This window comes from Sminthopsis crassicaudata, chromosome 6 (assembly GCF_048593235.1).
Source record: "Sminthopsis crassicaudata isolate SCR6 chromosome 6, ASM4859323v1, whole genome shotgun sequence".
NCBI lineage: Eukaryota > Metazoa > Chordata > Mammalia > Dasyuromorphia > Dasyuridae > Sminthopsis > Sminthopsis crassicaudata.
Window position 1 is genome coordinate 237,989,257 of NC_133622.1, and position 52,489 is coordinate 238,041,745.

General features: G+C 33.6%; 4 protein-coding genes and 1 pseudogene across 5 annotated transcripts; 4 read left to right on the top strand and 1 right to left on the bottom strand.

The window, feature by feature from the left end:
- Window positions 1-4,723: 4,723 nt before the first annotated feature.
- Window positions 4,724-5,653, top strand: LOC141547395 (olfactory receptor 4S2-like). The gene has a single exon (XM_074275837.1). The coding sequence runs from the start codon at window positions 4,724-4,726 to the stop codon at window positions 5,651-5,653; it is 930 nt and encodes a 309-aa protein (XP_074131938.1).
- A 7,391-nt stretch (window positions 5,654-13,044) lies between these two features.
- On the bottom strand, window positions 13,045-15,393 carry LOC141546029 (olfactory receptor 4C5-like). 2 transcript variants are annotated; one of them, XM_074273511.1, is made up of 2 exons: window positions 15,378-15,393; window positions 13,045-13,967 (listed from the first exon to the last, which is right to left on the bottom strand). In XM_074273511.1, exons 1-2 carry the CDS (start codon window positions 15,391-15,393, stop codon window positions 13,045-13,047), a joined length of 939 nt encoding a protein of 312 aa, XP_074129612.1. The 2 variants fall into 2 exon arrangements, with proteins under 2 accessions (XP_074129612.1, XP_074129613.1); XM_074273512.1 differs by lacking the exon at window positions 15,378-15,393 and having other exon boundaries at window positions 13,045-13,974.
- A 7,013-nt stretch (window positions 15,394-22,406) lies between these two features.
- On the top strand, window positions 22,407-23,285 carry LOC141546150 (vomeronasal type-1 receptor 1-like; annotated as a pseudogene).
- Window positions 23,286-32,742: 9,457 nt separating this feature from the next.
- LOC141546264 (vomeronasal type-1 receptor 4-like) lies at window positions 32,743-33,696 on the top strand. Its single transcript, XM_074273945.1, has one exon. It carries the CDS (start codon window positions 32,743-32,745, stop codon window positions 33,694-33,696), a length of 954 nt encoding a protein of 317 aa, XP_074130046.1.
- A 17,372-nt stretch (window positions 33,697-51,068) lies between these two features.
- On the top strand, window positions 51,069-52,081 carry LOC141547396 (vomeronasal type-1 receptor 4-like). The gene is given in 2 exon segments (XM_074275838.1): window positions 51,069-51,960; window positions 51,963-52,081. Coding segments are annotated over 2 exon segments (1,011 nt in total).
- Window positions 52,082-52,489: the final 408 nt, after the last annotated feature.

The following is a 52,489-nucleotide window of genomic DNA, read 5'->3' on the forward strand; positions in this document are numbered from 1 at the left end:
TCAAAATGCTTATTCACTTTCTTATTGTGATGGGTATGCAATTATATGGGTATGCAAATACTCCATTAGATATCAATAAACAATACAAGAAAATCAATCAGAAGAATGAAAATATAGAAGAAAATATAAAATATTTCATTTGAAAAATAGCTAATCCACAAAATAGATTTAACAGAGTTTGTTTTGGAATTTTGGATTACTTAAAAGCCATGATTAAAAAAATAAAAAAAAATTAAAAATTAAAAAAATTAAAAAACAAAACAAAACAAAACAAAATTTAGCCATCTTTCAAGGAAAATTGGAGGAGCATAATCATCTGATTTATTATTATAGGAATCATAAGATCTTTCCATCTGATTTTCAGTTAAAAGTTTCCATATGCCTTATCTCTCCCTTAATAATGTGAGGTTCTTTAGATCAGACTACCTGCTTTTATATTTTCATCCCTGTCATAGGCAGTACTTTGTATAAAATTAATGATTAATAAATGTTTTTATTTACTGAATTATGAAGTATATAGAAAAGTATATAGAAGGAGGATTGACACATAGAATGGAAAGTCAAACTCCATTTATTTCATAATGTTAATTGGGACTAGTCTCATTAACTTTGACCTTAACAGGATCATAGGGTTTATAATGGGAATGGTGGCATTGTAAATAGAATGTAAAGCCTAAAGTCAGGAAAACTGAGTTCAAATATAACCTCAAACATGTATTATATATTATATAATATTATGTTACATAGTATTATAGTATAATACACACACACACACACACACACACACACATATCTATCGGCTAAGGGAGGGGATGGGAGAAGGGTGGGAGAAAAATTGGAACCCAAGATTTTGCATGTATGAATATTGAGAACTACACAGATATTTTGAAAATAAAAAGCTAAAAAATAATAATTCATCTAGCTCTACTCAGTAAACTCAGTATAAAAAAATGTATGGTATATACACACACACATATATGATATATACTTAGAGATATATAAATATAATCAATCTAAAAATTAATATGTAGTTATAAAATTAAGAATGTTATACAATTTTTATAGCAGAGATATTTATTGTTTAATATATTTTAAGAAATATAAAAATACATTACTATTGATATTTAATATATTACTAAATCATAAAATAATTGTTATATTTATATAATATACTCTCTGTCTTTCTATACATATACCTATATGTATACCTATATGTGTGTATATATATATATATATATATATATATATATATATATATATATATATATATATATATATATACATATATAGCTATATATTCAATAAAAACAATATATCAGTCTGTTTCTATGTCATTGGGTAATAGTAGGGATTTTTTGGTGTGTACATATTATTATTATTATTATTAAACTAATAATATTTTATAATTTACATCATATGTATTCAAGACACCCAAATATAAAAATATCCTAGATATTATTTGCTATGTTACATTATTAAATACATATTTGATATACATATGCATAGTCACTTCAAAGAAATCATATCTCATTTTGAACATTGAATCAATCAACAATTTTAAATTAACAGCCTATCATTTGCAAGAAAGAGATATTTATATAAGAACCATTTATTTAATTTACAAAGTATCATTTATTAAATCTGGGTTCAGGCCACAGTCAGTTAACTATTATTTTTACTTAATACTCCCAAATGAGGAAAATTTCTCTCCAGAGACTTAAACTACAATGTCCAAACATTTGGGGAAGTCACTTTATATTAAAGAACTATTTTTTTTTTTTGAGATAAGAAAAACAGTGTTTTTCAAAGATTTAATTGATTGATATACTTAGAAACTCATGATGAGAAAGTTCTCAATATAGAGGCTCTCTTCACTTGGAGACCTTGCTTTTTTCTTCTTCTTTCCTTTTTTCCTAATTCACTGAATCTAAAGGTTGGTTTATAATCAAAGAAATCCCAGTGTAGATACTGGTAATGCTGAAGCATTTGTCTGAAATGACTATTAATGTTATTATTTTGTTTCCTACACATGTAGCTGAAAAGAGATTTTTCATCCATTTAATGGATATGGGGGAAACGAGGCTGTGGCTATCGACTTTGTGGAGTAGAATGGATAATGAATTTTTAAGTTTGATCAAGAAGATCATTGAAGAATTGTAAAAGTCACATTTTTTGAAATGTGTTTGGTGGTCGTGATGGAGCAATGATTACAAGAATGTGTTTTTAAAAGTGAAATTCAGGATATTTATAAATGTACTTATAAAATTATTTTTATATTTATAAAACTTATCTCCTAATGTCTTTCATGGTGGCTCTGGGTGTGTCTGGAAATTAACACAAAACACAATATATATTTATTTTTCCAGATTTCAAGACTTTCTTATAAAAGAAACTCTCAAAGGAACAAGTGACCCATTTTATGAGATCTAATGCAGAAAAAGTAAGTTTTTCTTTGTGGTTGATCACTCCCCCTTTTCCACAACCAAATGGATTTATTTTGTATATTATTTTACTTTTATATAAAATTTATAATAAATATCAATTTGTCCTCTCTAATATCTCTAAAATTATTGATATTATATATTTATATTATATTTGTTAAATGGGGTAGTATTAGTAGCAGCAGCAGCAGCAGTAGAAGCAACAGCAGCAAATGTTCTCTAAGCAGGAGAGTCTTAAAATAATAAGCAAAATTTATTATATACTATAGACAGCAAGACAATTTTAAATAGCTCCTTTACATCATCATCATCATCATCATCATCATCAGTTATTGTTAATTATTATCATTATTTCTTTTCACTGATTTAAGATGTTTAACTCTTCATGACCTCATTTTGGACTTTTTTAACAAAGATACTATAGTGGTTTCCTATTTCTATGTCTAACTTGATTTACAGATTAGTAAAAATGAGGCAAACAAAATTAAATAACATTCCTAGGGTCATAAATTAGTAATTGTCTGAGGTTAGATTTGAATTGAAATTTCCCTGATTCCAGGCACAGAATTCTATGATGATGATTATGATTATAATACTTTAAGATCTACAAAGCATCTTACATATATAATGCATTTTAATCCCCATAATATTCTTGGGAGGGAATTACATATGGGGAATCTAAGATAGACAGAGATAAGAGACTTTCCCAGGATGAAAGAACTAGTAAGTGAATGGAACAGGATTTAAACTCAGGGACAGCACTCTATTCTCTCTTCTACTTCACATCATTTCCTCAGTCATTTGTCTTTTGTAAATGTCTGTTACTCCTCCACTATTGGGGATATAACATTGAAACAAATAATATATTTGAAGAATTATAAAACTGTAACAGGTTGAAGAAACCTTGAAATTCTTCCTGCATGCATTGGTTTATGAGTTGACCCTTGAAGACACTTAAGAATTTGACAAATTGGAGATGGAGGTATTCCAAGCACAGAAAATCCCTTTCATAAACCCATAAAGATGAGAAATAGAAGACTAAGTTCTATGAAAAAGTAGCATGTTTTTGTTAGAATTAGGTCACAAAGATGACATCATACAAATGGAGTCAAAGCACCTGTCATTTATACTTCTTTTGTGACCTTGAAAAACCTCATAAGTCTGAGTTTCCTCTCCAGGAAAAAAAAAAGAGAGCAGACAAGATTACCTTTGAGATCTTTCTCCCTTTCAAATTTAATTATATCATTAATGTGAAATGTTTGCTATTTTTTACTTAATCGACATACTTTGTTTTGTTACACATTTGTAAAAACTATAAAACTTGAGATACAACTTTAGAGTTTTTATTCTACAACTCCTTTTTATATATTTGGAACTGAAGGCCCATGAGATTAAATCATTTATCCAGAATTATTGAGTAAATAATTTAATGAATTGACCAGAGAATGATAATAAACTTTATTGTATGGAATATCTGGCAGAAGAATAGGCTAAATTGTTCTTGACTTCCAAAAAGGGGTTCTCAAGAATAGTTCATATTTCCTAACACAGTGATGAAGCTGCCAAATGCTGTTTTCCTTTCATTAGTTCTACATATAATGTAGCATGATTACTAGATTCACTAAGAATATTTTACATGCAGATAATTTATTAGAAATAGAATATAATTCTTATAGGACATTTCACCTTTCTCCAAAATCTTATTTAGCTTATGGCAAAACATTTTACTGGGCCCATCAAGACTTCTATTGATCTAGAAAGGTTCATTGTACTCATGAATTTATCCAGGGCCTTGTCCTTATAATGTAATAGAGATAACATAATTAAAGTCAAGTATTCTGCCCACTACATCTCCAATGAAATTAAAATGTGTTCAATAGGACTATGGAATTTTGAATAATTGTTATATATTATTGTTTAAATTCCTAGCATCTCTTCCTCCCAAGAATATGGGACAATAGATTAGATTTAGAGTTTGAAGGGAATATAAACTGATTTAATTCAAATCCCTGAATTATTTGTGGAGAAATTGAGGTGAAGAGAGTTCAAAATGACATTCCAGAAAGTAAACTCTTTGGGAGCAGATTTATTTTTCATCTTCTATTTCCCTAACTCATAAAGCATATTTTGCAGATAGTGAACCCTTAATAAATGCTTATCAGATTACGTTTCATGCTAGTTACTCTTCACTCTCCACAGTAAAGTTTTGCTTCTTCATTTTAAATTTTTCTTGCAGGTATAGGTTTGCTTGGATCAATAATTAGTCGCAAAGCAGCTTATGTATGGAAGATCCAAGCAATGTGACAGAATTTATTTTCTTGGGAATCCTGCAAGGCTGGAAAATGCAGCGGATGGCCTTTCCTTTCTTCTTAATGATTTACATCCTAACTGTAGTGGGAAACTTACTCATTGTAGTCACTGTCAATTTCAGTGGCTACCTGACCTCTCCTATGTACTACTTCCTCAGCTATCTGTCTTTTGTAGACGTCTGTTACTCCTCCACCACCACCCCAAAGATGATGACTGACTTGTTCACACAGAGGAAAACCATCTCCTTCCATGGCTGCATGATTCAGCTCTTTGCTGTGCATTTCTTTGGATGTAGTGAGGTCTTCCTGCTCACTGTCATGGCCTACGACCGTTATGTGGCCATCTGTCGCCCCTTGCACTATACAGTCATCATGAGCCGCAGCAAGTGCCGGACCTTGGTGTTGATTCTCTGGATTGGAGCATTTCTTCATTCCATCATTCAGTATCTCCTCACTATCCAGTTGCCCTTCTGTGGCCCCAATGTGATTGACCATTATTTCTGTGATGTCCACCCACTGCTGAAACTTGCCTGCTCTGACACCTATGGTGTAGGACTCATGGTGGTAGCCAACAGTGGTATGATCTCACTGATTGCCTTCTTTTGCCTGGTTGTCTCCTACTCTGTCATCTTGTTCACTCTGAGAACTCAGTCAGCCGAGGGTAGACGCAAGGCGCTCTCAACTTGTGGCTCTCATGTTGTTGCTGTATTGCTGTTCTTTGTTCCCTGTATCTATATATACATTCGTCCAAACACCACCCGTAAAGCAGATAAACTGGTTACTTTGTTTAATACAGTCATGCCCCCAATGCTAAACCCCCTCATATATACCCTTAGGAATGCTGAAGTAAAAAAAGCTGTAAAAAAGCTTTGGAGTCACAAAGTCACTTTAAAAGAAACATGATCAAAATATTTGCCATAGAGTTAATAGTTACCTACCTTTATTAAGTCTGCATTGTATCCAAGGACTCTAACATTAAAAGTATCTTAAAACTACATGATATCTTCCCTGACTTCAAATAACTTAAAGTGTCTTAAAACTGATATTTGATAACATCCATAACAACAAAGACTAATCAGTAGAGAAGAATACTTAGTAAAACAATGAATGGAAATTATTTTTTCAGTTCATACAGTTTTCTTAACATAGGCATTAAAAATAAACAAAGAAAATGAAGTATTCTCTGGAGATAATCATCATTTCTGAAATTTAAATGTTCTTTGGTAAAAGAAATATATTCAGGGGGCAACTAGGGGGCGCAGTGGATAGAGCACCAGCCCTGAATTCAGGAGGACCTGAGGTCAAATCTGGTCTCAGACACTTAACACTTCCTAGCTGTGTGATCCTGGGCAAGTCACTTAAGCCCAGCCTTAGGGAAAAAAAAAAAAAAAAAAAGAAATATATTCTGTTATGATTCACATCTTTGCCTGTAAGCAAAGCATTTTTAGTTTAAATTGGAGAGGGGGTCATATTTTTGTTATAGTCATTGAAATTGGTGGGAGAATTTTTCTCATTGATAGTTTTATGAATACACTCCTTATTTTACTATCGGTTTTATGGATGCTGTGCAACATTTTAAAAACAATTAATTATTAGATATAATTTAATTTACATTACGTTCACATCAAAGCAAATTAAGGATATAATTATATATAATTGCATAATATTCAAATATGATAATAATTTAACATATTATATGCTTAATTTTTGACATTATTACTGATTAATAACATCACTTACTCCATTTTTATTTATCAACAAATATTATTTTCAATACAGGCATCTAAATGGTGTAGGAGATAAAGTGTCAGGTATGAAATCAGGAAGATTCCTCTTCCTAATCTGGTTTCTGATACTAACTGTGTAACACTGGGCAAGTTACTTAATTCTCTAAAATGATCTCAAGAATCTGAAGAAAAATGGCAAGCTACTTCAGTATTCTTCAATAACAAACAAAGTAAAAAGAAACAGAGTCATGAAGACTCAGAATTGACTGAAAATGCTTTAAAAACATTATTTTATATAATTAAAGTTCACATGGATGTAAAACAAGATGCATTGTAAAGTATTTTCCTCACTATCAGTTAATGAAGTAGTAAAATATTCATATTCCTATGGTATGGATGAAGAATCAGGGGCGGGGAAGGCGGGGAAAAAAAATAACTACTTTCTCTCAGGGTTCAACTTCTCCCCCAGCACCCAAATATTGATAAGATTAGATTTTCCCTTAAAGGGTGCAACAATGGGACTTGAGTGAAAAAGGAACAGAAAAGATCAAATTGTTCTACTTCTTTGAGGCAGTTTCCAAAACAAAACAAAACAAAAAACCTTGGAGGTATCCATGCCCTTCTATTGAAAATCTCATTCCACACATCTTGATTTGTCCAGATGTGTTTCCAGAAGGAGAATTCAGATGGTGGTGTGCATCTACCAATAGCTATCCTATTGTGTTCTTGTTAAATATCCTCCTTATATTTGAGACAAGTAAACTTCCTTTTGTTAATTGCTCAATGATTATAAATTTTCTCAATATCAAACCTAAAATCATATATGCTGACATCAGGTTTGTCCTTAATGCACCCATATTCTAGGATCTGAAATCCTGCTTCTCCTACTCTCCCCCCTCCCACCATCTTGATCAGATGGTATTTAAATATGTATTTAAACCATTAACACTGTGTGAATGAGTATAATAGCTGTTTGTGTCTAAGAAGGCCACCTGACCTTCATAGGATCCTTGGGATTGTGCAGAGGTGGGGATGAAGGATGGAGAGGCTGTCTGAAAGCAGAGAAAAAGCACTGAAAATGAACTGGAGACTTTCTTCACCATTTTACTGAGGATTGGTTTTCACTGTATTCCTTCTTTGGAACTCTGCCATTAAAGTATGAGAGAAATAATTTCCTAGACAAAATTAAAGGTTATACCTATATCTATCGGTATACCTATAGCTTTATCTATCTCTATATATCTACATATCTAGGCATATATCTATTCATGTTATGTCATATTCATAGAAATGAATTAGAATTCTAAAGTAGGCAATCAAAATGAAGCAGGGGGAAAAAAAAGAAAAAGAAAACAAAAACAAAAACAAAAAAAAGCCTAGTAGAATTATGCCCAAACAACTCACTGGTGATAGTATTTTTTTTTTCTTTTCTGAGAAATCCAAAAAATGGCTCTAAACATGAACATTATCATATGGTCAATAACGAAATCAGATTGACTACAATTTGCAGCCAAAGATGAAAAAGGTCTATATAGTCAGCTAAAACTAGACCTTGTGCTGACTGTGGCTCAGAACAAGAGCTTCTCCTTAGTCTTACATTTAAGAAAAGATGGAAAATCATCAGACTGAATAGGTATGAGTGAGCTATATAATACCCCTTGTAGATATGAAAAGGGGATGATGTTTAAGGTCTTCATAGAATTAAATAACTTTGGCTCCATTGACATTAGTGGTTAGAATGTAATCATATTATTGTGCTATTGAATGTTTTGTCTTGAATTCAAACAGATATCCATTTTGAGATTGTTACTTAATAACTGTTTTCCCCATCCTTTTACTTATCTTGAGGTCTAGTCTATTTCTTTCAAGGAACCCTTGCCCAGATTAGCATATGCAAAGATCTTCTGAATTACTTTCACCTGTGTTATCAAGTTAAGTTCACTGACACCCAAGATGCTAATGTTCAATTTTTTCCTGTTTGACCACTTTTTTTATTTCAGACTGATTTTTATTTTATTTTATTTTATTTTTTTATTCATTTTTCCAAATTATCCCCTCCCTCCCTCCATTCCCTCCCCCCGATGGCAGGTAATCCCATACATTTTACATGTGTTACAATATAACCTAGATACAATATATGTGTGTAAATACCATTTTCTTGTTGCACATTAATTATTAGCTTCCGAAGGTATAAGTAACCTGGGTAGATAGACAGTAGTGCTAACAATTTACATTCACTTCCCAGTGTTCCTTCTCTGGGTGTAGTTATTTCTGTCCATCATTGATCAACTGGAAGTGAGTTGGCTCTTCTTTATGTTGAAGATTTCCACTTCCATCAGAATACATCCTCATACAGTTTTGTTGTTGAAGTGTATAGTGATCTTCTGGTTCTGCTCATTTCACTCAGCAACAGTTGATTTAAGTCAGACTGATTTTTTAAAATGTTTTTGAACTAACTATTTGTAAGTAAATAAAAAAAAAATTAAAATCCATACCCTTTCTTTGTGTGTATTAAAATATATTTCCATATGTGCCTATATGTTTATATAGGCTGAAAATCCTGAAATTATGCTTTATTACTTTTACATGTGTCTTGAGCAACCATTACAAATAGAAAATAAGGGCACAGACATCAGTATTAGGAATAAATTGTATTATATTTGAGAAAATGTGTATATATTTCAAGATTTTTACACTCCTTCTATTAAGAGAACATCACTTTAATAAAGCCTGGGTGATACTAGAGGACAAGATTCATAGGAAATCACTAATTTGGTAAAATCATAAGTGGAGGCAATCTAAATGGCAAAGGGAATTGTGAATATACTATAGATTATTAGCATTTGGGTCTTGCATATGATAAACACAGTGAAAGGTATTAATCAGAACCTGGACTATTAGAAAAGTGGTGGAAAGTACTAGATAAGAGCTACTTCAATATTGAATTAGAAATGCTAGCTTTGGCAATAAGAGTTGACAAAGAAATTAAAGGAATTAGAATAGGTAATAAGGAAACCAAACTATCACTCCTGGCTGATGATATGATGGTATACCCCAGAGATTCTACTAAAAAGCTATTAGAAATAACCCATACCTTTAGCAAAGTTTCAGGATACAAAATAAACCCACAGAAGTCATCAGCATTCTTATATATCACTAACAAAATCCAACAGGTAGAGTTACGAAGAGAAATTCCATTTAAAGTAACTACATAGTATAAAATACTTAGGAATCTATCTGCCAGGAGAAAATCAGAAATTATATGAGCAAAACTACAAAACACTTTCCATACAAATTAAAGCTGATCTAACCAACTGGAAAAATACTAATGCTCTTGGATTGGGCAAGCAAATATAATAAAGATGACAATACTATCAAACTAATCTATTTATTTAGTGCTATACGAATCAGATTCCCAAAAAATATTGTAATGACCTAGAAAAATAACAACAAAGTTCATATGGAAAAACAAAAGATCAAGAATTTCAAGGGAATTAATGAAAAAAAAATCAAATGAAAGTGGCCTAAATGTACCAGATCTAAAATTATATTATAAAGTAGCAGTTTGGTATTGGCTAAGAAATAGACTAGTTGATCAGGGGAATAGATTAGGTTCAAAGAAAGAGGTTTGTATTATGTGTGATCAGTTTTCAAAATACTTAAGGATGGATATTTTTAATAAGATAGGCATGAAGCTGTGGTTAGAACCAGAAATTTCTGAGCATGGACTGTAGTACATTCCAGGGCGGGTGGAGGTTAGGGTGGCTAACAACCAATAATTTTAATAATCTAGTGTTTGATAAATCCAAAGACCCCAGATTTTGGGATAAGAACTCACTGTTTGACAAAAATTGCTGGGAAAATTGGAAACTCATATGGCAGAAACTAGGCATTGACACATAACACCATACACCAAGATGAGGTCAAAATGGGTTCATGACCTAGGCATAAAGAATGAGGGTATAAATAAATTAGAAGAACATACTATAGTTTACCTCTCAGACCTGTGGAAGAGGAAGGAATTTATGATCAAAGAAGAACTAGAGGCCATTATTGATCACAAAATAGAAAAATTTGATTATATCAAATTGAAAAGTTTTTGTATAAACAAAACTAATACAAACATGATTAGAAGGGAAGCAATAAACTGAGAAAACATTTTTACAGTCAAAAGTTCTGATAAAGGCATCAGTTCCAAAATATATAGAGAATTGACTAATTCATAAAAAATCAAACCATTCTCCAATTGATAAATAGTCAAAGGATATGAAAAGACAATTTTCAGATGATGAAACTGAAATTATTTCCACTCATATGTGTGTTCCAAATCACTACTGATCAGAGAAATGCAAATTAAGACAACTCTGAGATACCACTACACACCTGTCAGATTGGCTAGAATGAAAGGGAAAGAGAATGCAGAATGTTGGAGGGGATGTGGGAAAACTGGGACACTGATACATTGTTGGTGGAATTGTGAATATATCCAGCCATTCTGGAGAGGAATTTGGAACTATGCTCAAAGATTTATCAAATTGTGCATCCCCTTTGATCCAGCAGTGCAATTACTGGGCTTATATCCCAAAGAGACTTTAAAGAAGGGAAAGAGACCTGTATGTGCAAGAATGTTTGTGGCAGCCCTCTTTGTAGTGGCCAAAAACTGGAAACTGAGTGGATACCCATCAATTGGAGAATGGCTGAATAAATTAAGGTATATGAATATTATGGAATATTATCTAGGCTGGATATCTAAATGTGCCACTTAAGAGAGATGAAAAGTTCTTGAAAGCTGATATAATTTTAAAAGAGTATAGAAAAAGAAGAGAATACAGAGGACAAATCATAGGGAAACATCCAAAAGTAATTGGCACAGTATGGATTATGATGTATCTAAGAAGACTGAGATGGAAAAACAAAAGAGACAGTGAATCATAGGAGAGAAAACATGAAAATTGAAAAGTGAAAACCTATCAAAGAGGATTGGATTGCTGAGAGACAAAAAGAGAAACAGAGAGACAGAAAGACAGAAAGATAGAGAGACACAGAAATATACACACAAAGAAATAGTGAGAGATATACACAGAAAAAGAAACACACAAACAGAGAAAGAGATACACACACACACACACACAGAGACACAGAAAGAGAGAGACAGAGAGAACAGAGTGTAGTACTTACTATTTATTAAGTAGTGCCCTAAATTCTGGGCACACAAATACAAGGTAAATGATAATCTTTGCTCTGAAAGAAATTATATTGTAATGGAGATAACAAAAGATAAAGGGAATGGGACAGAAAGGAACACTAAGTTCTGCAAAGTAACAGAGATGTTTGGATGGCAAATGGAATTCTAAGAAAAATATGATTCATGTAATCAAGGCCAGTGTTAGAATTTATTGGTCATGGTTTCAGATTTGGAGAATAGCAGAAAGAGGGGTTGGTGGGAGTAATAGCAGAATGAGAGGGGTGATATGATGCAATCAACATATTAGATTCATATATACAGTTACATTTTATGTTGGGAGCTGAAATCTCTCAGCTGATTGGCAAAGCTCAGCACTGAGATCAAATGTGCACAGCACTCATGCAGGAACATCATTTCCTTCTATGATTCTCATTAGTGGACTATTATTTCCTATATTATGTAGAATTGGCTTGATAAGCACTAAACATTATCTAAAAAAATCCGGTGACAAGGGGAATTTGGGCAAGTTAACTAGAAATGATTCCACATGCATATTCTGTCCTAATAAAACTAATCTCTCACTGAGATAAATGATAAAGGAGAGAACAACATGGAAAGCATAGTCACTATTGGAGAGAATCCAAAGGTCCAGGAAATAATGGTGTTTACCAACTTAGACTCAGAAAAGATCAATATATCTAGGAACAAATAGATGGTTAAAGTATAACTAGGAATTGCCTTAAATGTCTATGTACATGGTTCCAAGTCAGGGAAATAGAGGAATCCAACAATCCATAGAATTGACAAAGACATAAGTAAATTAACAAAATTCACTGACAACATTTACCTTTCATTATTGGCTTTGCATAATGTAATCAATAATTAACACTTAACCATGAAAAAACTTACTGAAATATTAATGTCGAATGTAGGAGTATATAAAGGTTAATAAGTCAGACACATGTATGAAGACTATGTTGACCTAAAGAAAAGTATATGATAATGATATTGTATAAAAATAAAGCCTGAAGGAACCTGAGAAAGGTGGGAGCATCACTTCCATCAATTCCTCAGTCAAACTACCCCATGACTCCTGTCTTCATCTGATGCCGACCCTATTCCTCCTGCTCAGACCCCTGGACCCCCTGCAGAAGCTGGACCCCCCTGCAATTTTACAAAATACCTGAAGCAACTGAGCACTCAGTGAGGGCTATATAAATAATCATTAAATAAATAATTATAATTCTCTCTTTCTCTCTCTCTCTCTATATATATATATAAATATGATCTCCTTCATATAGTATTTACACGAGGAATAAATTTCATTTTGACGAAAAATGTTGACAGAGATCCTGATTTTTATATTGTCTCTTCCCAGTATATTATTTGAGACTCCAGGTGAATCTTTGTGTCCATAACTTCCTCATGGCACTTTTTACCTCTGCATTTCTCAGAGTATAGATCAATGGGTTTAACATTGGCGTCACTATAGTATAAAATACAGCCATGCTTTTATCAATGGGAAAGGTGGCCATAGGCCGAAAGTAGATAAATATACAGGGCACAAAGAATAAGATGATTACAGTGATATGGGAAACACAAGTAGAGAGGGCCTTTTGCCTTCCTTCTGGACCATGTATTTTCAGGGAGTGAAAGATGATAATATAGGAAGTAAGTAGCATGATGAATATTAGCACACACATCACTCCACTGTTGGCAGCAATAAAGAGAGCAAAGGGGTAAGGATCAATACAGGCAAGTTTCAGCAAAGGAAAGAAATCACAAATAAAATGGTCTATGACATTGGGACCACAGAAAGGCAACCAGAATATGGACACAATCTGAATTGTAGAATGAAGAAGGCCCCCTAGCCAAGCAAGCCCCACCAACATGCCACACAAACGCTGGTTCATGATGGTCATATAGTGTAGAGGTTTACAGATGGCCACATAGCGGTCATAGGCCATGACTGTGAGCAGGATCATCTCAGCGCCACCAAAGAAATGTTCTGCAAAGATCTGGGTCACACAGCCATTGAAGGAGATGGATTTTCTTTCAGAGAGTGAGTCAACTATCATTTTGGGGGCCATGGAAGATGAACAGCAGCCATCTATGAAGGACAAATGGGACAGAAAGTAGTACATGGGGGAGCCCAGAACCTGGCTGTAGGTGACAGTGATGACAATGAGCAAATTGCCCACCAGTGTTGCCAAGTAGATAAGTAAAAACATCAGAAATAGGATTCTCTGCATCTCTGGATTCTGTGTGAGGCCCAGGAGAATGAATTCAGTCACATTATTAATACCTTCCATCTATACACGGGGATGAAAAACACATATGTTCATATTGATTTAAGTGAAATGCAAATAGTGATGATGATTGGATATTTTAAATTTAATAAACCATGTTTTTTCATATCTTCTCAGGTGAACAACATTTTAAATATTGGTGGGAAAGGCATTAAGTAACTTAAGTAAAAGAATAATCCCTATTGTTTTAATTGGTAGATTTCTGAAGTGAGGTGGAACCAAAGCTAATTCTTATTCCTGCCTCCATAATCCTTCTCTTCAGCCTTTTCTCCTATTAATCTGTAAATTCATTTTCTCTTGAGTACTGGGAAGAATATTTCAGTAAACAATGTTTAGTAATAACCAGCAGAAATGTCTAGAAGGAAAAAGAGTATGAAAAATATATTTTTCTCTTCTTGTTAATCCCAACCATATATTAAAATTTCAGGACATATATCCTGACACCTACACAATATATTTATGCTATAACATACATACACACACATACACAACCCTCTAGAAATAAAGTTAATCCCCCCACAATCACAATGATTAGTTCTTATAATAAGAGAGTTTGAAATATGCAAAAGAAATCCAGGGTCTATCTACTGTCTAAAATTTCTAATGAGTCAACTATTTCTCAAGGAAAACAATTTGATATTGGGATAAAAACATTTTTATAACATCAAATCCCAGTTTAATGGCAAGTTTGATACCTTCTGATTCTAGGTGATTTATTTCTCTTAATTCAGGCGAATATTCCTTTCAATTTCTTTGCTGTCATGCCATGAAGACAAGACATATCAAACTGAGAAGTTTTTCATATTATCTAGCTACCTGTTACCCCCATTTTGTATTTGTGCTGCTTACTGTTTAACCTGAGTCCAGTTTTATCAGAATCATTTGATTTTTATTTCTCTGGTTGCAGATGTCCATTGATGAGAGACTTATTAACTTTCAAATAGCTTTAACTATTAGATCATTTTTCTAACTTTGTGTCAATCATCACATCATTTTAACCATCACTCACTGGTTTCAATTGTGCCTTCAATGGCCAAGCAGAGAAAGTATACGTAGGTACCTCAGTAAATCACAAAAATCAATTGCTTTGGCAGGGAACATAACTTCCAGTTCTAAACCTCTTGTTTATTATTCATATGACCTCAAGAAACATTTATCCATTTGTTTTAATGTCCTCCTCTTTGAGTAAAAGAGTTAAACTAAAGAAGCTCTAAGCTCTTTTGTAGCTTACAATTTAAAAGGTATCTGTTCCTCATATCTGTGGCTGTGAGTAAAAGGAGGTGGTGGTCTGTCTTTAATACATGTTATTTCTGGGTTGTGTCTATTATATAACCAACATCTTCACTCATTTCAATTCTTTTGATTCTAAGAGGATACAATTTGTGAATTGATATGACCAATTGAACTGTTGTTCGGTTCCATAAAAATTCAGTTCATTGCCCGGGAAATTGATGGAATCAGTGCAAGACAAGAAAATTTCTGTTCCTGGAAAATGAGAGGAACTAGGAGAGTTAGGGTGGCAATGAGCCAAAAAAAAAAAAAAGATAAAATATAAATACAATTGGTCAATACAACAATTTATAAGAGAAATATCTAATAGTTTTAGTTTATTGCAAGCTCAACATATATTTTGACATATGTGACTTTTTAGGGATCACTATTGTACATGTACTTCTGGATCCCTCCAACTTCTAGTTTTTCTACCGTAATCTCCCCCCTCCCCCAATTCTTTAAATTGCTTAATTCCTTTACAATAATTTACATAAGATAAATGTGATTTGGATTCTGGACTTGGGGTCAGTTAAGATGAATTCAAATTCTGGAAAAGATACATACTGGTTTGTTATCTCAGGCAAATCATGTCATTTCTTCCATCCTCAATTTCTGATTCAGTAAATTTGGGATAATGATAGCAATAACCTCATAACATATTGTGAATATCACATAATATACATGAAAAACTTTACAAGCCTTAATGCACTATATAAAAATATACATTTATGTATTGTAGCTATGCTTAATATATGTGCATGCATATACATATAAACATACCTATACATATGCATTAACACATATAGATACATATATTCAGTTGTTAATGTATATATTTCAATATATTTCCATATATATAATGTACATTTTATAATGTATAATGGTTGTATGTATATGTGTGTGTGTGTGTGTATATATATATGCTTTTATAAATGTAGATGTATCTATGTGTCCTATATGTGTAAGTATACATACACACACATATATATGAGTATATAGTATAAACTGTATATGTATTCACACACACATATATATCTACACACATATATGAGTACATTTGAATGTGTTGTATGTTGTGTGTATGTGTGTGTAGTAAATCACTTATCCAATAACTTAATGATTTCCCACAAATAGTAAGCATCAGACATGATACTCAAAACCTGGTCTATCAACTCCAAATATAACAATAATATGCCTACCATGTCAGAGTCTATCATTATTTTATAGCTTAAGAAAGAAGTTGTGTTATTTTAAGTGACTCCTCTACTGTTGACACACTGTAAGGTATGTTTAGCTTAATTCAAGTCTACTCACCATCAAGAGCAGTAACCATAATTTCTTACATTAGAAAGTGATTTTCTATTCTTCTTAATGGAATCGAAATGCAGGAGATTAGTGCTGAGTTTTTTCTAAGCATCTTCTGGTTGTTACATTTTCTAATGGCATGAATATTTTTCTTTTTTCCTTCCTTCCTTCCTTCTTTCCTTCCTTCCTTCCTTCCTTCCTTCCTTCCTTCCTTCCTTCCTTCCTTCCTTCCTTCCTTCCTTCCTTCCTTCTTTCTTTCTTTCCTTTGCAGCTTACTTTCCTCCTTCCTTCCCCCTTCCTCCCTCTTTTCCTTGCCTCCTTCTTTCCTTCCTTCTCTCTTTCTTTTCTTTTATTTCCTTCTTTCTTTTCTATCTTTTCCTTTGTTCCTTCTTTCCATTCCTTACTTTTTCTTTTTTTCTTCCTTTCTTTTCTTGGAGGCATTCATTGTTAACTGATTTAACCAGTGTCTGAAGCTGGATTTGGACTCAGATTATCCTGTTACATTTTCCACTTTTCTCACTACAAAATATTTTCATTATTCAATAAGAATTAGAGAAGATTGAGTGCTAAACTTCAAATCAGGACACAGAGGTTTAAATTTAGTGGAGATGATGATATTCACTCTATTGATTCCTCAGTATTATTATGGCAAATGTGCTTTATAAATCTTTAGAAAATAAAACATTTATTTTACTATTATAAACACCAAAGTAGTTAGACAACTGGTCATGGGATATATACTTGCAGATTAAAAGTGCTCCCATCTTCATGCAATCTCATTGAATACAATAAATCATAGCTGACTAGCTTGTTCAAATTGTATGTCTTTAATGTTGGAATAGTCTTTGCTTTTTCAAAGGAAGATTTATGTAACTATTGCCACAGATGCTGTCACATTACCTTAATGCAATAAACAGATTGATAGGTAAAGAAGTAAAAAAATTAATTTCTTTTTAAAATTTAATTTTGCAAAGACAACTAGAATTGCAAAGGTTAGATCTTGTTTCCAGGCCAATATAAAAGATTTAGAAGTACATATAGAAATGAAAATGATGAAATGGAAATGATTTTATAGATCAGGAAACAAGACTGGACCAAAACAAATCTGGTCAGGATTATATTGCTAGTTAATAGATTTGAAGTGACATCTTTAAGATTCACTTCCTTTTTCCTCTAATCAATACTGAATTATACCACAATTCACCATTTCTCTGTGGACTTAGTGAAAAACAAACAAAAAAAAAATCACTGACAATATCTATTTTTTTTTGAAAGCACAAATCAGTGATCCAACATAGTATAAATCCTGAGGGAAAATATCATGATTTTAATAAAAGAGTATTTTTAAAATGGATATGAAAAAAAAAAAAAAAAAAAAAAAAGCATAGCTAATGGTATCATGAAAAATTACCTGGATCAGAAAGTTCCACCTGAGGCAAATTCCTTTCCAAAGCCAATTTCTCAGAATTCCAGTGTCCAGACTTAAGATGATTCTTTAGTCCCAAGAACACAGTCTCTTTCCGTTTTCCATTGGCCTATAATTAGAAACAGAACTGAATAAGTGAGAGATGCTGTCATACATGTAGACCCTTCCCTCTGAGATAAGCTCCTAAAATATATTCCTGAAACCTCTCAGACTTTTCTTCTGCCTCTGAATGCAAAGGAAGCCTTATTGTTGACTTTATTCAGAGTTGGAATGATATACTGACCCCTTAGCTCCTCTAAGGATTTGTAATTGTTTCTGGCAGGTGGAGCTGCAGCAGTAATAGCAAAATGGATTTAATCCTTATCAAGTTTTTTGAAAAGAGGTTGAATGGATTAACAGATTTGGCATCAGCTGGAGGACTGGTAATTGGTCTATAGAGTAAATTGTGAGCCATTCTGATCAGTGTTGCAGAATCTGTCTATGAAGAGTAGGCAGAATACAGAATTAATGTATGAGGAATTTTTCAAAAATGAGAAATATTGCCTAAGATTATGCAAAGTAAAGTAAATAGAAGCAAGAGAACAATTTCCAAAGTATCTATTAAAGTGTAACAAATATTACTTAATTTCAACTTAGTTAAAATTAATTTCAATGACCATTTTGACTTCCCCCAAATGATAAAACTTTTCATCACATATGTGTGGAAATAATTCCACTGTAAAAATACCTTAATAAAATTTCTATAGCAGGATCTTGGGTTACTTTTTCAAGGTTAATATGAAGTATAGAAGCAAAATTAGGTAAAAGAAGGATATGAATGTGTGGACATTATGTTGTGGGACAATTCTCTTTTAATGTACTAACCTAATTTCCCTAATTGTCCTATTCAGTTACTCTGCCTCAGGTTATTCCCTTTTAATATTTGATAGGATAAAGGTCTTATATTTTAGACCTTAGGCTATACTTATTCCCTCTTAATGTTTAATGGGATAAAGATCTTTATCCATTTTAGATATCATTAAGATATCAGGAGCCTCTCTAGTACCTCCCACCATTATGTTATCATAGGTGCCTCCCCCCATTAGGTGATCCCCATCCCCCATTAAGTTATTGTTCTTGTTAACCTATAAAAAATCCTGTATCAAATATTCAGTGCTGGATTCTTTAAGACAATAATCTCTTTCATCCCTGGGACCAATCATGAATCCATTGGTCCCAGTAAATCCATTTAATAAATTCTGTATTGAATACTCTCTAATCTCTGTCTTGCTAAGTTTCTCCTGCATTACAATTATAAGAATAGTACTAGGAGTATAAAAGTATAATATAAACTAAGATTAATATTACATATTCAAAGCTAAGGACAAAGGAAAAATTTTTTATCTGTTTTAGTTATATTGGAAAGTAGTCCAAATCAAGCAATAAAACAACAACCATTTATTAATCATGTGTGAATGACAGGCAGTTGCTAGATACTTGTGATTTAAGGGCAAAAATAAACCACAATTCAACTTATAGAAGTTTCTAGATGGGGGGGGGATACCATTTATGCAAATTTGCAGTTATTGAGTCAATCACATTGTTGTAGAATCAATATGAGCACTGTTCTTTTTCTCTATTAAATTTAGGTTGACTTGATTTCCAAAAGATAAAACAAAGCACTGAAAACTTGTTGGAGATAGTGATTTTTTGTTGTTGTTTTGTTTTGTGGTTAAGATAGATCTGCTATTGTTGTTCTCTTATGTCTGACTCTTTGTGATGTCATTTGGGGTTTTCTTGGCAAAGATAGCACAATACAATAGTCTACATCCCATTTCACAGATGATAAAACTGAGGCAAGCATGGTTGTGACTTACCCAGCGAGTAAATATCTGAGGCTGGATTTGTACTCAAGAAGAAGAATCTTTCTAAATCCAGGCCTAGCATTGTATCCACTGTCCCACCTAGCTGCCCCTCATAATTTAACCACTCCAGTATCTTTGTGAAGAAAACTCCAAAAAGTGTCACAAAAACTCAGACATGACTGAATAGCAATACCAAATCAATTTGAGCCAGAAAAAATATAGGCTATCTCAATAATATTTTCAAGGACTTGTTTTCCCTTTTGCAGATCAGGGTCATCCTAAATTTTAATAAAGAGAGCAAGAAGAGTGCTCAAATTCCCTGGAGGTGTATCCTTTTAATAAAGTAATAAAAACCAGGATCCCATATGTGGGGTCCATCCCCAACTAGTTGAGCAGATACCTTGGAGACCAGAAGTGACCTCAACCTATTACTCTACTGGGATCATGCTCTTCATAGACATCTTGGCTTTTTCAGGAGTGAGGTCTTGTCAAAATAGGAAAGATCACAAATCTAATCACAAATTAGTAAACACAAATAATTTGGATCACAAATTAGTAAACTGGTTATCGATATGAGCATAATATCAATTTCCCTCAGAGTAGTGTAAAATAACATTGGGATGTTAGGTTGAGGGTCAGATTGCAAAGAACCCTAAACATTAAACAGGGGAACTTATAATTGACTTTAGAGACAAATAGGAACATTTGGAGGTTACAGAGTGATAAAAAGATGATCACAACTGCATTTTAAGGAAAAGCAATTGTTGCCCAAGCTTATTTTCTGGATTGGCCCAAAGCTGCCTATATAGTCAGTAAAGAGTATATACAAATGATGGATGAGATGGATAATGTTGCCTTTGAGAAAGCTTTTTTTCTAACATTTTTTGTTGGATGCATATTTATTTTTCCCTGACTTGGAAAAGACTCTTCACTTTTTAGAATCTGCCTTAAGCACTGTATGCCTTTTGGAATATTTAAAGCATGTAGTGGGAAAATTCCTAGTGACAGTTTTACATTAGTTACAATTGAATGTAACTCTGTGGTCATAGATGTGCCCATATACAAGGTAATAGGATAATAGAAGTGAAAGAATTTATGAGTCTTACAATTACAGAAAACTATTACTGAAAGTATTTGTATTTACTTTGCAATCACAAGTGGCCCAAGATGGTTCATAAATATTTGGTTTAAAAACTATAGAAAATACCAAAAACACTGTTCCTTAATGATATATAACCCAAATAAGCATAGGTGTATCACTGACCCTGTCCAAATAGTGTTGATTTTGCCTGACAAATCTATCCTAGCTTCATACAAAATTAAAGATGGTGTTGTAGGGAAAAGGAAAAAAGTAGGTTTACATTTAGAAAACTGTGGAAATACTTGGATTTGTGAAGGATGATGTTATTCACCTTCAGAGATACAGAGGCATAAACAAGCATTGTAGTCTTATATAGCTTCATCCATTCATCCATCCATCTATCTATCTATTTATCTATCTATCTATCTATCTATCTATCTATCTATCTATCTGTATATGGTTAGAGATACCTATGTATATGCATATCTATGTATATTTATATATGTATATACGTATGTGTTTGCATATATATTCATATGCTTGCATATGCATTTTACAAACTATATATATATATATATATATATATATATATATATATATATATATATATATATATGTAATTGTAGTTTGTAGTTTTCTTTGGAGGGAGAAGGAGGAAGGGGAAGAAATGGGGAAAAATAAAGTAAAACACTACACTACATAGTGGAAAAAACCTAGATGCTACTGATGAGGGATTGTCGCCATAGTAATCTGGCTCAGTACAAGAGGAACTGCAGGTTCAGACATTTGGTGTATGTGCTTGGTTGAGGAGCCAATGGGGGTAAGCTACCATCTGTGGGATTATGACTGAACGCCTCTAAATCTGAATCCCCCCTAAGTGTGACAATACCGCAGCACCGAGGAGCCTCGGTGGGCTCTGAACACAATGTGTAGTATATATTATAAAGGCTTTCAACATAAGGAAATTTATTGCTTTATAATTTGAATCTTTTCTTATGTTTTGTTGTGCACATGGCAAGGTTTGTTTCCTTTTTCTATTTTGCATTTAAATTGTAAATAATAAATATAAAATTATATGGATTTATTAACTTTTTCTGTAAGAACAGATCTGATCCTCTCAGTCTTCAGTTTTTAGCTGATCTATAAAATATCAATGCCATTCGAAAATAAGGCTTATATATTTATATAAGCAAACAATCAAATATATAAACAAATACACACATTAGATACAAAACAGAATTAAAATCCCTATCATAAATAAAATCATTTTAATGTCCCAAAATAAGAATACTTGCATCAAGAAAGTTAAAAAAAAAAAAAAAACTGGTGAGAGTAAAATATTTTATAAAACTGTAATTCTGTACTAACTTAGAAATACCTCAGCTCATGTCATTGAAAAGATATGTACAGACTCAGTTTTTGAATTTCTGGATTTATAACAAATACTCTCTCTTCCTTCCCAGATCATTTTGCAATTAAATATAGATTCTGTCAAAGAGAATAAAGAATGCAATCTAACAATGACATCCTCTTCATTTTACCTATGCTTCAGATTATAATTGGAGTCTGGGAATGGTTTGCACTTTACTGGTCACAGGATAAAAACCCATTGATGTGATTATTGTTAATTTATTCCTTTCTCATATTGTAATAATTCTTTTTAGAGGAGTTCCAATTGCAATCCAAGTTTGTATCTACAAAATTGTCCTGAGTGACACTGAATGCAAAATCATGGTTTATCTGCAGAGTGTCCTGAGGAATTCACTTTGCAACATCTGCCTCCTAGTGTATTCCAGGCCATCACCATCCTTTCCAACATCTCCAAATAGGCAGTGCTGAAACCCAAAGCACCAGAGTACATTGTTCCATCCTATGAATTCATGTGCGTACTCAATTTGTTGGTAGATGTGTTTGTGTATCTACATGTGACTGGTATTAGGAATAACACAATCAATAATGTTAAGAACACCCTAGGATATTGTTCTATAGAGTGGTGTGCTGTTTATACCTCAAAAGCACTTATCTAGAAGACACTTTATGATGCTATATGGTGTTTGTTTTATTCAGACACAAATGGCAAGTCCAACTCCTTCATAGCACTTCATGACTAGCAATAGTCAACCCTATTGCCATCCCCAAAATCAGAGCCACTAAAGTAATCTTGTTGCTCATGATTACCTTTGTATGCTTTTATTCAATTAGTTCCATCTTTGTGATTGTAATGGAAAAATCTAAAGATGAAAAGCAGTGGATAATACCTATGTCTGTATTTTTTACTTTATTTTATTCATCAATAAGTCCTTTTGTTTTAATCAGCAGTGATTCACAGATCCTCAGTTGTTGTAATATTTCAAAAGGATAAAAAATTCTCATCCTCATTAATTAAAATCTCAGAACAAATACATGTAAACTATGAAATTTCAAAGAAGAAAATAAATTCTAAAGTTTCAGTTTAAAACTTTTATTTGGGAAAGAGGACACTAGAGTAAAAGTGAAATTTCTCATCAGAATATGAGTATTTTGCTTTTTCAGATGTATGGTTCTGTCCACCAAACCAATAATTTTTTTTTCCAAAGCAAACAGAGCAAGGATAAATGATGGTTGGTACAAATTCCAAATTGTATTTCCATCTTTTATGGAAGACACCTTGAAATATCACCAAGTTCAATACACAGAAATGTCAAGAACCAATGACAAAAGAGGTTAAGGTTTTGCACAGGTTTAACTAGATATGTGATAAAAAAAAATAAATAAATAAATGTTATTTTTCATTATTAGAAAATCACAGACCCAAGCACTGTCTCTGTTCAAAACTTCATTTTCCTAATTCTTTTTTTCTCTTACATAAAATGAGATTTTTAATAAGCCTTTCCTTCTTCCTCAAATATATCTCAATTCTTCAAACATTTTTAAAGAGAGATATGAGAAATGGGGTTTGTAAGTACACACAGAGAGAGGGAGACAGAGAAACGGAGAGACAGACACAGAGAAAGGAAAGAGTAAGACAGAGATACACACACACGGAAACAGCAAGAGTGAGAGAGAGAGGGAGAGAGAGAGAGAAATACAGAGAGATAGGGAAAGACAGAGAGAGACTGTGAGAGAGAGCAGAGAGACACAGAGAAAAACAGATAGAAAGAGACAGAGAAAAAGAAATAATACTTTGAAAAGCATTGATAGAAGGAACAGTGTGGCTGTTCATTTGCTTTGAGAATAAATGAGAATAAATAATAAATAAATAAAATGAGAATAGTTCATTTTGATTCTGGGATCCAATTTTTGGTCACACTACTTAGATTTTGGTGTGTGTGTCCACTGAGCAAGTCCTTTGTATTCTGTTTATTTTTAATTTTTCTCTGAAAAAAATATATATAAAATAGGAACAATCAAAATCTGAGGTTCAAGCCAAGTCTAAGTAGTTCTCTTTATGCACCCAATGTTCCCGATCTTGAAGGTAAGAACAGTTTTCTTAAATAGAGTTGATTTCACTCTCTGAACATCCATTTTTCTAAGAGTGTATCAGCCATAACCCTTCCACCATTAGTGTCTTTGGCTTTTGAGAATGCCATTGAACTCTCCTATATATGACAAAGAGATCATAGAATAATTGTTTAGGTATAAAATACTTATTCAGGTTTGAGCAACTTCAATAATTTATTTGGCTTAATTTTACTTATTTATTGCAATAAATCCAACTGTAGCATAGAGGAAGAGTCCATGGGAGAAAGGAAACAAATCTTGTTTGAAGAAGACAAATGGGATTAAATCCTTTCTTCCCCAGGAATACTTTTGTACAGGAACACTGCCAGGTTCCCATTTGATCCTCACTACACAATCTATAAAGAACATGAGGATATCCTCCTTCAAAGAACTATGTCAAATAAAAAGTCTTTGCCATAGCAGTGGAGGAAAATAGGAGGCAGCAATTAAATTAACCAGAGAAGGAACAATAATATTGAAAAAGAAATATTTGACATAAAATTTGTGAGACAAATCAGAGCAGATAGAAAAATCATAAAATTAGAAAAAGGAAATTAGCAAAAAGGTATAAAAGAACAAAAATAATTCATACCAAAATTTTTAACAGAAAAAGTCAAGCAATAACAATAAAAATGGATTTTTGATATTTCATGAAGTGATGCATAATTCCTAGAAAGTTACAGATAGTATCAATGAGAAACTCATCTAGTAAAAGAAGAGTATATGCGAATGATTTCAGAAATCAGCTTTCAAGGAAATAATGACTGAGGTAGATAAGAATTGAGCATACCATAATGGATTTCCAAAGAAATAAAGGATCAGAAAAAAAATGGAATGAAAAATTAAATATTCATAAAATGCATCACCAGAAAAATTTTGGTGGAACAATATTTTTTTTTAATTAAAAAGGATGGCAGATCCAAGATTTCACAGTAGAAACTTCATTTGAACTGACACTTCTCAGCATTCCCTCAGAAATAACTTTAAAATAATGCATCAAATGTTCTTCTGGTGCCAACAAGTGTTTAGTAGAGACATTTTTCCAGCAAACAATAACTTCAGTCAGAAGCAGAAATAGGTTTTACTCATTCTTTTGCCCAATGGCCAATTCAGAGTTCTACTTTTTGGGTGGAGAAGCAATTAGGATCATAAAGAACCAAGGGCTCTGGTTTAAGTTTGGAGTAAAGAGGAAGTAGAGTTCCTAGTTCTTGGTGAACAGTTTCAAGGCAAGAGAGAAGCACAATTGCCTGCATTCCTTAGGGAGGAGAGAGTCTCTTCCAAAATAAGAAGTAGAACTCACATAAAGAGAACAGGGAACATGCCTTTCTCTACATCATACAATCTTAAAATCACAGAAAACTTACAAACTGCAAGAGCTAGCTATGAAAAGCACAGGGAAACAAAGAAATAATAATAATTTTCACAATAAAGCCTAAAACTTAAACAGCAATACCCCTCCACCACATCCTCCAAAAGGTGAAGTAAGTTAGATTTTTAAATGAAACTCAGGGCTATATAAGTAAGGAAAATTAGCAAAACATCATAATATAATCTCAACAAAAATGTGTTATGTTGAAAAGGAAGCTCAATACATAAACTCAGAAGAATTCAATAACTTGAAAATATTTGCAAGAATAACTTTCAATGAAAATCACAGAATTCAGATTAATGCAAGAATCATTCCTTAAAAACCTCAATAGAAAGACAAACAAGAGCAAACTATTAATTCAGTCTTTTATTATCTCTAAATCCTAGATAAAGGCATTAAACTTCTCTTGTTTACCCTTTCTCTCTATCATTGAATACAGAGATTTGTATAGAGTATAGGATAAAAATAGTGAATAGCCTATTTCAACTTAAGCCCCAATCTATCTTCATTCATTTATTACATACTATTGCAATGTTTCTAAATTTTAAAAACAGAATAAAGAATAAAAAAACATACATTCAGAAAAACATGTAATATGTATGTGTATGTGTGTGTGTGTGTATATATACACACACACACACACACATATATATATATATATTCTGTAAATGTGTCATCCTGTTTTTTTTAACCAAATGCCTGAAAAATATTATGACCATCATTTTTTTTTTTTATCTATAGATAACAGAAGCTTTAATTTCAAAAGATGGCATCACAAAAGTCACTTTCTAGATATTATTAACAATAGGTAAAGTGTTCTTTGTGGTTTTTTACTTTGTTTTAGAATGTTCACATGCATCTCTTAATATGTCTGCTTTTCTTGATCATTACTCAATGTTATGTTAATGAAATCTTAGCTCCTCCAAGGGAGGTTAATACTAATAAAGCTAATTAAGCATGTGCCATAACAGAACCATGAGACCAAATAATGAATCTTACTGTGTAGGAATGTCTATCATGTCTTGTAGTCTTTGAATTACTTGTGGACAAGATAGTATAGACCACTGATTTGACTGCACCTCATCCCTTATCTTTGTGGCCTAGTTATATTATCCTGGAAACAGAACCTTTTCTTAACACCATCTTTGACATATATTCTACTATATCTGAAGCTGAGTGGCCTAGTGCTAGTCCAATGAAAGTGTCCATTTCAATCAAGCAGGGCCTGCTCTGTTAATACTAGAGACTTTTTTCCCATCTTGCTGTCACCATGAACCATTGGATAGTATTCCTTCATTGTAAGGGTCAGGGGAAGAGTCAGGTACCTGGCAATCAGGAAGTAAATAGAGTCATCTAGCCTGAGATCCCTGCATGTGATTTGTTGTGAGTAAACAGGGACGCCTTCATGGGCAGAAACTCTAGTCACATAGAGATTGCACCATTCGCAGGAGGTGTCTCCTTCTCTGATTGGCTCTGTGTATGATTTCATAGAAATTCACACGTCATGAGCCCTCTTTCTCAGAATTAAACTTAAACTTTATTTCAACTTTCTCTTATTAAATAAGCATTATGCTAGAGCCTTGAAGCTTGTAGTTTTTTATATGGGAAATAAATTCCGAAAGAGTTTTATTATCAAGCCAGGCTTCTGGATCAATCAAATTCAGGCAAAGCAAAGATTAGAGGAATTCACAAGAGAATTGGGAAAATTTTATTCAGTGATCAGACAACCAGGTGATAGAGGGGACAGAGGTCTTTATTTAATTAAAGAAACCCGACTTCAAATAGAAAGTATCATTCATTTTCTCCTCCAAATCCTGGGTCATGTCATGCAAGCTCTTTCAGTCATGTTTTTCTAACTACAGTATAAGTAGACTAATAAAAAGTATGGGTTAGGTAGACTAATTCTCCTAAAATAGTTTAATCTTTGATTTATTCTTATACTTCTACTACAAACTCATGTCTATAAACATGTTATCCAATATTAAAAACACAGTAAACCAAAAAATACACAGGAATACATACAATTTAAATGACTCTACTTTTCAAAGTGTTGCTCCTTTAGAGATACTAATTAGTCACTTTTAATAATTGTTGGGGATTTTTAATTGAGATGAAGGGATGTCATTACATGGCAGATACATTCTGCCAACTTTTGTTTATGAGGTATCAGGGTAATTGCAGTTCTTGGGGGAGATGAGCTCAGAAAAGGCTGCGCTTATAACTGACCATCCCCACAGAGCACACACATGCACATTTGCACAAGCACACAGACTCAAACACACACAGAAACACACACACACACTCACAAACACTCACAACTGTAGTCACTTCTTTGGCAACACAGAGAAGACTGGTGAGTAACTTTACAATTTTGTCACAGAGATCAGAATCCTAGAAATCTCACGTAGGGGGAAAAGAGTTATTTTTTCAGTGTTTGGGATGCCAAAGAGACCTTGCAGATGCAGCCTCAGTGGGATTATTCTGTTTGTAGATTACAGCAGGGACATATCAGCTTTTCTTCAGCACTTGTTGGTACCTCTGTTTTATCTCCCTCTTTAAGTGTTTCCGACCTGACTAAAGGGAGTGGATGGAGATGCAGTGCTCAGCTGCTTATGATTCAGACACTGGCAGATTCTGCACTGAAACAATGAAATCCTGATTGTTGCCTTTTTCATTTTAACAGGAAAGGAGTTAAAACTTCTGAGTCTGAGCTCAACCCAGGAGAAGGAGAAGCTCTGAGCTCTGATTCAGGCTGAATGTGTGAGAAAAGTCAGTGAGCTGTGCAAGGTCAGAGTCCATCTGAAGGTGCTTTGGCAGAGCATTCTGGGCTTAGACCCCTGGCTCCTGCACACAGGGGCTTCAGGCCCTTCTCCTGTGACCTCCATCCTTTCTTCCCTCACACTGGTGGCAGGACTGGAAAGAATGTGGATTCCAGGCTGGGTTATCCTGTGGGAACTGTTCAAGAAAAGCTCAATAGTCTGATCTCTTTCTCTGTGACAGAGCATTATAGAGCAAAAAGGACGTCAGAGAAGTTAACCAAAAACACCCCTTTTACAGGTGACGTAACAAAGCCTAGGGAACTGTGTGATTTTTTTTCACAGTCAAAGCAAGTTCTTGAGGCTGCATTTCAGTGCCTTGGCTCTCTGCCTGCTTTTTAGCTCCTTCTGCTGCCATCTTCTGCTCCCTGGTTGTCCTTTGTGCCTATTTGATTTCAATGTAGCTTTCACTGATTGATTAACTGGAAGGTACTCTCAATGTGGTTTTTCTTCCTTTCTTCCTGTCTTTCCTTTTTCTTTATACTTTTACAAGAATCTAACTTCTGTAACTCTACTAATCATGGTTAATTTAGGTTCAATGACTTCCTATATTTTATTTTTTCCTGAGGCAAGTGGGGTTAAATGACTTGGCCAGAGTCACAAAGCTAGTAACTATTAAATGACTGAGGCTGGATTTGAACTCAGATCCTCCAGGCTTAAGGGGCAGTTCTCTATTCACTGAACCATCAAAGTGCCCTGACTTTATACAATTTATAATTTATTCTTTACTATCTGGAAAAAGTAATTAGTTCTCTGCCTAAATGCCTCAGGTGCCCTGGATGCCCATGAATCATGGAAAACTGGCAAGGAAATTCAAATTAGAAGCAATGGACTTTGGGGCACAGAAATTTATCTGACAGAAACAGGGAATGTATCCTGAAATTCAAAGAAATCCAATATAGTTTTACATTTTCTCATTCATACTATTGTGACAACAATTTTGAAATTAATTTTTGGTCATGAGCTCATATTTAATAGAACCAATCATATTCAATAATTATTAATTATTTGACATAATGTTGTGATTATGAAAATATTATTAAAATTCAATAGTAATATCAAAATTAATCTATAAACTGTATTAACCTTACTTTTGCCCAAGGTTTGATCTAGATATATTTAATTTTTTGCCATGTTACCTAAATGCAAGCAGTGTTTTGCCTAAGATCCATGTGCATGAGATTATCTCTTTATATTTCTTCCTTTTGTCACAAATTTTTTTTTGTTATGCCTTTAGGGAAATCATTGCTTTAGCTTATATTATAACAAAAAAAATGTTACATTGAAAAGCAATAGATATTTAATAATCTCTGAAGTTACTATTACCATTTGTTTAATTCAGAAATACATTGTATTGATATGAGTATTTATCAGGCAAAAACCTAGTCTCTATATTTAAGGACAGAGAATGGGCCCTTCAAATAATCATATTAGGCAATGTTTGGCAAGGCAACAGTTTATGACAGAAAGTATCTTCATTTATATTATTATGGTCTAATTATCCACCTGGAAGAGGCATGTAATGAAGTAGGAAAATAACTCAGAAAGATTTATTGGTTAAGATGAGGAGGCCCATGAGAGATACAGAATAAACGATAGAAGCTCACTTGTCAATAGCAGAAATGTATTAAAGTCAAGAAGAAAGCAATGTATGCTACCAAGGATTGTTGTCAGCAAGCCGTAATCAAAGAATAAATATTTGCTGAAAGTCAGGAAGAACCAGAGAATCATCATTGTATTGTGTCTGAATAGAAAGTTGTAAATGCTTGCAAAAAAATTATTGAGCTTTCATTCATTTGGTATATATATATTTTTAGGATTCTGCATGGATCCTTACAGAAATAAATGAAAATATATCAGTACAACAAGGATTTTCAAGTCATTTTTAAACATGTCATATTATCCTAACAGAAACCAAAAACTAACAGTATGATGCTCATGTTACTGATGTAGGATTGAAACCTATAGAAATTAAGTGATATTCTGGTCCTCATGCAATTATGGGAGAGCAAAGAGGGTTGCATCTATTTATCTCTTCTCTTCCAATCCAAATCTCTCTGATCCACATCTTATCAGCATATAAACTATGTATGAAACTTTATAGAAACAAACATTTTTAAACAGATATAGATCAATGTATTTTAAAAAGTTATGTGTTTGTATGTCTCTCTGTGTGAATATAAAAGACAATATAAAAGTCCTTCCCAATTAGATTTCGTCTAAAGCTTATTTTATACTTCCTTCACTCTTCTATTAACACTGATTTTCAAAAGAGACCTCTTTTCTTTAACATTGTTATATATAATTTTATATATAATAATATAATAAGTTGATATATAATTGCATGCATTTCTCATCATAACCAGAAAGGAGGCAATTGATTCACTGTCCAGTATGTATTCATAAGAACCGTAGAACTGTGGAGGTATCAGGATCCTTCACTCTTTGAAACTGTTTTGAGCTAAAGTCTAAAAGTAATTATTGTTTTTATTACTATGTTATATGTATAATATATATATATATTATATAATTATATATATGTGACTATATAATATATTATAATATTAAAATATTATATATTTTCTGGATTGGCCCAAAGTGCCTTTGTTGTCAATAAAGAATACATAAGAACAATCAATGAGGAGGATAATATTGTCCTTGAGAAAAGTGTTTCTCCAGCACTTCCCTCTGAGTGCATGTTGATATTTCCCTGATTTTGAAATCTCTTCACTTCTTAGCCTCTGCCTTAAGAACTGCATCCCTTTTGCCATACTCAAAGCATGTCCTGAGAAAATTCTAATTTTCTCATCAGTGACTGCTGCATTCGTTTCTCTGTGGTCATAAATGTGTCCATATTAAGGACAACAGGATTACGGAAATGAAAGAATTTATGTGCTTTACAATTACAGTAACTTATTGCTAAAAAGAGTTGTGTTTTCTCTATGATAAAAGAGGCCTAGAAGAGCATCACCATTATTTCATTAGTAACTAATAGAAAAAACAAAAAAAGGACTGTTCTTCAATGATATCAGACTATAACAAATGCTGGTGCATCAGCACTCCTGGCCACAGTGGTATTGATGTTGTCTGACAAATGCATCTTAGCATCTTCAAAATTGCAAAGATTGTCATAGAGAAGTGACTATAGCAGTAAATGATAAATAGGTGGATTTAGACAATTATAGAGCAAATTCAACTTATAAAGGAAGATGCTATTCACCTCCAGAGGTACAGAGATACACACAAGCAATGTATAGTCTTGCATCGATGCATATACATATACATGTATATGTAAGTATGGTAAGAGATATTTATATATATGCATAAATGCATTTATATTAATATATAAGTTCATTTGTATAGGACTTTCTGCTTATATATATATATGTGTGTGTGTATACATATATATACATATATATATATATATATACTAATAATATGTCTTTATAAATATATATTTAAAATTGTACTTTTCATCAGGGATTAAAAGAAGAAAAGAAAAAAAGGAAGAAAAATAAAATTAAAAAGTACACAGCAGAACACAAATGAAAAAACACAAGAGGTAAAGAAAAGATGGTCATTTCTGAACAAGTGTGATACATATTATATAGGGTTTCTTGATAAGAAACTTTATTGCTTTATGTTATAAATCCTTTCTTATATTCTTATGTTATATTCATGGCTAGGTGTTCTTTTCCTATTTTGCATTCTATTTTTAAATAATAAAGAAACATGTATTTACTAACTTTTTCTGAAAAAAAGGATCTGATCCTATAAGTCCAGTTTTTATGTGATCTATGAAATATCAATGCCATTCTAAACAAAAGGATATATATTCACATAAGTATACAATCAAACAAATACATAAAGACATGAGATATTAAATATAATTTAAAATCCTTATTTAGAAAAAAACAAAAAAGCAAAAAAAACTTTACAATACTTCCAAATAAGAATACTTGGATCAAGAAAGTAAAAGAAAAAATAGAAAACTAGCATGAGTAAAAAAATTTCTAAAACTTTGTATTTCTGTAACAACTAAGGATTAATGAAGATTACTTCATTGGTAATAAATGTACAATATCTGATATTGAATTCCCGGTTTTATAACAGATACTTCTCTCTTCATTCCCAGGTCACTTTGGATCTGAATATCATTGTGTCCTAGAGGGTAAAGAATGCAGTCTAACAATGATACCCTCTGCATTTTATATATGCTTCAGATTATCATTGGAGTCTTTGGGAATGGTTTAATCCTTTACTTGTATGGATTTAATTTAGTCAGTGGTAAAAGGATAAGACCAATTGATACGATTTTTGTTAATTTGTTCCTTTCCCATATTATATTGATTCTTTTCAGGGGAGTTCCCATTTCAATCCACTTTTGTTTCCAGAAAATTTTCCTGAGTGACACTGAATGCAAAATCATTGTTTATGTGCAGAGAGTGTCCCGGGGACTTTCACTTTGCAATTCCTGCCTCCTGAGTGTCTTCCAGGCCATCACCATCAGTTCCAACAGCCCCAAATGGGCAGTGCTGAAAGCCAAAGCACCAAAGTACATTGTTCCATCCTGTCTCTCTATATGGGTATGCAATTTGTTGGTAGATACTTTTGTGCCTCTAAATGTGACTGGTGTTAGGAACAACACAGTCAATAACGTTAAGAACAACCTACAATATTGTTCTATAGACTGGCATGCTGTTTCTACCTCAAAAGCACTTATCTGGAAGACACTTTATGATGTGGTATTTCTGGGATTCATGGCCATTGCCAGTGGCTACATGGTGCTTGTTTTGTTCAGACACCACTGGCAAATCCAATACCTTCATAGCACTGGTGTCAACCCTATTGCCACCCCAGAAACCAGAGCCACTAAAGTAATCCTGTTGCTCATGATTATCTTTGTATGCTTTTATTCAGTTAGTTCCATCTTTGTTATTATAATAGAAAAATCTAAAGACGAAAACCCGTGGTTAATACATATATCTATATTTTTTACTTTACTTTACTCAACAATAAGTCCTTTTGTTTTAATCAGTAGTGATTCTCAGATCCTCAGTTGTTGTAATGTTTTCAAAAGAATAAAAAATTCTCATCTTCATTCATTAAAATCTCAGAATATATACATGTAAAATATGAAATTTCAAAGAAGAAAATAAATTTTAAAATCTCAGTTCAAAAATTTTATTTATGAAAGAGGACAGTGAAGTAAAAGTAAAAATTCCCTTCACCAGAAAATGGGCATTTTGGTTCTGTCCACCAAACCAATCATGTTTTATTCCAAAGCAAAAAGAGTAATGATAAATGACAGTTGGTACAAATTCCAAATTGTGTTTTCATCCCTCATGGAAGCCACCTTATAATGCTGCCAAGCTCAGTACACATAAATTTCAGTAACCACTGCCAAAAATGTTAAAATTTTGGAGAGGTTTAACCAAATATGTGATTTAAAAATTTTAAATGTTATTTTTCAGTACTAGAAAAATCACAGACCTAAACTCTTTGTTTCTGTTCTCTAGAATTAGTCAATTATTTTTATTTTCCTAATCCTTTTTTTCTTACACTAATGAGATTTTTAATAAGCTTTTCCTTCTTCCTCAAATATATCTCAATTCTTCAGATATTTTTAGAGGGAAATGAGAAATGAAGTTTGTAAGCACAGAAAAAGTGAGACAGAGAGACAGAGAGGCAGACAAAAAGACAAACATACAGAGAGGAAGACAGGAAGACAGAGTGACAGAGAAAGCAGAGACACAGAGATATATATAGAGATATACAGAGAGAGAAACAGAGATATATATAGAGAGAGATGGAGAGCAGAGAGAGTCAGACAGAGAGAAAGAAAGAATACTTTGAAAAGTATTGCAGTGTGGCTGTTCATTTGCTTTGGTAAAATGAGAATAGTTAATTTTGACTCTGAGATTCAAGATCCAATTTTTGGTGACACTACCTAGATTTTGGTGTGTCTGTCTACTGAGCAAGTGCTTTATATTCTGTTTATTTTTAAATTTTTTTGAAAAAATTATATATAGATCAAGATAAGATCAAAATGGGTCCATGACTTAGGCATAAAGAATGAGATCATAAATAGATTAGAGGAACAGAGGATAATCTACCTCTCAGACCTGTGGAGGAGGAAGGAATTTATGACCAGAGGAGAACTAGAGATCATTATTGATCACAAAATAGAAGATTTTGATTACATCAAACTAAAAAGTTTCTGTACAAACAATACTAATGCAAACAAGATTAGAAGGGAAGTAACAAATTGGGAAAATATTTTTAAAAGGAAAGGTTCTGACAAAGGTCTCATTTCCAAAATATATAGAGAATTGACCCTGATTTATAGGAAACCAAACCATTCTCCAATTGATAAATGGTCAAGGGATATGAACAGACAATTCTCAGATGATGAAATTGAAACTATATCCACTCATAGGAAAGAGTGTTCCAAATCACTGCTGATCAGAGAAATGCAAATTAAGACAACTCTGAGATACCACTACACACCTGTCAGATTGGCTAAGATGACAGGAACAAATAATGATGAAGATTGGAGGGGATGTGGGAAAACTGGGACACTAATACATTGTTGGTGGAGTTGTGAAAGAATCCAGCCATTCTGGAGAGTAATTTGGAACTATGCCCAAAAAGTTGTCAAACTGTGCATACCCTTTGATCCAGCATTGCTGCTATTGGGCTTATATCCCAAAGAAATACTGAGAGGGGGAAAGGGACCTGTATGTGCCAAAATGTTTGTGGCAGCTCTTTTTGTAGTAGCTAGAAACTGGAAGATGAATGGATGTCCATCAATTGGAGAATGGTTGGGTAAATTATGGTATATGAAGATTATGGAATATTATTGCTCTGTAGGAAATGACCAGCAGGAGGAATACAGAGAGGCTTGGAAAGACTTACATCAACTGATGCTGAGTGAAACGAGCAGAACCAGGAGATCACTATACACTTCAACAACAATACTGTATGAAGACATATTCTGATGGAAGTGGAAATCTTCAACATAAAGAAGATCCAACTCACTTCCAGTTGATCAATGATGGACAGAAACAACTACACCCAGAGAAGGAACACTGGGAAGTGAATGTAAATTGTTAGCACTACTGTCTATCTACCCAGGTTACTTATGCCTTCGGAATCTAATACTTAATATGCAGCAAGAAAATGGTATTTACACACATATATTATATCTAGGTTATATTGTAACGTATGTAAAATGTATGGGATTGCCTGTCATCAAGGGGAGGGAGTAGAGGGAGGGAGGGGATAATTTGGAAAAATGAATACAAGGGATAATATTATAAAAACATTACTCATGCATAAATACTATGGAAAAATTATAAAAAAAAAGAAAAAATTATATACAGAAGAGGACCAATCAAAATCTGAAGTTCCAAGTCAAGTCTAAATAGTTCTCTTTATGCACCCAGTGTTCCTGATCTTGAAGGTAAGAACAGCTTGTCAAATAGAGTTGTTTTCATCCTCTGAAACATCCATTTTGGAAGGGGGTATAAGCCATAACCTTGCCACCATTAGTGTCTTTGGCTTTTGAGAATGTCATTGAGCTCTCCTATATATGACAAAGAGGTCATATATCATTTAGGTATAGAATACTTATTCAGGTTTGAGCAATGTAAAAAATTTATTTGGCTTAATTTTACTTATTTATTGCCAAAAAACCCTACTGTAGCATAGAGGAAGGATCCAAGGGAGAAAGGAAACAAATCTTATTTGAAGAAGACATAATACAAAATGTGATTAATTCCTTTCTTCCCCAGGAATACTTTTGTACAGGAACACTGGCAGGTTCCCTTTTGATCCTTACTACACAATCTATAAAGAACATGAGGATATCCTCCTTCAAAGAACTATGTCAAATAAAAAGTCTTTGCCATAGCAGTGGAAGAAAATAGGAGGCAGCAATTAAATTAACCAGAGAAGGAACAATAATATTGAAAAAGAAATATATGAAACAAAATTTGTAAGACAAATCAGAGCAGATATAAGAATCAGAAAAGCAGAAAAGGAAATTAGCCAAGAAGTTTAAAAGAACAAAAGGTAATGAATTCATACTGAAATTTGTAACAGAAAAAATAAAGCAATCACAATGAAAATGGATTTTTAATGTTTCATGAAGTGATGCATAATTCCTAGAAAGTTACATAGTATTAATAAAAAAAAACTCACCCTGTAAAAAAAGACAGTATGAGAATGCTTTCAGAAACCAGCTTTCAAAGAAATAATGATTGAGACAGGTAAGAGTTGAGTACACAATAATGGATTTCTCTAGAAATAAAGGATCAGAGAAATGGAATGAAAAACTAAGTATTTATAAAATGCATCAGCAGAAAAAAACTGGGTTGAACAATAAATTTTTTAAATTAAAAAAAGATGGCAGATCCAAGATATCAGAGTAGACATGGCATTTTAGCTGACACTTCTCATCATTCCTTCAGAAATAACTTTAAAATAATGCACCAAATGTTCTTCTGGTGCCAACAAGTGCTTTAGTAGAGCCATTATTTAGTAGAGCCATTTTTCCAGCCAAAGATATCTTCAGTCAGAAGCAGAAATTGGTGTTACCTATTCTTTCGCCCAATGCCCAATTCTGAGTGCCAGTTTTTGGGTGGTGAGAAGAGTCACACAGAAAGCAGGACTCTGGTTTAAGTTTGGAGTAAAGACAGAGTAGCATTTCTAGTTCCTAGTGAATAATTTCAGAGCAAGAGAGAATCACAATTGCCTGCATTTCTTAGGGAGGAGAGACTCTTCCAAAATCAGAACTAGAACTCACATAAAGATAACAGTGACCACACCTTTCTCTACATCATACAATCTTAGAATCACAGACAACTTACAAACTGCAAGAGCTAGTTATGAAAAGCACAGTGAACAAAGCAATAACAATAATGTTCACAATAAAGCATAAAACTTGAGACAGTATTACCCCTCAACCACATCTTCCAAAACATGAAGAAAGACAAATTTTAAATGAAATTCAGAGTTATATAAGTAAGAAAAATTAGCAAAACAGTATAATATAATCTCAACAAAAAATGTGTTCTTGTGATAAGGAAGCTCAAGACATAAACTCAAAAGAATTCAATAACTTGAAAATATTAGCAAGAAGAATGTTTGGGGCAGCCCCCTTTGTAGTGGCCAGGAACTGGAAACTGAGTGGATGCCCATAAGTTGGAGAATGGCTGAATAAATTGTGGTACATGAATATTATGGAATATCATTGTTCTGTAAGAAATGACCAGCAGGATGATTTCAGAAAGCCCTGGAGAAACTTACAGGAACTGATGCTGAGTGAAATGAGCAGGACCAGGAAATCATTATATACTTCAGCTATAATACTATATGACAATCAATTCTGATGGGCATGGCCCTCTTCAACAATGAGATGTACCAAATCAATTCCAATACAGGAGTAATGAAGTCAACCAGCTACAGAGAAAGAACACTACATAGAATTCCCAGTCCCTCTCTTTTTGTCCACCTGCATTTTTGATTTCCTTCACAGGCTAACTGTACCCTATCTCAATGTCTGATTCTTTTGTACATCAAAATAACTATTTGGACATGTATACACATATTGTATTTAACTTCTACTTAAACATATTTAACATGTATTGGTCACCCTGCCATCTGGGGGAAGGGCTTGGGGAAGGGAGAGGAAAGGTTGGCACAAAAGGTTTTGCATTTGTCATTGCTGAAAAATTACCCCTGTATATATCTTGTAAACAAAAAGCTATAATAAAAAAAAAGAAAAGAAAATATTTGTAAGAATAACTTCAATGAAAATTATAGAATTCAGATTAATACAAGAAGCATTCCTAAACAACTTCATTAGAAAGATAAACAAGAGGGGGGGCGGAGCCAAGATGGCGGAGAAGATACACGCCACTGTGTAAGCTCCTTTCTTCCCTCACAACCAATTAGATTTAATCAGCCTCAGAAATATCTTTGGACTGATAGAATCCACAAGGACTGGAAGCACGACTTACCAGCTGAAGAGAATCTGGAGTTTCAGCAGGAAAGGTCAGCTCCCAGGGGAGGAAGAAGAGAGGCCAGCGCAGATGGTGGGGTAGTGGCACACTGCGCCGGTTCCACTGGGGAGGGTTCTGGGATCAGAGAATCCACTGACATAAAAGAATCTGGCACAGGCTGTTAGCTCTTCTCTGCTTATAAAACAGCAGTTCAGAGGAGAAATATAAGCCACTTTAAAATTTAAAACTAGATTGGATCTTCCCGGATCCCAGGGGTGACTCAGCAGATCTCAGCACCGGGGGTGTGGCCGACATAGGCAATCCAGGCTTTCACCTCCAGGTAGTTAAGAGATTGAAGAGTGGGCAGGGCGGTAACTCATAGTGCCTGGCTTGGCTGGCTGGAGGCTGTGGAAAGGAAGTCCCAGAGAAGCAGAACCTTTGAACTAGGGACCGCGGTTCCTGGCAGACACTTCCAGTTTGAGTGCAGGGGCTTTTCATGTCACCTGCTGCAGACATCCACGCCCCACCGGGACGCATAGGCTAGGCTTTGAGTTGCCTTTACTGTTCAGTCTCAACCTCAGGGAAGCCGCTAAAACACAGCGCCCTCAGGGCACAGCAGTGCTGATCACCTCTGGGGCACTTCCAGGGAGGGGGTGGGGAACTCTCTCCCAGAGCTCTCTCTTAGCTCAGGCATAGGGGCCGCTGCATCCATCCAGTCTGGGAGGAAGCTGTTAAAGAAATAAATAAATAATTTCCTACCCCAGGGACAGACCCCAAAAGATTTTTTAAGTATGAGCAAGAAGCCCCAAAAAAACCATAGATTCCTTCTACACAGAGAAAGAGCAGGTATCCAACCCCGAGGAAGTTAACAGCAGAGAGTCAGCAGATAACAACCTAAAGGGGAATGATTCCTGCCCCCCATCACATAACTCTCTCCTTGAAGAGACTATTAAAAAGTTAAGAGAGTTTGAAGAAAACTGGGGAAAGGAAAGGGAAGCTATGATAGAGAATAAAACGTTCTGAAATTGGAGTTGGAAAAAATAAAGAATTCACAGGAGATGCAGGGAAACAAAATTAGTGAATTAGAAAAGGTAAAAAAAAAATCACAGGAAAATAGGATTTCTGAATTGGAAAAAAAAAATAATTCTCAAAAAAAAAATTAGGGAAATGGAAAAAAAAATCAATAGAGCAAAATAATTCATTTAAAAATGAAATTGGGCATTTACAAAAAGAACTAAAAACTGTGAAAGAAGAAAATAACTCCTTAAAAGTCAGGATGGAACAAATAGAAATGAATGATTCACAGAGAACCCAAGAATCAGTCAAACAAAACAAAAAAAAATGAGAAGTTGGAGAACAACGTCAAATACTTACTGGGAAAATCTATAGACCTGGAACATAGATCTAGGAGAGATAATCTGCGGATCGTTGGACTTCCCGAAAACTATGACCAAAAAAAGAGCCTAGATTCTATTTTACAGGAAATTATCAAAGAGAACAGTCCAGAGATAATAGAAACAGAGGGGAAAGCAGATGTTGAAAGAATTCATCGAACTCCTTCTGAAATAGACCCTAAAGAAAGAACACCACGGAATATTGTGGCTAAGCTGCAGAATTACCACACAAAGGAGAAAATCCTGCAAGAAGCTAAAAAAAAAAAAAAAAACAAAAAAAAAACAATTTAAATACCAAGGTGCCACAATAAGGGTCACACAAGATCTGGCTGCCTCCACATTAAAAGATAGAAGGCCTGGAACCTGATATTCCGAAAGGCAAAAGATCAAGGATTGCAACCAGGGAATAAACTACCCAGCTAAGTTTAGCATCTTTTTTCCATGGAAGAAGATGGTCATTCAATGAAATAGAGGAATTCCATAGGTTTCTAAGAAAAAAACCAGACTTAAACAAAAAATTTGGTCTACATCCACAAGACTGAAGAGAAACAGAAAAAGGTACACAGAAACCTTGAGAACTATATCTCTGTTGTGGGTATATAGAACGTATGCATGGATAATTTGATTTTACTGATATAAAAGGAAAAAAAAAAGGAGGGGGTGTAGTAAAGGGCAGGGGGTAATATCAGAAAAAGTGGAGGTAGTGATGAAAAGAGGTAAACTACCTCCCAGGAAGAGGCATAGAAAATACACCATATCTGAGGGAATTTAGAGAGGGGGAGAATCATTGTGTAAATCTTACTCTCATCAGAAGAGGCTCAAAGAGGAAATAATTGTCATATTTGTTTTTCAGAGAATTCTCTATCACCTCATTAAAAGGGGGGAGAGGAAAAGGGAAAAGGAAAAGGAGAATAAGGGAAGGGACGTGGAGGGAGGGGGGAGGGATACTAAAAAAAAAAAAAGGAGGGCTGTGCGTCACAAGGGGGGTCTATAAATTAAATATTGGGGAAGGGGTTCAGGGGGGTCAAGGGAAAAAGCATAATCTGGGGATAATATGATGGCAGGAAATACAGAATTAGTAATTTTAACTGTATATGTGAATGGGATGTACGCTCCCATCAAATGGAGACAGATAGCAGACTGGATCAAAAATCAGAACCCTACAATATGTTGTCTGCAGGAAACAAACTTAAAGCAGGGAGATATATACAGAGTAAAGGTAAAGGTTGGAACAGAGCCTATTATGCTTCAGGTAAAGCCAAAAAAGCAGGGGTAGCTATCCTTATCTCAGATCAAGCAAAAGCAGAAGTTGATCTAATTAAAAGAGATAAGGAAGGAAACTAGATCCTGCTGAAAGGTAGCATAAATAATGAAGCCATATAGATACTAAACATATATGCACCAAGTGGTATAGCATCTAACTTTCTAAAAGAAAAGTTAAGAGAGTTGCAAGAAGAAATAGACAGTAAAACTATAATAGTGGGAGATCTCAACCATGCACTCTCAGATTTAGACAAATCAAACCACAAAACAAACAAGAAAGAAATTAAAAAAGTAAATAGAACATTAGAAAAACTAGGTATGATAGACCTTTGGAGAAAACTGAATGGCAATAGAAAGGAATATACTTTCTTCTCAGCAGTTCATGGCTCCTATACAAAAATTGACCATATATTAGGACATAAAGATCTCAAAATTAAATGTAGGAAGGCAGAAATAATAAATGCCTTCTTCTCAGACCACAATGCAATAAAAGCTACATTCAGTTAAAAGTTAGGGCTAAATAGACCAAAAAGTAATTGGAAACTGAATAATCTCATCTTAAAGAATGACTGGGTGAAAGAGCAAATTATAGAAACAATTAATAATTTCACCCAAGATAATGACAATGATGAGACATCATACCAAAATCTGTGGGATGCAGCTAAAGCAGTAATAAGGGGAAATTGTTATATCTTTAGAGGCTTATTTGAAGAAAATAGAGAAAGAGAAGATTAATGAATTGGGCTTACAACTTAAAAGGCTAGAAAAAGACCAAATTAAAAACTCCCAATCAAAAATTAAACTTGAAATACAAAAATTAAAAGGAGAAATCAATAATATTGAAAGTAAAAAAAAAACTATTGAATTAATAAATAAAACCAAGAGTTGGTTTTATGAAAAAGCCAATAAAATAGATAAACCTTTGGTAAATTTGATCAGAAAAAAGAAAGAGGAAAATCAAATTGTTAGTCTTACAAATGAAAAGGGGGATCTTTCCACCAATGAAGAGGAAATTAGAGAAATAATAAGGAGTTACTTTGCCCAACTTTATGCCAATAAATTTGATAACTTAAGTGAAATGGATACAAAATAAATCCACATAAATCCTCAGCATTCTTATATATCACCAACAAAATGCAACAGCAAGAGATAAAAAGAGAAATTCCATTCCAAACAAATGTTGAGAGTATAAAGTATTTGGGAATCCATCTACCAAAGAATAGTCAGGAATTATATGAGAAAAATTACAAAACACTTGCCACAAAAATAAAGTCAGATTTAAATAATTGGAAAGACATTCAGTGCTCTTGGATAGGCCGAGCGAATATAATAAAGATGACAATACTCCCCAAACTAATCTATTTATTTAGTGCTATACCAATCAGACTCCCAAGAAACTATTTTAATGACCTAGAAAAGAATAACAACAAAATTCATATGGAAGAATAAAAGGTCGAGAATTGCAAGGGAACTAATGAAAAAAAAGTCAGAGGAAGGTGGTCTAAGTGTACCTGACCTAAAGCTATATTATATAGCAGCAGTCACCAAAACCATTTGGTACTGGCTAAGAAATAGAACGGATATCAGTGGAACAGATTAGATACAAAGGACAAAAAAAAGGTACATCTATAGCAATCTAATCTTTGACAAACCCAAAGATACCAACATTAGGGACAAAAATTCATTATTCGGAAGAAACTGTTGGGAAAACTGGAAATTAGAATGGCAGAAATTAGATATGGACCCACACTTAACACCATATACCAAGATAAGATCAAAATGGGTCCATGATTTAGGCATAAAGAATGAGATCATAAATAGATTAGAGGAACAGAGGATAGTCTACCTCTCAGACTTGTGGAGGAGGAAGGAATTTATGACCAGAGGAGAACTAGAGATCATTATTGATCACAAAATAGAAGATTTTGATAACATCAAACTAAAAAGTTTCTGTACAAACAATACTAATGCAAACAAGATTAGAAGGGAAGTAAAAAATTGGGAAAATATTTTTAAAAGTATAGGTTCTGACAAAGGTCTCATTTCCAAAATATATAGAGAACTGACCCTGATTTATAGGAAACCAAACCATTCTCCAATTGATAAATGGTCAAGGGATATGAACAGACAATTCTCAGATGATGAAATTGAAACTATTTCCACTCATATGAAAGAGTGTTCCAAATCTCTACTGATCAGAGAAATGCAAATTAAGACAACTCTGAGGGATGTGGGAAAACTGGGACACTCTTACATTGTTGGTGGAGTTGTGAAAGAATCCAGCCATTCTGGAGAGCAATTTGGAACTATGACCAAAAAGTTGTCAAACTGTGCATACCCTTTGACCCAGCATTGCTGTTATTAGGATTATATCCCAAATAAATACTAAAGAGTGGAAACGGATCTGTATGTGCCAAAATGTTTGTGGCAGCTCTTTTTGTTGTAGCTAGAAACTGGAAGTTGAATGGATGTCCATCAATTGGAGAATGGTTGGGTAAATTGTGGTATATGAAGGTTATGGAATATTATTGCTCTGTAAGAAATGACCAGCAGGAGGAATACAGAGAGGCTTGGAGAGACTTAAATCAACTGTTGCTGAGTGAAATGAGCAGAACCAGAAGATCACTGTACACTTCAACAACAATACTGTATGAGGATGTATTCTGATGGAAGCGGAAATCTTCAACATAAAGAAGATCCAACTCACTTCCAGTTGATCAATGATGGACAGAAATTACTATACCCAGAGAAGGAACACTGGGAAGCGAATGTAAATTGTTAGCACTACTATCTATCTACCCAGGTAACTTATACCTTCAGAAGCTAATAATTAATGTGCAACAAGAAAATGGTATTTACACACATATATTGTATCTAGGTTATGGTTATATTGTAACACATGTAAAATGTATCGGATTACCTGCCATCGGGGGGAGGGACTGGAGGGAGGGAGGGGATAATTTGAAAAAATGAATAAAAACAAATGAAATAAAAAAGAAAATAAAATAAAAGATAAACAAGAGCAAACTATTGATTCAATCTTTTATCTCTAAATTCTAGATAAAGGCATTAGAATTCTTTTGCTAATCTTTCTCTCTACAGAATATAGAGAATTGTATAGGATAAGTATCACAAATAACCTATTTCAATTTAATTCCCCACCTATCTTCATTTATTTATTACACAGTATTAGAATGTTTCTAAATTAAAAAAAAAAATAAAAACCATATGTTCAGAAAAACACATAATATATGTATTCCTACTACTCCCTAAATGTGTCATTCAGTTTTTTAACCAAATGACTGAAAAATATTATAAGCATCATTTTTATCTACAGATAATAGAAGCTTTTATTTCAAAAGACTGCATCACAAAAGTCACTAACTAGTTATAATTAGCAAGAGATTGTGTTGCTTTGGGTTTTTTTGTTTGTTTTATAATGTTAGCATACATTTTTTAATATGTCCACCTTGCTTGATCATAACTCAGATGGTATGTTAATGACATCAAAGCTCTTCCAAGGGAGAGTAAGTTAATACAAATAAAGCTAATTAAGCATGTGCCATAACAGAAGCATGTGACCAAATTTTGAACCTTAGAGTTGGAATGTTTGTCATGTTTTGTAGTCTTTGAATTACTGTTGGACAAGAAAGTATAGACCACTGATTTGACTGCATCCCATCCCTTATCTTTGGGATCAAGTTATAGTATCCTGGAAATGAACCTTTTCCTACCACTGTTTCTGCCTCATACTCTACCATATCTGAAGATGAGTGGAATAGTGCTAGTGATGCTAGTATTTCCAATGAAAGTGTCCATTTCAATCAAGCAGGACCTGCTCCGTTAATGCTACACACTTTTTTCCCATCCTGCTGTCACCATGACCCCATTGGGTACCATTCCTTCATGAGCCCTCTTGCTCAGAATTAAACTTAATGTTTTTTTCAACTTTGTCTTATTAAATAAGCATTATCATAGAGCTTCAAGTTTTGGCGTTTTCTACAGGAGAAATAAATCCTGAGAGAGTTTCATTATGAAGCCAGGCTTTTGGATGAATTAAATCTAGGCAAAGCAAAGATAGGAGAAATTCCAAGGCAATTGGGAAAATTGTATTCAATCATCAGACAACCAGGTGTTAGAGGGAACCTAGGACTTTATTTAATTCAAGAAACCTGACTTCAAAAAGAAAGTATTATTCATTTTATCCTCCAAATCCTGGGTCATGTTATGCAAGCTCTTTTAGTCATTTTTTCTTACTACAGAATAGGTAGACTAACAAAGAGTAGAGGTTAAATAGATTAATTCTCCTAAACTAGTTTAACCTTTGATTTATCGTTACACTTCTTTTACTTCTTTTACTTTTTTCTTTTTATTGTTGCACTTTTTTTTCCCCCAGAGGCTGGGGTTATGTGACTTGCCCAGGGTCACACAGCTAGGACATGTTAAGTGTCTGAGACCAGATTTGAACTCAGGTGCTCCTGACTTCAGGGCTGGTGCTCTAGCCACTGTACTACCTAGCTGCCCCTATCATTACACTTCTAATACAAAGTCATGTCTATATTTCCAAATATTAAAAACATAAGAAATCAAAAAATACTCACACAGGAATACATACAATTTAAATGACTACTTTTCTCTCAATTTGTAACCTAGATTTTTTTCTATTAAACAAACTCCTAAAGATATATCATCAGCATGTTCTAATGATAAATCATAGTAGTAGTAAATTCACATGATTACTTTGGGTATAAAAACATTTGTTTCTATAATAAAGTGTTCAACTAATTATAATTATTTTCATAAATAAAAGAATTAATGATTTTTGTTTATTTGTTTTTTGCTTTTTGTTTTTTTGTGGATCTCCAGATTTCATGAAAATGTTCCCTGGCATATCAATGCACAGAAATCACTCTCTGTACTTCTTCCTTTCATATTATTTAAAAAAAAAAGTTTCTCCCCACAATGTAAAGCGTTGCTCCTTTAGAGATTCTAATTAGTCACTTATAATAACTGCTAGGGATTTTTACTGGAGATGAAGGGATGTCATGATGTGACAGATTCTTTTTTCGAGGTGACAGGGTAATTACGGTTCTTGGGGGAGATGAGCTCAGAAAAGACTGTGCTCATAACTCCAGGTTTGACCATTCCCACAGAGCACACACATGTACACTTGGACAAGCACACTCTTATACAAGCCCATACACATACATACTTACACAAGCACACATACTCACAGACTCAAACACACACAGAAACACACACACACACTCATACCTGTAGCCACTTCTCTGGCAGCACAGAGCACACTGGTGAGTAATTTTACATCTTTGTCACAGAGATCTGATTCCTAGAAATCTCATCTAGGGGAAAAGAGTTATTTTTTCAGTGTTTGGGATGCCAAAGAGATCTTGCAGATGCAGCCCCAGAAGGGATTATTCCCTTTGTAGATTACAGCAGGGACATATCAGCTTTTCTTCAGCACTCTTCTGGTACCTCTGTTTTATCTCCCTCTTTAAGTGGTTCCAACCAGGCTAAAGGGAGTGCATGAAGATTCAGGGCTCAGCTGCTTATGATTCAGACACTGGCAGATTCTGCACTGAAACACTCCTGGGAGAAAATGACATCCTGATTGTTGCCTTTCTCATTTTATCAGGAAAGGAGTTAGAACTTTTGAGTCTGAGCTTAACTCAGGAGAAGGAGAAGCTCTGAGCTCTGATTCAGGCTGAATGTGTGAGAAAAGTCACTGTGAGCTGTGCAAGTTCAGAGTCCATCTGAAGATGCTTTGGCAGAGCATTCTGGGCTTAGACCCCTGGCTGCTGCACACAGGGGCTTCAGGCCCTTCTCCTGTGACCTCCATCCTTTCTTCCCTCACACAGGTGGGTGGACTGGAAATAATGTGGATTCCAGACTGGGATGTCCTGTGGGCATTGTGCAAGCAAAAGCTCCATAGTCTGATGTCTTTCTCTGTGCCAGAGCATTATAGAACATAAAGGAAGTCAGAGAAGTTGACTCAAATCACCCATTTTACTGGTGAGCTAATTGAGGCCAATAGAACAGGCTGATTTTTTCACAGTCAAAGCAAGTTCTTGAGGCTGCATTTCAGTGCCTTGGCTTTCTGCCTGCTTTTTAGCTCCTTCTCCTGCCCTCTACTGCTCCCTGCTTGTCCTTTGTGCCTGTTTGATTTCAATGTAGTTTTCACTGATTGATTAACTGGAAGGTACTCTCAATGCAGTTTTTCTTCCTTTCTCCCTGTCTTTGCTTTTTCTTTATACTTTTATAAGAATCTAACTTCTGTCACTCTAGTAATCATGGTAATTTAGATTCAATGGTTTCCTACATTTAATTTTGTGCTGAGGCAAGTGGGGATAAATGACCTCACAGAGCTACTAACTATTAAATGTCTGAAGATGGATTTGAACTCAGGTTCACTGTCTTCAGTGACGGTTCTCTATCCATTAAGCAACCTAGATGTCCTGAATTCTTTCATGTTAAAATGTATTTTTTACTAACTGGAACAAGCAATTGTTCTCTGCCTAAATGCCTCAGGTGCCCTGGATGCCCATGAATCATGGTAAAGTGGCAAAGACATTCAAATGAGAAGCAATGGACTTTGGGGGCACAGAAATGTATCTGACAGAAACAGGGAATGTATCCTGCAATGCAAAGTAATCCATTATAGGTTTACATTTTCTTATTCATATTATGATGATAATAATTTTGAAAGTAATTGTTGTCTATGAGCTCATATTTTATACACCAATTTATTAGGAAATATACATTTCTTCAATAAGAATTAATTATTTGACATTATTTTATGATAATGCAAATATTAGTAAGATTACAAAGCAATATCAATAATAACTTATAAACTGTAGTAACCTTTCTTCTATCCAATGTTTAATCTACATATGTTTAATTTTTGATTATGTGGCCTAGATTCAAGCAGTGATTTGCCTACAATCCATGTGCATGAGATTATCTCTTTAAATTTTATTCTTTTTTTCTTTTTTCACAGCAAAATTTCTGTTATGCCTTTAGGAAATCCATTTTTTTAGCCTATATCCAGACCAAAAAAAATGTTATATTGAAAAGCAATAGATATTTAAGAATCTCTGAAGTTATTATGCTATGATTTTCTGCATTATAGTGTTGCATTTTGTTTAATTCAGAAATTTATTTTACTGATAAGAACATTTACCAGGCAAGAACCTGGTCTGTAAATATAAGGAGAGAGAAAGGGCCTGTATAATATTTATATTGGACAATGTTTGGCAAGGCGACATTTTATGTCAGAAACTGTCTTCTATAATATTAGTATGGTCTAATTATCCATCTGAATGAGACAAGTACTGAAGTAGGAAAAGGTCTCAAAGATTTATTGGTTAAAATGAGGAGCACATGAGAGACAGAGACTAAACTATGGAAGCTCACTTTTCAATATCAGAAATGTATTAAAGTCAAGAAGAAAGCCACTGTATGCTATCAAGCATTGTTGTCAGCAAGTCGTAGTCAAAGAATAAATATTTGCTGAAGTCAGGACTAGCCAGAAAATCATCATGGTACTGTGTCTGAAAAGAAAAATTTTGACTGCTCTCAAAAAATTTACTGAGCTTTTATTCATTTGGGATATTTTTTTTTTTAGGATTCTGCCTGGATCCCTGCAGAAATGAATGAAAATTTAGCAGTACAACAAGGATTTTTAAGTCCTTTTAGAATACATCATATTATTCTTTTAGAAAATGTATAAGCTAACTGTATGATGCTAATGTTACTGATGTAGGATTGAAAGTACAGAAATTAGATGATATGCTGGTCTTCATGCTGTTAGTGGGGAGCAAATGTGGGTTCAATCCATTTATCTCTTGTGTTCTAATCCCAAGCTTTCTGCTCCACATCTCATTGGCATATATATTATGTATGTAACTTTAAAGAACCAATTTTAAAACAAATATAGATCAGTACATTTTAAAAAGATATGTTTCTATATGTCTCTCTGGGTGAACATAAAAGTCAAAATAAAAGTCCTTCCTAATTAGATTTCACCCAAAGCTTACTTTATAATTGCTTCCCTCTCCTATTAACACTGATTTTCAAAAGAGCCCTGTTTTTTGTAACATTAAGTTGATATCTAATTGTATGAGTTGCTCATCATAATCAGAAAGGAGGCATTGATTTGCTGTCCAGGATGTATTCATAAGAACCATATAATTGAGGAGGTATTAGGATCCGTCCCTTTTGAAACTGTTTTGAGTTAAGTTATAAAAGCATTTGTTGCCCAGAGTTATTTTCTGGATTGGCCCAAATCTGCTTTTGTTATCAATAAACACTATATAAGAAGAGTCTATAAGATGGACAATATTGTACTTGAGAGAACTGTTTGCCTAACACTTTCCTTTGGGTGCATGTTCATATTCCCCTGATTTGGAAGTCTCTTCACTTCTTAGATTCTGCCTTAAGAACTGTACATCTTTTGCCATGCTCAAAGCATGTGCTGGGAAAAAGTTCCCCATCAGTGACAGTTGCATTTGTAAATATTTCTCTGTGGTCATAGATGTGCCCATTAAAGGCAATAAGATAATTGAAATGAAAGAATTTATGAGCTTTGTACTTACAGTAACCTACTACTGAAAAAAGTTGTATTTTCTCTGTGGTCACAAGAGGCCCATAAGAGTGGCCCAAATATTTCATTAGTAACTAATGAAAAAAAAAAAAAAGAAACAAAAAAAGGACTGTTCTTCAATGATATCTGACTACAACAAGTGCTAGTGCATCAGCTCCCCTGGCCACAATGGTATGGATGTTACCTGACACATCCATTTTAGCCTCATCCAAAATTACATGTGCTCTCATAGAGAAGTGATTATAGCAGTAAATAATGAATAGGTGGATTTAGAAAACTATAGAACAACTTCAACTTATAAAGGAAGAGAAACAGGTACACAAAAGCATTGTATCGTCTCAAATAGATGCATATACATATGCATTTATATGTAAGTGTGGTTTATACATATGTGGTTATACATACCTATGTATATGCAGGAATACATTTACATTTGTGTAAAAGCTCATTTGTATATGTGTGTCTGCTTATATATATGTACTCTCACAATAAGTCTTTGTATCTATATGTATATAAATTATATATTTAAAATTATTATTTTCCTCAGGGATTGAAAGAAGAAAAAGAAGAAAAGTGGAAAAATAAAATTAAAAATTACATATCAGAAAGCAAACAAAAACAAAACAAGAGGTAAGGAAAAGATGTTCATCTCTGAGCATGTGTCATACATAATATATAGTTTTTTCATAAGAAAATTTTTGCTTTATATTATAAATCCTTTCTTATGTTCTGTTGTGTATATGGCAAGGTGTTCTTTTCTTAATTTGTATTTTATCTTAAAATCATAAAGAAACATGTATTTATTAACTTTTTTCTGGAAAAAAATGATCTGATCACATAAGTCCAGTTTTTATGGGATCTATAAAATAGCAATGCCATTTTAAACAAAAGGCAAATATATTAACATAAGTATACAATCAAATAAATGCATAAACACATGGCATGAAATAGAATTAAAATCCATATTTACAAAATAAAAGTTACAATACCCCCAAATAAGAATACTTTCATCAAGAAAGTAAAAGAAAATAGAAAACTAGTGTGAGTAACATTTTCTAAAACTTTGTATTTCTGTAATAACTAAGGGTTAATAAAGATCACTTCATTGGTAAGAAATGTACAGAATCTAATTTTGAATTCTCAGTTTTATAACAGATATTTCTCTCTTCATTCCCAGGTCACTTTAGATCTCAATGCCATTGTGTCCCACAGAATAAGGAATGCAGTCTAATGATGACATCCTCTGCATTTTCTATATGCTTCAGATTATAATTGGAGTCTTTGGGAATAGTTTACTCCTTTACTTGTATGGATTTAACTTAGTCACTGGTCAAAGGATAAGACCAATTGATAAGATTTTTGTTAATTTGTTCCTTTCCCATATTGTCATGATTCTTTTCAAGGGAGTTCCTACTGCAACCCAACTTTGCATCCAGAAAATTTTGCTGAGTGACATTGAATGCAAAATCATTGTTTATCTGCAGAGAGTGTCCCGGGGACTTTCACTTTGCAATACCTGCCTCCTGAGTGTCTTCCAGGCCATCACCATCAGTTCCAACAGCCCCAAATGGGCAGTGCTGAAATCCAAAGCACCAAAATACATTGTTCCATCCTGTGTCTTTATATGGGTTTTTAATTTGTTGGTAGATACTTTTGTGCCTCTAAGTGTGACTGCTGTTAGGAATGACACAATCAATAACCTAAAGAAAAATCTAGGATATTGTTCTATAGACTGGCATGCTATTTCTACCTCAAAAGCACTTATCTGGAAGACACTTTATGATATGGTATTTCTGGCATTAATAGCAATTTCCAGTGGCTACATGGTGTCTTTTTTGTTCAGACACCACTGGCAAGTCCAACACCTTCAAAGCATTGGTGTCAACCCTATTGCCACCCCAGAAACTAGAGCCACTAAAGTAATCTTGTTGCTTATGATTAACTTTATATGCTTTTATTCAGTTAGTTCCATCTGTGTTATTGTAATGGAAAAATCTAAAGATCCAAGCCAGTGGATTATACGTATACACATATTGTTTAGTTTATTTTACTCAGCAGTAAGCCCTTTTGTTTTAATCAATAGTGATTCGCAGATCCTCAATTGTAACAATTTCAAAAGAAGAAAAACATTTTCATCCTAATTATTAAAATCTCAGAACAAATATATTTAAGATATGAAATTTCAAAGAAGAAAATAAATTCTAAAATCTCAATTCAAAACTTTTATTTCTGAAAGAGTATACAGGAGCACAAGTGAAAATTATTTTCATTAGAAAATGAGTATTTTGCTTTTCCAGATGTATGATTCTGTCTACCATATCAATACTTTTTTTTTCCTGAAGCTAAAAGAGTAATGATAAATGACAGTTGGTACAAATTCCAAATTGTGTTTCCATCCGTCATGGAAGACACCTTAATTGTCACCAAGTTCAATATGCACAAATGTTAAGAACCCATAACAAAAGAGGTTAAGATTTTGCATAGGTTTCAGCAGATATGTGATAAAAAAATTAAATGTTATTTTCCATTACTAGAAAATCACAGACCCAAGCACTGTCTCTATACTCTAGATTTAGCCCATAACTTTTCATTTTCCTAATCCTTTTTGAGAGACACAGAGAGAGTGAGAGAGATACAGAGA

Coding starts and splice junctions, on each gene's coding strand:
- LOC141547395 (XM_074275837.1), top strand. CDS start 4,724: ATGGAAGATCCAAGCAATGTGACAGAATTTATTTTCTTGGGAATCCTG.
- LOC141546264 (XM_074273945.1), top strand. CDS start 32,743: ATGCAGTCTAACAATGATACCCTCTGCATTTTATATATGCTTCAGATT.